Source organism: Rattus norvegicus, chromosome 5 (genome assembly GCF_036323735.1).
Source record: "Rattus norvegicus strain BN/NHsdMcwi chromosome 5, GRCr8, whole genome shotgun sequence".
In the NCBI taxonomy this organism is placed as follows: domain Eukaryota; kingdom Metazoa; phylum Chordata; class Mammalia; order Rodentia; family Muridae; genus Rattus; species Rattus norvegicus.
In genome coordinates, this window is record NC_086023.1 from 111970806 (window position 1) to 112042894 (window position 72089).

A 72089-nucleotide genomic window follows, 5' to 3' on the forward strand; every position below is an offset into this window, starting at 1 on the left:
TAACATTTTTTCCTTTTAGTAATTGTGAAAATTAAAGGAACAAGAGTGAATTTGTAATTTCTGTGTACCTAAAAGGTAGCATCCATCTGTGAAAATAACTTGTATTTGCTATGCAGTCCCTATTTAATCCAGATAAATGGATTTTGTAAAATACTCCCATTTTATGGGTAAAGAAATGGTTGAAAGTGTCTGTACCTCTTGTAAAATAAATTTTATTAAAACATCTGAAATAAATGCTAAATATAGAAAATATCTTATATACCTACAATAATTTTATAGTAACTAAAATCTTTTATTTATTTGTCTCTTCATGTATGTGTGTCAGATATAGATAGATAGATAGATAGATAGATAGATAGATAGATAGATAGATAGACAGACAGATAGGGGGCATGCATACATGTGCCACAGATAAACATAAACACAAAGACTAGTAAGCAATATACAATTCTCTCCTTTCATCATGAAAATTCTAGAGATAAAACTCAGTTCATCAAGCTTAGCATGAGCTATCTGGTCAACTTTAAAACAATTTTAACACATTACAATTGATTTTATCTGATCATAGAAAAGTTCATAGTTTTTACTTTGTATAGAGAGCTTTTAAAACTTATAAGCACTAATTCTGTAAATATTTTATACATTGGAGATTTGGCCAATACTATTTTTGGCAAAGGATAAATTAGATACAATACCATCATTACTTTAGAAGTGCTCTGAAATTACTTTTTACTCTTTACTCTTGGTAAATTAGATATGCTTGCAGAGCTCTTGTAATAACTTAATATTTAATGCTTCTAGAACAAAAATTAACACATGTTCAAAATCCTTGTGTCCATAAATAAGGAGTTTTAAAATTCTTCTTGCTAAGACAGAGGGTACAGAAAGTCCTTTTGAATAGAAATCTTTAATGGTTAAGTGAGAGAACACACACATACGCACGCACATGCACACACACACTAGACTCTCAATAGAAAATCCCTGATTTGAAAACATGACTGAATATGCCACTTACAGAGGCTCATGAGTGAGATGAGAAATTATTATCAGGGAATTGAGGAACAAAGGAACCTACTCTAAGGATGTAAAACTTCCACTCTTTTCATTGTATTTTGGAGAAATGATTTTAATTGTACCTAAAGCCATTTAGAAAAACAGAATAACTCCTATTTCTATGTTATTTAATAGAGCAATGCACAATAATTTGTATTCTTAAATGATTTTAAGTCAAGCAGGTTATTTGCTGAGTAAAATAGTTTGTTGAGAAGAAAGATCTTTAAGACGGAAACATTTTTTTTCTTCATTGATAACTAGTTTTGAAATCCCAAGAGAAGGCGTCATGTCAGGCACTTTGGTAATGCTGACTTACTTTTACCTTTGATTGAATGCTGTCAACTGTTTGAAAACTTCATCAGAGGTGTGTATGTTTTGGTGTTCTGTGGTTAAATAGAAGATTCAGTTGAGATGTTTCTATTTCTGCTGCACAGGACATGCTGTTTCAGATCCTCTGGGGGAAGGTTAAATGAAATTGGCCAAGGGAAAATGACAAGAGTAAATGCTTTTTATTCTCCTCAAAAGTTAAAAAAAGAGAGAAAGCGTTGGTGGAATAAGATGGATGAGGGAAGGAGTGTGGGACATCTGCCAGAAGGTTAGCACAAATACACCGCTTGCCTTTTCTGAGAGAACTGATGAGTCGTATATGGAACTTTTGACACCAGACTATTATTTTCCTTAATCGTTAATTTGACAAACACAGCTTGAAATAATGTTTAATGAAAACCATAAAAATTATTGCGTGAAATGAAGTTCAATCAAGATTTGCCATGTTTTGTATTTACCGAATTTTCTTCTGACATTTGTTAGAAATACATGGTCTGGGTATTCCTTAGTGTTAAGAAAAGAAATTATGTGTAGATTGAGGATGACATGAAATAGTTCTCTCTGGGTCTCTGTCTCTGTCTCTGTCTCTCTCTGTTTCTCCCTCCCCCCTCTTTGTCTCTCTTCCTCTCTCTTTCTCTGTCTGCCTCTCTGTCTGTCTGTCTGCCTCTCTCTCTCTCTCTTTCTCTCTCTCTCTCTCTCTCTCTCTCTCTGTGTGTGTGTGTGTGTGTGTGTGTGTCTCGTGTGTGTGTGTATGTGTGTATGTGTCTGTGCATACATACACATAGGAGAAAAAATGTTAACATAGATGCACTAACTTGGCATTATGTATATAATTAATAAGTTACCATTCTGTTTAAAAATAATATGCTTGCTTCACAAAACTCTTTTAGGAAATTACAACAAACAAAAAGAAAGCAAGGTTGAGGTTGGATTTTTCTTTTCTTGTTTATATACAACTCCCCACCCCCAAGCAGTTCCTAACGGTTTCTATCTGAGGCATTAGCCAGGCCCAGTAGGTGTCAGATTAGATATACATTACTCCATTATCTTGCTATACTGCTCTGCATCTAAGGATCTATGGACTTGGAAACTGAAAGAGAAGGGGAATAAATAAAGGATATCTCTTTTCGGTTTTAGAGTAGTGCTTTTAACATTAAGAAAAATCAATAACTAGATTGAGTGCGTTTGGTAGGGAGCATTATTGTTTCCCATAATGTACCTAATGCATATCATTACCAGCGTAATCACATTACCATCCGCCCCGGCTGTACTGCTTGCTTGGCTTGATGCACAGCCAGGGCTATTTGTAAAGTAAAGTTTTATTTCCTCTCTTTTGCAAAATTGCTGCAAATTATATTCCTCTCATTTTCTTTATTAGTTGTTTGAACTAGCTAGAACCTCTGAATTCAGAGCAAGTGACTGGGTTTATTATGGAGGTTATTATTTTCTCCCCTTTAGCATTCCTCCCTTTTCTCTTCAAATGAATTCCACCTTTAAGAAGCAGGAGGATTCTACACAGTCCTTCATGTTGTTTGGGTAGGACATAGTGATTTTGTACTTGTACAGTAGGTTTATTGTTTCTTAGCTATCACTTGAAGTCACCAGCAGCAGAATGGTCATGGATTATAATATATATGTGTATATGCATATATATATATCATATTGCCGTATTGCAAAACTTCTATGCAGGAATCAAACAATGAAGAATATCCAGAGGTTAGAATACTAAACTTGCTTTCTGTCTCTGATTTTAGAGAGACACAGAAATGTGCCTCTACTTATGTTTACTAGCACATATCATCGCAGAGTAACTAAGTTACATACCAGCTTCATAATAAGCAAGTAAATTATCAGAGCTTTGATTTCCTTAAAGATTGGAGTCATAATAAATTTCATATCACAAAGTTTGGATGAATATTAGAGAATAGACACATACACACACATACACACACACACATACACACACACATACACACACACATACACACACAATATTTAGCCAAGAGTCTTGCATTGGTGTTCTTCCACTCTCCATGAAGCAAAAGCAGTGCCTATGTCAGTGACTATAATCCCAGGTACTTTGGAGTCTGAGTTAGGAGGATCCTAAATTCATGCAAAACCTCACAGAGCTACAAAGTGAGTTTAAGGTCAGCTTTGGGTATTCAGCATGACCCTAAATAAATAAATAAATAAGACCCAAAGATGTTACTCAGTGGTAGTTCCTTTGCCAAGAATATATTCAAGGCTTTATACAAGAAAGTAAGTGGCAATTCCCAGCCACAGCACAACAGCAGCAGAAAAGAGGAAGTAGAAAAGCTTCCTAGAGAAACAAAATGAGCGCTGACAAATGTATTTCCGTAAAGACATCTGTGGCATCAACACATTAACTTTGCTGGTGCTGTATGTTTATAAGATGAAGAGTTGGGATGAGCGCAGAGTGGACAGGAAACAATTAGGGCCTCTCAAGTGCAGAGCAGTGCTGTGCAGCCTCACTCTGAGTCTGAGAAGACGGCAGGGAGCTTGGCTTCCAGACTTCTGAGAAGGAGATGACAATTTTTGGTAAAGCAATTGTTCTTGGGAAGCACTGGTATCCCCTGGGTCTCCCACTCTCCATTTCTCATTTCTCTTGCACACTAAACACACTTGATCTCCACTCTTTAAGAAAAGACCCATGTATCTCCTTATTTTCTTTATGCTTTTTTTTTGGTTTTTATTTTTAGCTCTAATCAAGAGCATGGGTAATAAACGGTGTAAGTTTCTTATTTGACAGAAAGTGGGATTTGAGCAGAGCTGTGCCATGCTCGCTTGGAAACCCTTATTAAGGCACGACCACTTGACTGTTCTGCTGGTGGAAACAGACTACCCCAGGGAGCTGCTAGGTGGTTCCCATAGTCAATCCCCACTCTCCATTATGAAAAAGAAACCAGAGTACTTGGGAACAAAGGGCTTCTTTGAATACAGAATCCAAGTGCATTGCTCAATGTGGAACTGGCAGTGGATGCAGCAGGACATAGCAGAGAATGGATGTTCTCATTTTCCTTCTAGCCCAGATGGAGGCATTTAAAAGAATCGTGCTTTTAGGATCCCTGGAATGAGCCAGTGGAGCTTGTAATACGAAGGCCACACATTACTATATGATATGCAGGGCATGCTTTTGCTGTGATCTTTACCTTTTAATCTATGTGTTGATATAGGTGTTTGTTCTATACATTTCATGTAGTTTAGGCAATGCAGTCCTTTTCCCTCCTACCGCACACATGTGCATGTAAGATGGCTGTCTGGGAGGCAGCGGTGGTGATTTTTCACTAGCAATTCAGGAAGTACACATTCACAGCTGGGAGGAACCAAGGGTATCTGAAATTTCTCAGAGAAACACATTCCATTCAAGACATGTCAATGAAAGGAATCGTAGGATTTAATTTTTATCTGTGCGTACAGTCTTTATTTTAGCTGGTTTGCTAGGTTCCTTCAGAATGTATTTCAACAGGGGTCATAACAGGTTGACAATGAGTGAGCTTTTAACCCTAACCAAAAGCAAATGTAAAGAACTCAGATCAAATAAACACTAATCCTTTGGCCAGTGAGTAATTTCATTTGTGTATGCAAGGTTAAAATCCAATAGGGGCTTCTTAGTGTTTGATTATAGCTAAATTTGAACCCCAAATTTGAACACATTATCGAAGTTCAGAAGTTCTTCCAGTCAAAAAAGCAAACATTGGAATCTGGAAACAGAAAAAAAAACAAATCAAATCCTCTATGAAAATGGTGTATGTATGGATTGATAGCTCAGAAAAGTATACACTGATGTTCCCCCCCCACACACACACCAGCAGATGGGTTTCGGCTAAAGGCAACACTGCAGGCGAATGCCAGCATCCTCACACTCATGATCGATATGCTTCATTTGGAGCTTTCTAATCGTCTAGTGCATGCCAGTCAGTGACAGTATCGCTGGAATTACATAGCAGCTGGAGAAAGTCCTTATCTGAGAGTCCAAAGAGCAGGGCTCTTGAGCATGTGCATTTTTCTGTAGGTGAAAATTCCATCCTTTTAGCATGAGATACCATATTGGTTTGACCATTAATTCAGCACTACTTGCTCTGGAATGGACTCTTCTGTTATCAGCCTCATCCTTCTCATTACGTAGAGAAACTTTTCAGTGTTTGTTTTTATTTGGTTGTTTTTGTTTTCTCTTGTTGTACTTTGTTTTAATCTCACATTCTCTCTTTGTAGGAAAAGATGCAATATGGATAATATATGTTAGAATAAAGGAATCATGATTTTTGGAGGAATAAAGGAATCATGATATATTTCTATCAAATATATAATATTTGATAGAAGCGCTGTGGTTCATGTTGATTCTCACTGCTGAAGACATCTGTAAGATTGATAATGAGGTCCTAGTATAACAATTATTTGTATCTAGTATCTGTGTGTAAAAGGCTGCTGTTACTAAAGTATTTTTTGCTAAGTTTTATTTTAAAATTAATATGATATCAACCTTTTAGATAAAGTATCAGGGATAATACACAAGTAATGCTAAATATAATTAAGAGAGTAACAGCAAGTAGAAAAATAAATATTTTCTGATGGTGAGGACGAGGATACCCTTTGACTTATTGCAAGGCAAGCAATATATTAAAGTTATCATTTTTCCAACAGTAATTGTTAATTCAAAACACAGAGATCCCTTGCAGAGCTAAACAAATAGGTCCTTTGAAATACAGAGGCTTCACTGGATGATTCATTAAATCTATTAGCAGTATTCACATGACAGCTCTTTTGTTAAAAATAATAGAAAGGATGTAGACCAAAAAAAAAAACTATTGTAAAAAGTTAAGCCTATGATGATATTGTGCTTAGGGCGAGAAGACTCATTGGGAAAAAAATCGACAACTGATTAAAGATGAGCTTTCCCATTAATCACACAATGCATTAGATAATAAACTGCGGTTGTAAACTTGATATGCACCATTGAACACGGAAAAGAAGATCACAGAGACAAACAAAGCAACAGTGTATGACAACCCATCAGCTTGTGGGTATATTCATTTTACAAACATGACTGCACTGTATGTAACGTCTCACTGAACCCTGCTTCAAATAAGGCTATTCTTTAAGTCACATCAATTAATGGTGCCGAGTTTACAATACTGGGAAATCCATCCCTTTGAATAAAAGAAAGAGTGAAGTAGAAATGACTATTTTTTCACACATAGTGTCATGCCAATATTTCATTTCGTTTTCTAAGTGCTCTGTGAAGATGTTAAGTTAAAAAAAAGTTTAAAAAAAACCCGAAGCCAACAATATATTCCACTGACAGGTAATTATGTGAACTAATTTCAAGGACCAGTTTAAACTATGATCACAGATATTTAACTGTCAGTGCTGTATAGATGTAGAAAGACTATTCCCAAACCTCACCAAGAGCACAAACGGAAAAAATCAAAGATCCCAAGACTTGGTAGGCCAAGCTGTGCTGCCTTCATAGAGGAATTTCAGATTTCTTTGGATTTTACTTAGAAGAAAATGTTAGCATTAATTTTGACCTTGTCTTGTGCTTCTGTTTGCATGACTAAATGACATGGTTTAATCAAACCACAACAAAAATTCACTATGAATTTAGTTTTATGCTCTCCAAAATGGGATCCAGTAATCATATGTCACTATTGTGTTCTGGAACTGTGCTTAGGATGACTTGAAATGGGCTCAAAGGAAAAATACAGAACAAATTTTAATGCACAGTTTTTTTCTTGTTTTATTTGGGGGTGGTGGTTCAGAATTGCAGCTGCCTTTATTTTTTCCCTCATTCATTTATTTTTTGTTTTTTAATTGAATATTTTATTTATTTACATTTCAAATGTTATCCCTTTCCCAGTTTCCCCTCTGGAAATCCCCTGTCTCATCCTCTGTCCCCCTGCTTCCATAAGGGTGCTCCACCACCCACCCACCCACTCCTGCCTCCCTGCCCTGGAATTTCCTTACACAGGGGTGTCGAGCCTTCCAGGACCAAGGGCCTCTCGTCCCACTGATGTCCAACAAGGCCAGCCTCTGCTACATATGCTGCAGGAGCCATGGGTCCCTCCATATGTTTTCAGGGACCTCTTCATATGAATTGAATATAGTATATTTTCTTGCACAACATGTTGTTTTGTTGTTATTGTTTTGGACTTTTATTTTTAGTATCTATATAGACTGGGAGATTTATTCAGTTATTATATGTCACAGGGAAGCTGTCTATAAGCCTTTCAGGACTAGTTATGGCCTTGAATAAAAGATCAAACCTGAAGGTTAGTAAAAATCATCTGGTGTTTAAAAGCCTGAAGCAGAGAGAAACTACGCATCTGAAGTCCTGTTCCCAATGTGCTTGGTTATTACCCAAGTACAATTATTAAGCACATGCAATATAGTGAATTGGGAAGATGAGTAGAATTTCTTTGTCTTTAAAATGTAGTAATTTTAATAATGTTTTTATTGAAAAGTAATTGTGTGGTTGTGTGTGTGACTCTGTGTTTTTGTGTTTATGTATGCATGTTGTCGGTGTCTGTTTATGTGTTTGCTAGGAATTGAGCCTTTGGTAGGTTGTATGTTTTATGTCCTAACTAAGCGTCTACTACTGGGTTATATGCTCACAAGGGTTAAATTTACATTTTAAAAGTTCATGGTAGCTATAATGATTGAAAAATTGTAAGAACAAATTCAGATTTAATTTTGAGCTGTACATTTTATTGAATCAAAGTGCAGATCAAATATTTACAGTCAAAATTATCATATTGTAATGTATTAAAATTATGAAAAATACAACCAGAATTTTGAAAATTAGTAAATAAGTCTATTTATGCTTTTGCATGTATTATACACTGAAGGGTCATTTATTAATTTATTTAGATTAAAATATCTTAAAATTTAGCTTTTGTCTAGAAAGACATTTCGGTTATTAAAGCACTCAACTGCTGTTGCACAGAACCAGAGTTCTGCTCCCAGAACCCATGTAAGATACCCTAAAACAAGTTAAAGTAAATGTGACACCATTTTCTGATCTCTAAGGACATCTATGCTCATGTAGTACACAGAAACACATGCAGGCAAAAGCCACACAAGCATAGAAGGATAGATAGATAGATAGATAAATAGATAGATAGATAGATAGATAGATAGAGATAGATAGATAGATAGAGATAGATAGATAGATAGATAGATAGATAGAGATAGATAGAGATAGATAGATAGATAGATAGATAGATAGATAGATAGATAGAGATAGATAGATAGATAGATAGATAGATAGATAGATAGATGTAGATAGGTAGGTAGATGCATAACCAAATCTACAAATCTAGCTTTAACCTTTTAGTATTTTAAGGCATTATTTTATATATTTAAAGGTATATAATGAATTTGAAATTATATACATATCTCATATTTCTTTTGAACAGTGTTGTTTAAAATAGAGGGAATATACATAGCCATATCCTACTGGTACAGGGACTGATACAGGATTTGATTTAAAAAACAATAACAGAAAAACAGACAACAAACATGGAATAGTTGCAAAGGATAGATGTGGGCAGCAGCTGACACACATTTAAAGCAAGATAGTAAAATATCTAATACTCACTGGCCTTCTGTCCATCAGGTCAAGAGCATGCTATTGCTGCATTGAACTTCACCTCAGAAGCAAGAGTACAACGTGTCAGCCTTTACGATAAATCACAATCACGGTGTCTTTTATAATGTTTAAATTATTGCTAGTTTGAATTTTTAAAAATGGATTGATTTTTATATAATCTTTTAGTTTTTACAGCTTTAGAAAATATTACATTCCTATGAAGAGGGCTTTTATAAAATACTCTTAAAAATAAGGGAGTCATAGAATTACAGGGCAAAATATTTCTAAATGCAATTTTATTTTCTAGGGTGAAGATCTAATGAAACAGTCACTTAGGGGGACTCTAATTCATAAAATTACTTTGTATCAAAATAGTAAACTAAATTTAATTCACTGGAAAATTCAGAACAAACTGTTACATTTGTCCATGAAATTGTTACCCTGATGTTCAATGAAAATAGCCTTTCTCCCTACGGAAGTAAAATAGAATAAAGTTCACCATAGAAAAAACAGTACTTCCAACAAGCAAGTCGAGGAAAATAATAATCACTGGTGTCTTAGAGAATTCTGAGATAATGGCTAACTTTTCCTTGTATTTTTCTCAGGCAAATATAGTTATATTGCCAGCCATGTTTGGGATATTTTAATAAGCACTGTCCAACAAACCCCATGTAGGCTACTTTTTGATCCTCCAGAAAAATCACTTTGGACTATTTTCAATGCTCAGATTGGGGTTTTCAGTCACACAAAGAACAGCCTAATAAAGGATGCTTGTTGACTTGAAAGTATTGTTCACACATTTCCAAAGTGCCAAACATAAAACCAGAGAGTGCTGTATCCACTAGAAAATCCAGTAGAACATTTTTGTGACACCATTAGTAAGATAAAGAGACTGGATGAAAGAGGAGACATAGATTCTGCATCCTGGAGAGCCTGTACTTATTAGTACTTTGAGCAGAACCAGTAAGGGCTGTCTCATCAGGAGACTGATGAAGCCTCATTAGGAAAAGGCTTCAAGTGTTTTGAGAGTAATCCCTCACAGAAAGTCCCATCACAGTCTAAAGTGGATACTAGACAAATGTGCCTACCTGCTCTCAGTGCCTTTGATTGGAGAGAGTCGTATGTGTTTCCTCCTTCAGAAAAAGATGTGCATACAAGTGTAAAATCACTCTGCAGATTTATCAGACTCAGACTCATAGATGCAAAATCGAGAACCCAAATTAGACAGACTTCTTGGATTAAGAGGAGTAAAGTGCCGTCACTTCTCCAAGTACTTCCATTGTTCTGGTTTTCATAGTAGCTGTCCTGTCACTTTGGCATGAAATCTACTTTCATATCATTTGAAGTTAAGAAAACTAAAGGCAATTGTACTTTAACACCATTAGGCAGCTACATAGAAGCTCTCTTCTTTATTACCACTTTCTTTATTACCACTTTCTGATTTCTAGAAGCAGAATAACCGGCAGGGGTCAGAGATTAGTGTTCCAGAGTTTTAAAATAAAATTTCTGCCTTTAGATAAATAGACAAAGGTTGAGCATTTATCAAATCCCCATATATCTTAACAAGTCTTGGTCTCTTTAGGTTTCGGGCATTACTATCATATATATATGAGGGTAGTTGCTGAGTAATTCCCCAGATACAGTTCAACTATGTTGCATGCATGATTAATTCAGGAACGTGGTACTCAAAGTTTGAACTAACTTCCTAAGGTTTGTCATTTCTGAACATTCCAAAGGTGGACTTCCTTTTTGGACAGTGCTAGCCAGCCAGCTAATAAAAAATTTAAAATCTAAATAACCTTAGCTATTACAGTGAGAAACAGTGTGAAATGTATGAAATTATATGAATATCTGCAGGGTATTTATTTCCACATTGCAGCTTTCATTCATTGATGTATGTGTTAGTTTTCTTTCTGTCTGTGATAGGCACTTTAAAGGCATTTAAGTATAGATACATTTTTGAATAAACCAATTTCTGACAATTTTGGAATTAGATATTAATACTTATATAATAACCCTTAACTGTTATAAAGTAAATAAAAATTGGCAATGTTATTGTTTTATTTGAAGAATCAAACATCAATATGAGGGATCAGAAAAAAATCTTCCTCAAACAGTATTTAAAGGGAGACAAATTTCTAGGAATCTTTGTGTTAAAATAGGCATAGGAAAGTTACTTTTTCTAAAGAGTTCCTGTCCAGGAGTGTCATGTGCAAATCAGTAAAAGCAGTTGTCTATGAAAAGCAATATGTAGATGCTTGAGAATCATAGACGATCCAGAAAATTGTGGTGATTCATTCTATGTAAAAATCTCAGTAAAGTTTCTAGTGGTAATTCCAGCTATTCTACATGGATGATTGAGGCAGGAGGATTATAATTTCAAGGGCTGCATGTTCTACTGATTGAGTTAATTAGTTCTGAGGCCTGAAGAGGATTGTCAGGGAAATCAGGCAGGAAAAAGCATAGTGAGAAATGTTTTGAAGTAAGATGTTCAGCAAACCCCAAGACAAGGGGAAGGTATGGAAAGGCAATGGAATAGGTGTAAGATTATATGTAAGTCATGCTGGAAATCTTTAGGCTATAAAGAGTCTGCGTTTCTTGGTTTTGAATGAAGGAGGCAATGGAATATTTAAGCCAGAGGGTTATTAAGAATTTGTATTTTAAGATTGGGTAATTTTGAAGGAAGTACAAATTTGCTTCCTGGAGAAGCTAGACTCCCACAGATTGATGAGGAAGCCACTACCATGGGCTGCGAGAAAATGGACACAGTAGCAAAGCCAGGGAAAGTAAATAAAATATTCAGGAAGAAAAGCAATCCTCAATGAAGAGTAACCAGTTAGGATGAATTACAGGAGAGAAGCTCAGACAACAATGAGATTCCTTTGTCGAAGGTAAAGTTTGGTATCCATAGAATTCATTCTAGCTAGGGTGTGTATTGTGTAATGTATTTACATATGCTTGTAATAACATTGTGAATTTCTAGGGAAGGAGGATGCCTGAGAGGCTGTATCCTCAGTGACAATGAGGAGAAGGTATCGGGAAAGAACTCTGTGAGTGTGAGAAGGGTGGCAACCTTTGGGATATAAATAAACAAAATAATTAATATTAAAAACATTTGCTCAGCGTCTAATATTAAATCAACTTTTTGTTTTTATCATCTCTGTAAGTTTTCATTTTTATATACCAAAACTTATGTTTTTGTTGTTTCAACCATGTTTTGAGATTATATCAACAAAATTTCCTCCTGCCCTTTCCTCCATCCAAAGTTTCTCAGATACTCACATTGCTCTCTCAATCCTCAGCCCTAAGGAATGCTGAGAAGGAGAACAACAGTCTCCTTCAGGGAAAAATCACAACAGTTAATTATCTATGAGCAAATACTCAGCCCTGAAAAAATACACACAAATAACATTATACAGATTAAACAGGTTATATTTAGAAATATATATATGTGTAATGTATTTAAATATGCTTGCAATCACAAGCATATTCAATTTAATAAAATAATAAATTAAATTAATTTTAAGTATCTTAATTACCTTGGTCATCACATTCTTTTTGTTTGGTTGGTTTTTTATTACAAAATATCTAGAAAAATAGATTTTCACACAACTACTGCTGAATAAAACCTAAAAGCATAGTACTGTCCTCTCTGTTTTATAAAAATGAAGAAAATGACACAAATAATCTTTATGTAAAAGTACCCCCAAATACTGGGGTATTGATTATTTCATCACAAGTACTGAGACACTGACTGTAACGAAGTAGCTTTCATGGTTATTAGTGTATCCCAGAGTAATGTTAATCATAATTATAAGCATAATCATAGCCATTATTTAAATAATATATTTAAATAATAAACATGTGATGATATATTTATATTATTAATTGCTGTAATAGAACACCATAACTAAAAGAAAATTGGTGATAAAAGGGTTTGGGTCCCTACACTTCCACATAGCAGTTCATCAACAAAGGAAGTTAAGGTAGCAATGTAGAAAGTGAATCAAACATCATGGAGGATTGTTTCTTATAGGATTTGTCTCCTTGGCTTATTCTGCCTGCTTTTTATGTCATTCAGGAGTGAATCGTCCCCAGTGGTCTGAGACTTCTCACACCAATCATTACTGAAGGAAATACCTGACAGACTTTCCTCTAGGCCAATATAATAAGTAGTATTATTTAAATAATAGTCATTTAAATACAAAATTATTTTAAAAGTAGCCACAAATAATGGGATAGCAATGTGGTTCATCACCACGCTGAGACACAAGACTGTAAAGGAGTAGCTTTCATGGGGAATAATGTTAATAAGCTTCTTCCAGAAATGACACCAGGGACACAATGACTTTCATGTAATAATTGGTCCAGCAATAAAGTGATTTGTGTTGTTGTTTGTATATTGCCATAAATGAGATTTTTATTAAGCATTAGGATGTTGGAAGTATATTTTTATATAATATTCTTTTGCTATGACCATTTTATTAGGCTTAAATTAGAATTGTAAGTAATTAAAAATGTATCATCTTTACATTTGAAAAACAGAAGTATTCCAAGAGCTTTTCTACTTGATAAACAAATATTCTAAATAAATATTTATTTTATTGAATTATAAACAAAAAGAGCAGTGTCCCTCTCCTCCTATGCTGCTTCTAAAAGAGCAAAGCTTACCTTCTGGATTTATGATCAATGTCAATTACTATAAGTAGAACAGATAGAAGACTCACCCATTATGAAATTCCTGGGTAAATGGATGGCGCTGGAAAATATCATTCTGAGTGAATTAAACCAGACCCAGGAAGATAGATTTTAAAAGTTTTCTCTCATTTATGGATGTTAGCTTTGGATTGTCAGATATGCATGTTTCATTTGGAATAACCACAATGTTCAAGAAATTAGTAAGAGACAGCAGATGTGTCTTTCAAGAGGCAGGAAACAGAATGCAGTGGTAAATTTAAAAAGGATAATAGATCAGGAAGTGTTAAATGGGATCCAAGAGTGAAAGCAGAGCGAGCAGAGCAGAGAATTCAAGGAGGGATAAATAACACCAAACACCTCTGGGCCATTTATCTGTAAACCTGTAGAAAAGTAAGTGTGTGTGTGTGTGTGTGTGTGTGTGTGTGTGTGTGTGTGTTTGTGTGTGTGTGACAGACAGAGAGAGAGAGAAAGAGAGAGAGAGGAGAGAGAGAAAGAGAGAGAGAGAGAGAGAGAGAGAGAGAGAGAGAGAGAGAGAGAGCCCATAAAAGATACCATAATCTAGAATGTAAAAAGGCCAGTGCCAGGAATTTGTTGCTTCTTTTGGACATATTGACTAATGAGGTCCCGGAGATAAGCTCTCTATTTCCTGACATGATACTGAATTTTCCATTATGTGGGCTAGAGTCATTTGGGCAAACAATAATGACCTATAGGCAAGTCTTTTAGGCATTTTTTCATTAATGATTGGTGTGAGAAGTCTCAGACCACTGGTGACAATCCATTCCTAAACAACGGATCTGAAATGACATAAAAAGGATGAATAAGCTAAAAACCAGTAAGAAGTACTCCTCCATGACTTTTAATTCAGTTTCTACGTTGTTGCCTTAACTTCCTTTGATGATGAACTGTTAATGTAGAAGTATAAAGAACATAATCGCATTTACTTTTATCTCTAATGTTCTTTGGGTCATGTACCCTGCATCACAAGACAGTTAGAGCTTGAAACTGAAAATACCACATATTAGACATGAAGAAACAGAGAAATCAAGGTTCTATGAACCAGGAAGCTTCATTGTTCCTGGGTAACTTTCACAGCATTGGAATTTGGTATGGATGCTACAGGAGGATAATATTACTGAGTTTTGAACATTGTGAGGGATAATACTGATTGACTTGACATGCCACGCTTAGAATCACAATAGTGTCAGACCATCACAGAAGTAAGCAATCACTTTCTGATTGGTTTCAAGACCTTTTCCACAAACCTATATTTGGCACTAGATGGACCAAAATCTATGACAAGACAGGTCATAGGCTGAAGAGAAAAATCTATTATTATTATTCTGACAGATAATGACAATAATGATTTATTTTCATGTCTTTGGATTAAAGAATCAATTCTCATTAGAGAAGCTTCTATTTCCTGATCCATTAATACAGGGAATCAAAACTAGAGTAGGTACAGAGAAAATACTGTGGAATTCTCAATCCTAACCACAACTTTTATGTTGTCTGCCACTCCAAGCTCAAGTATAATTTAAGAAGAATGGGTAGAGAAAGTGTAAGAGCCAAAAATGAATAATTATAAGGAAAAATATCCTTTTGGCAAAACAGTGCAGCTGCAGATATTAACTCTTAGGATGTGTGACAACACCTGGGCAAGCTGAAACCAGACTAGATCCAAGCTTGAAAAGGGAAATGACTCACAAAGTCTTACCCCCATTTAAGAAATGACACCTTTCAAAATAGGCACAAATAACATAAAATAACTCGGTGTGACTCTAACCAAGCAAGTGAAAGATCTGTATGACAAGAACTCAAGTCTCTGAAGAAAGAAACTGAAGAAGAGATCAGAAGCTGGAAAGACCTCCCATGCTCATGGATTAGCAGGAATAATATAGTAAATATGGACATTTTGCCAAAAGCAATCTACAGATTCAATGCAAGCCCCATCAAAATAACAACTCAATTCTTCATAGAGTTAGAAAGAGCAATTTGCAAATTCATTTAGAATAACAAAAACCCAGGATAGTGAAAAACATCCTCAACAATAAAAGAACTTCTAGGGGAATCACCATCCCTGACTTCAAGCTGTATTACAGAGCAATAGTGATAAAAAAAAATTGTATGGTATTGTTAAAGAGACAGGCAGGTAGATCAATGGAATAGACTTGAAGACCCAGAAATGATCCCACACACCTATAGTCACCTGGTCTTTGACAAAGAAGCTAAAACCATTCAGTGGAAAAAAGATAGCATTTTCAACAAATAGTGCTGATTCAACTGGAGGTCAGCATGCTGAAGAATGCAAATCAACTCATTCTTATCACCCTGTACAAAGCTTAAGTCCAAGTGGATCAAGGAGCTCCACATTAAACCAGATACACTCAAGCTAATAGAAGAAAAAGTGGGGAAGAACCTTCAGCGATGGGCACTAGGGAAAATTCACGAAGACTTCTCAGCTTAAGAATATCAAATGTCTGAGAAGTACCTAAAGCATTGTTAAATATCCTTAGTCATCAGGGAAATGGAAATCAAAACAACCTTTAGATTCTATCTTATACCAGTCAGAATGGCTAAGATAAAAAACTCAGGTGGCAACAAATGCTGCCAAGAACGTGGAGAAAGAGAAACACTCCTCCATTGTTGATGGGATTGCAAGCTGGTACAACCACTCTGGATATCAGTCTGGAGGTTCCTCAGAAAATTGGACATTGTACTACCTGAGGACCCAGCTATATGACTCCTGGGCATATACCCAAATGATGCTCTAACATACAACAAAGACACATGCTCCACTATGTTCATAGCAGCCTTATTTATAATAGACAGAAGCTGGAAAGAACCCAGATGCCATTCAACAGAGGAATGGATACAGAAAATGTGGTACATCTACACAATGGAGTACTACTCAGCCATCAAAAAATGACTTCATGAAATTCATAGGCGAATGGATGGAATTGGAAAATATCATCCTGAGTGAGGTAACCCAATCATAAAAAAAAAATACCCATGGTATACACTCATTGATAAGTGGATATTAGCTCCAAAAGCTCAAATTACCTGATTCAATCCACAGACCACATGAAGCTCAAATAGAAGGATGACCAAAATACAGATACTTCAGTTCTTCTTTAAAGGAGGAACAAAAATATTCATAGGAGGTGATATGAAGACAAAGTTTGGAGCAGAAGGAATGGCCATTCAGAGCCTGCATCACCTGGGCATCCAGTAACGTGTGTGTGTGTGTGTGTGTGTGTGTGTGTGTGTGTGTGTGTGTGTGTGATGAAGCCAAGAAGTGCATGGTGGCAGAAGCCTGATATAGCTATTTCCTGCAAGGCTCAGCAGAGCGTGACAAACATAGAGGTGAATGCTAGCAGCAAACCCCTAAACTAAGAACAAGACCCCCTTTGGATGAATTAGAGAAAGGATTGAACAAGCTAAAGGGGCTTGTAACCCAATAAGAACCACAATATCAACCAACCAGAACTCCCGGGAACTAAACTACTAACCAAAGAGTATATGTGGACAGACCCATGACTCCAGCTGCATGTGTAGCAGAGGATGGCCTTGTTGGGCACCAATGGGAGGAGAAACCCTTGGTCCTGCCAAGACGGGACCCACCCCCAGTGTAGGGGAATATCAGGGTGGGGAGTCAGGAAATGAGGTTTGTTGGGGAGAGGGAACACCCTCATAGAAGAAGGGAAGGAGGATAGGGTAGAGGGCTTATGACAGGAAACCGGGAAAGGGAATAACATTTGAAGTGTAAATAAAACCTGAAATATATTATACATTCATCATATATATATACATATATATATATATATATATATATATATATATATATATGATTTTGGCAATTAGTAGCTTCTGGAAGAAGGGAAGACAGCTTTCTCTAAGACTATAGCCACCGGTAAGTTCAATTACCATGAGCAGCATAAGTTGGACTTGATGGGTTTGTAAAAAACAGGCAGCAGCCACTGGTGGTGGTAAAAATGTTGAGAAGTATAGTGGTATTGGTGGAACTGGGGGAGTTAAGGAATGGGTGACCATTACCTACTTGTAAAAAGAATCTCAAAGAGTTAATAAATACAATATTAAAAATTACATTTTTCTGACTCAATGTGAAGTCAGTGTAGACACCTTCAATAAATGACATATACTAGCACCATGGGAGCTAGTTTTCAGAAAAGAAGCTTCAGGTCACCCAAAGGAGAAAAGCAACTAATTGTCCTGTCAGACTCTACTTCCTGCGAATTACAAATGTTTCCAGAATAGCAAAATGTTTTAAGCGTTTCTATAGTGGCACTTACATCCTTGGGGTAAACAATGGCTGTCTAATTGGTATTCAGGCCTTCTTTTTTTTTGGTTCTTTTTTTTTTTTCGGAGCTGGGGACCGAACCCAGGGCCTTGCGCTTCCTAGGTAAGCGCTCTACCACTGAGCTAAATCCCCAGCCCTATTCAGGCCTTCTTAACAGGAAGGGATTCATGCCTAGTACTGTAAACTTATTCACTATATATGGTCGAAACACCTGCACACACTGCTCAATTAAGAGATTTGATATTTATTTCCTGCTGTTAAACTGTGTTGCTTCTCCTCTGATACAAGCTTACAGAATAAAGGGAGGCAAAGAACAAGGGAAAGTTATTGACTTTTAGAGCTGAGTAGGCTTATGCTCTAGTCCAGGCTTTGTTATGTACTAGCAACATAATCAAGAGTATGTTAAGACAGTAATCCACTATTACAGTTTTTATTAATCTATCATAACTATGTCCTTATTCATTAATACTATTCTGGTGGTTTTGATAAGCATAAATTGCAAATCAAAGGAATTTGTCATAGCTTGCATACTGTTAGTACATACATACATACATACATACATACATCTTCAGCTCTATTGAGACAATAGTGACTACTTATAAGTTGAGAGTTTAGTAAGGCACTTTTGAGATATATATATATATATATATATATATATATATGGCAATTAAGATAATATATAGTGATATGATGGTATTCAATAAAAATATCATGGAATAAAAACTTCTGGGCTGTGGAGATGTCTTAGTGAATAAAGTGCTTATTGTGAAAGTAGGAAGACCAGAGTTTGGACCCCCAGAACCCAAGAAGATACTGTGTGAGAGTGACAGGTCTCCTGTAATTCATGCCTTAGAAATCTGAGAAAGGGGGTCTTGGGGACAGCTTCCTAGCAAGACAAGTCATGTTGGCAACAACTCATTGGTTTGACTGAGAAACCTCAAAGATACATGTGAGATAGTAATCTCAGGAGAGTCCTAGCATTCCTACACACACACACACACACACACACACACACACACACACACACACACACATACAAACACACACACGAGCAAACACATGAAAACACACACACATATGAAAAGGGGAAAGTAAGTAACTTTGTCTTGATAGAGGGATTCAGAAGGAAATGATAGGGACAAACCCCAGCTACTCACTACTAGCATTTTTGAATTTTATTTTACACATATGTATGTGCTTATGAAACTATGATAAAAATTCATTATCTGTTATCTAGGTAAACATCTACAATAATACTGAAGGTAGATATGGAAAAATAGCAATAGAAATAAAATTCAGATTTGTAAACATGGAAAGTGGCCTTATCACTGCCATTTATAAGAGTAACAATACATTTTTATTATCACATGCGTATTGTTTCTTGTGTTTATTGCAGCATAGCAGTTTCTCTTCTGTATAACTCAGGATAAATCATTTTCCCTCTCATTTCATCCATGGTCTTGGGATGTCAGTGAGGATGTTCACTGGAGAATCCCTAAGCTATATTCCAGTTTAAGGTGCTGTGATTTTCTGACCACTCAGGAACTCAGGTCCCAGTTTTCATTTCAGACTCAGCATTTGGAGGCTGTCCTGTCAGAGACTGTGTATTTGATTTCCCAAATTCCGAATCCTTTTTCTCATCTTTATATATTATTTCCACTAATTCTTCTAGTTTTTTCTCCAAATATGTCTTCAAAGTCCTTCGTATTTGTCTCATTTTCCTCCGATGTGTGACACAAACATGGAATCTGGAGTAGAGATATGACAATCCGTAATTCAAGTTAAAAAGCAGTATTTAAAAAAATATCAATGCAATTATTTTCTTTTACTTTTGGATTACTCTGTGTTCCTTCTCTCATTCCCATCCAGCTTGTGTGTGTGGTTTTTCCCTTTTCCTCCTTTCCATTAGGGAGAAGGGAGTTTAGACATAACACTCTCTTTTGCAAAGTAATGCTTGGATGGGGGAAAACTCACAGTAGCACAGCACTTGCCAAAATGACAGCTTCTGCTGTAAATATCAAATAGAGTGAAATCTCTCGATTTTCAGCCTCCCTTGGGTCATCATCTAGAAGATAAAAGGAAATAGAGAAAATGAGTTTGGAATGAGGGAAGTTGTTACTATGATGTTTTCTGCAGAATGGATATCACCATTCTTCAATTCCTTGTGTTAGATCCCTCCAGAAAACTGTTACTTGCTGTCCTTTAGCCCTAATACCTTCTGAGGCGGAGTCTAACATCCAGCCGTATTCATTCTTACCTGGTCCCACTGGCTTTATTCTAAGTTGTTTAAGTTTAATCTTTTACTAAGCATTTTATTTTAGCCTTGGTTCCCCTTTTTAGCAGTACTGTAAGCTTCATTAAAAGTATGCAAATAAAAAGGTAGTGGGCCATCCAGTTCCTTGAGACCTGCCCCCCCATCACCTTGACAATATTCTCCTCTGAAACACCGGGTGGTCATTCGAAGACAGGTCCAACAATCAAGGACAGGACCTTCAGTTACAACTGGCAAAGAAAAAATATAATCATAAAGGGTCATAGCAAGGGTTCTCCTTAGCTCACGAATAGAGATTAAATCTTGGACATTTCAGGACTCTTAAGTTACATTTCTTGGAATCCTTTCTCTACTAATCAAGATTCTTAAAAATTCAAAGTTATAAATATTTGGCTGTGGGCGAAGTGGAGCAATGATGCCATAGCTCACGTTGGAGCTGTGGGTCAGTACCTCTTCAAAATGTGGGGTAATACAGAAATTGTATATGCCTAGTTTTGTCATCAGATGTTATTGATATTTCCTCTACGACTCTAAGAATTGGGAGAAAAGAGCAAACAGAGAAAGGAGATGGGCTGAAACCTCTAGACGTCCCATGTACTGTACTCACTGCAATCTTCTGAACAAGCTGAAAGAGAATCAAAAAGATCCGATGAGCTCAGACTCACCCTCACTGTGCCACATCAATACCCATCTTACTCCTGCTGTCTCTTCACTTCGCACTATACCTAAACCCGTCTGACCTGGATGCTCATTCCCCTTCTCACCCCATAGGTCAGCTCTCTGACATAATTTTAATGCTGTTTAGACAGAAATGTCTCATTACCAACTTCAGAGAAGTTCTTTAGTATTTGTGTCAGTTTGTTCTCCAAGTTTTGGCGGACCGCCAGAAGCTTGCCTCGAATGATGAAGACTCCTAAAAGAGAAATGGACGTGACACCAGCAATCAGGGTGATTGTTTCAGAATTTAAGCCCGTTATATTGCTTTGTTATCCCTAGTCAAATTTCCTCTTTACCTGTTTGCACCATAAAAGCTTTAACAGTGAGGCAGTGCCTTACCTTTCCATGTTTCATTGCCCAGTCTATAAAATTCATCCTTCAGCCATACTCTCAATTTGACAACATTTCGAACAGCTACACAGGAAAGAGAAAAGTATGTGTAGGGGAGGCAATAATCATATCTTTGAAGGATATGGATTGGACCCACTTGTTTTGTCCCATGCCTCCCATCCCCCTTTAACCTCCCCATTTCTCAGGACTCGTTTCCCTCACCCAACAACCGAAGCATCTTATCCTTGTGAGAGACCTTGGAGCTTATATGGGTTATCTCCTTATGCTGCCTTTCCAGCAGTTGATTTCTCTCAGGAACTTCTAGAGGTACCAGGTTTTCCAACAAGATCCTAACATCCTCTGTAAATTTGGGGTCACACTCCAAACAGCCCTTGACCCCATGAAAGGCTGCCAGGAACAGAGGTAAAAACAGAAGTATCCATAGGTCTCTCATTTCCTTGCCCCACCCCTTTCTCCCAACACTGGTTGTCTTGGCAACTGGTTCCCTCTTCTTCAAAAATCCAGGAATGAGATCATTGTCTTGGATATTCTGAGTACATTTTCTCCTCCTTTTCCATCCAAATTTTAGGGAATCTCATCTCCCTAAGGATCTTCAGTAGTTTTCTGACATTTATCCTTCATTCCAGAGAGAGGGAACTGCTGGCTGGAGAGTAGTTACCTGAGTTCTGAGTGTAGAACACAGAGAGAAAAGCCTTGAGCTCACACAAGCAGAGTTCTGTGCCAGGAGATATCTAGAAAAGATTTCTTTAGTTCTCTGTGTGTAAGACTTATCTGATCTGTTATCTCTTGTAACTTAATAAGAGACACAGATGATGGAAGGGATTTCATAAGACCTTAGAGTTCAACCCATACTTATCATCTAGGAGGTAAGACATGCCAGGAATATTTGAATGGTTTGGGTCTCGTTTCCTTCTCGTTAGCCATGTTATTTTAAGCAATGGACATTTATAAGCAGTTATAGTTGATAAATGTTCTGTAATTTAATTTCTGTAATAAAATTTCCTACAATGTATAAGAAATTTTAGAATACTTGTTTTTGTGGAATTATTCCTTCAGCCATTTTAAATATCATTTTATCATATTATTTTCAGTGGACTTAGAGAATGGATGTAGTATAGGAGATGTGGAGTCTGTAGTAATAATTGGGAATCTAATCATATTTAGAGTACCAGAGCACATGCAGCCTGAAGTACTGATGCTACAATATTTCACGTGTAAAAATGTAAATGCAGTTATCATGGACTTTTGTCTTGGACCACTTACATGAATCACAGACAAGTCAACTTTTCCTTCAGTTTATGAGGTCTTTGATTTAAAAATGTTCTTAGTTCTTTATAGTAATTAAGGCAGTTTTTTTCTAAGAGGATTGGTTAGGTGTTTTATTTATGCATTGTTTATGTAGCTGTTACCTCCTGGAAAGCAGGAATGGCTGGTAATAAAATTTATAGCTATGATACCATGGAGTCAAGGAGTGGATTTTATAGAGGAAATTAGAATAACTACTATGAATTATATACTTACCGTGTGTCCAAGTACTACACAAGGCCTTCAGACGGATGGTGATATACCCTCATAAGTAAACATTGCTTCTAGAAACTGCTTTCTTCATTTAATAGAGAAGAATCTGAGGGTCAGAAATGTAGAAATCTTCCCTGGCCATACAATTTACTGGTTATGGGTAGGGTTCAAACTCAGGTCCATTTGGCTCCAAATCTTGTATACTCCATTATCTAATAGTATTCAAATTCTAAAATAAAACAAAATAATCTGTTTTAATTTGAAATTTCAGGAGATGATATCCAGTTCAAATTACTTTTATTACTCTCTGAAAATAAAAATTTGTTCTGGTTTTACATTTTCTGATTAGACAATCTCATTTCTAAAGAATCATACAGATATTACATATTAAGGTCTGAATCCAAGAGAGCTAATGGAATTAAACGATGACTAGAAAACAAACTTTGGCATATGTAGCAGATATGCAGCATGGTCTTCTGTGGAGGGACATGCAGGACAAACTTTAAGCTTTGTGGACCAGATGGTCTTTGGCACACTTACTGAAACTTCTGCTAGAAAAAGAAATCGACTAGCCATGAAGAAAGGGATGCAGCTCTTCTAATAATACTTCTTTTTTACTTTATTAAAATACTGAGTTTATTTCACATGTTTATTTTTTATCTCCCTACCATTTCTACATAGGCTACCACTAATATTACATCATATCATAACATTCTATACATACTTAAAACCGAGTAAAGGGTGGAGTTCCATCCTTGAAATCTAAGCAGGTGTTTTAGACAACATATTCTGGGCAGGCAATTGTACCTGGACAAAATGGCAAGGGTTGAGTTACACATTGTAGAGGCAGAAGCAATGAACTAGGAAGGCAGTCCCAATAATATTTTAAAAGACCAATAAAGTCAACTAACACAGACCCTTGGGGACTCCTCTACACATATGTGGCAAATGTGCAACTTGGTCTTTATGCTGGTACCCAACGACTGGAGCAGTGGCGGGGCAGTAGAGACTCTCCACAAATCTGTTGCCTGCCTTTGGATCCCTTTCCCCTAACTGAGCCACCTTGTCTGATCTCAATGGGAAAGGATGAGCCTAGTCCTGTATTGACTTGATGGGCCAGGGTGGGGTGACACCCAGGAGGGACTCCCCCTTTTCAGAGGAGAATGGGAGGGAGGTGGGGAAGCGGCTGTATGAGGAAAGAATGGGAGGAAGGAGTCTATGATTGAGATGTAAAGTGAATAAATAAATAAATAAATAAATAAATAAATAAATAAGTAAATAAATAAATTAAATGAATGAATGAATGAATGAATGAATGAGGGGAAGAAATATTTGTGGCCTTGAAGCCAGGTATGAGAATACCCTGCTGTAGCATATGCAAAAATAATCATTATCTTGGAATAGTTCGTAGAGTTTCATAAATAAAAAACACTTGAACTTTGCAAAAGGAGTTGTTTAGAAATTAATTAATAGCATAATGAGCACAGTAGTTGATTAAAATAAAAATACTTATGACTTAATGTAAGTGCTTAAATTCTAGGTTAATTATGTTAATATTAGTTTGGGTTGGCATGAAATAAACAATTGTTTCTCATTTGTACAAAGTTTTAGGTTAGCCAGCTGTACACAATATTTGCTGAAAGTAGAATATAAAACACAAACTTACGTGTGTCTCCACGCTATACCAAGAATTTATTTACTAATTTGTGATTCTTACGTGGATCTTTGTGAATACTTGTTAATGTACTATAACAGTAATATTTAGAAGTTCTCATTCCTGATAGCTGTTTGTAGCATTTGATCTGTGTTACTAATCATTTAATGCCTTGAAGTTTTACAATTGGAAGAACAATTTTTATTTAAAAAAAAAACCTATGGTTGTATGTACATTTAATGATAAATAGAAGTCAATGGAATCTACTGTATTGTTTTCTCTTCCTATATTTACAAGACCCTTAAAAGAATGACAAGTAATATTGTTTCCTTTTTCAGATTTTTAAAAATTATTTTTATGTGTATATGTGTTAGCCAGCATAAGTTTATATATATATTATACATATGCTTGAGGACATATAGGTCAGAAGAAGGTTCAAAAGACACCATCAGATCCTTTGAAAATGTACTCCCAAGCAGTTAAGAGCTGTCACATGAGTGCTGAAAATCAAATTTACTTTCTGAGAGCAGTAAGCGTTTTTATCAGTTGAGTCATCTCTCTAGCTCCCGAGTCTCTTTTATCGTAACCACATCCTGATTACAATATGGAATTAGAATCATTAATTTATATTATCTATATTATAAACTATCATTCTAGGGAACACTGTAAGCGTATGATGTGTTGAAATATGTACTGTATGCCAGACATTTCATAGGTAAAATGTCTAATTGTCTCTATACCTCTCCATTGTTATTCAGTTCTCATGTATGAATTGTTGTGGATAGCCTAAAAGTCCAAGAAGGAATATGTCTCTGGCAAAACTCCCTCCACCAAATATGAACTAAAGAAAATGTTGGTGCTATTGAGATAAAGGGAAGAAATAATGGGAAATAAATACAAACATTAGAAGTTAAGCTGTAGAGTAAAAATGAAGGTCCTAAAAAGGAAGATGTATTAGAAGGGCTACAGAAAACACAGAGAGGGTACATGAGTTATTGATTTGAGATACTCATATATGGAGAGATGTACCTGAGGGGAAGTGTGAGCATGAGATGATTTGCTAATACAAAACATTGATATTTACATTTAAGGCATTACTTTCTCCATTTTAGAAAATACAACTTTGATACTTAGAGAAACTAGGGGCCATGTAGAAAATCATATATTGGGGAAAGAAGACTTGGGAGCATAACTTCAATTTGTCTGTTTTCAAATTCATTTTCTTCACCAGATACCAAAATGTTTCCTGAACATTTTCCAGTCTAGATGCATAAAATTAACTAGTGTCTCAAGTTAGCAAGAACAGAGACCTAAACAAATGGTAGTTCTGATAAAGGAAAGTTCTTTTGCTGTTAGTTCCTCTGATAATTGCATGTAGCAGTACTTTCAGAAATGGTCTTCTTGTGTCCCTGCCTCATCCAAATGCCCAGGAAATATCAAAGGTAATGGGGGCAGAAAGACTGTAAGACTTGGAGGATGGGGATGAGTATTGTGTAGTGGTGGCTTCTGGTTATGACTTGTCTGCTGCACAGATCATATTATAGCATCTTTGGTTATCTCTAACAGACTTGCAGAAGATCAAGCTAGTTAAAATTCTAAAAGATCTCAGAAGGCCTCCTCTCTATGTGGGGATCTAATAGTGGTTGATAGCCGCTGGGAGAAGAATCACTTTTCTTTGGGCTATGGCTACAAACTGATTGTCCATGTCTGAGTATATGGTTTCATATTCATGACCCTTTGCATAGTAGTTGGAATCTTCAAAGAGGTGATCTCATTCCTAGTACTTGAAACCTAACCAAGAACTTTCATCTAAGGAGAATAACATACTAGTGTTATCCTGCTATGAGGGCTGAAAATCAAACATCTTTTTCAATCCTTGTACTTATTCCTATAGGTTAGTCTGGACACAACCCTTACCAAAGAAATTTTCAAATGCAGTGGACTGTAATTACCACATAGATTAATAGCCAGCCAAAGTACAAATAAAGGGGATTGTGGATCTCTCAACCACAAATGAGATGTTATATCATTCACCCAAGTCTCACAGATCATCAAGGAAGAGTATTAGTAAGAGGGTAAGACATAGAGAGGTTAGAGAGATCTGCTGTGAAATAGCATTTTCTAGAAAGACAGAACCACAGTAGTCATGAACTAGCAGAACCTGTGGCTGCCTACAGAAGAACTGAACAAGATCAAGCCAATCAACAGTTAAGAAAGATGGGAAAGGGCCCACATGGCCACAACCCTTAGATGAGAGCTATGGTCAATTGATAGCCATTAGGAAAGAGTCTATTTCCTTCATGTGTGTGGACTCTGATAGATTGCCTATTCTCCAGTGAATGGCCTTATACCTGGAAGCTCTAATTATCCCCAATGATTTATGAAGAAAAAGAGCAAGATATTTAGTTGTTAGAGGAACCTAGGCATGTGGAAAATTTGTAGGTAGAAAGAGTTAATAAGACACACACACACACACACACACACACACACACACACACACACACACATATATATATATATATCATAATATAGATACTTTTGCAAAAAGGTTATGAAGTTGAGAAGGGGATGTACTGAGCAAAAAGTCATAGAAGTTGAGGACAGTGGAGTAGATAATGATTAAGATATGTTGTTTAATCTGGGAATATTTGAATAAATAAAAGTAATATCAAGAAATAAAAGGAAATAATCCATTTTTAATATTATTCTTACACACTAAAGATTTTATTCTCCTCCGTACCGACCCTCCTATTGTTCCAGATCCCATACCTCCTCCCTGCCCCACTGTTTCCACCAGAGCGTCCCCACCCCACCAACCCCAGCCAGATCTCTAAACTGGGGCCTCCAGTCTCTTGAGGGTTAGATGCATCTACTCTGACTGAGCCCAGACCCAAGAGTCCTCTGCTGTGTATGTGTTGGGGACCCCATATCAACTAGTGTATACTGCCTGCTTGGTAATGCAGTGTCTCAGAGTTCTCAGGGGTCCAAGTTAATTGAGACTGCTGGTTCTCTTACAGGGCCGCCTTCCTCCAAAATGAGGAATCTTAATGAGACATGGTCAGGATATGATGTTTCAGTTAAGAGGAAAATAGATGATGGTGGGATGAAGCACAAGATTTAATTGTTATTCATAACTATAACAGGAACCTTGGAATTTCAGAAGGTTAAAGATCATACTTATGGTTTTGTCTTATTTGAAAGAGGTACCTTTGAAAAAGTCTTCATCTTATTAACTGTTATTTAAGTTTGCTTTTAAAACAATTTAAGTTTGTGATTTTCTAAGTGTGTATGTGTGTGTGTGTGTGTGTGTGTGTGTGTGTGTGTGATTTTAAGAGTATGGAAAATATTGTATTATCTACAGTAAATATAATTTTTATTAGTAATGTAGTCCACAATTTATTCTGTCATTCTTAGCATAAACATGTCCACCAAGGTAAATCTTAGGTACCACTATAAATCAGTTTTCTAAACGATGAATGTTTTCCATAAAAATACGAGATGGTTTTCAATTGCAGCTATTTGAGAATTTCACTGTGAAAATACTCTGAAATATTCTCTCTCTTCTCCCCCTCACAAAAGACCTTGAAAAAGCAATGCATTGACCACTTTTCCTTTATACCAAGTTAGGTTCTGAGTCTTAAGGGCATATGCAATAAATTGCTCATACACTATCTCATTTGCAGTTTCAATTTTATGAGCTCCCGTAAAACAATTACCATATATACATTCTACACTAAATGGGCAAACAAAGTGACTGCAAACAATATGGAAAAGTCAATAATTAATTTCAGATTTCCAACTGTAACAGAGACACCGAGTCTTTCTCTTCTTTTAAAAAGAGACAGTTTCTTTGTTAAGATTATGCATGCATGTTAATTCACTGCTGTGTGGTTTCCCTTTCTCCAAAGCTTGTCGAAGGTCTAATTTATGTGCAAGACTGGAAGCTGTTTAAACGGATAATATGCCTCCTTCATAAGAGATACACCCCTTTATGCTCCATTAAATTCAGCCATCGACTCTATAAGCTACATACCAATTATTTCTTTCCAGAAACAGCAGCATAGTTTTTCCCCCAACAAAAGACAACAGATTATTGTGGGCTGCTATTAATCTCCACATAGTCCACAAAAAAAAATAGGACATTAGGGAGAAAACAATTGAGTCGCTACTTTAACATTTTCAAAATGCCCTATAAAGGAATGAAAAAGGGTATGTCGTCTTATTGCAATATTCCTATTTTGTTTTAAATCTTTCCCAAATAGGCACACTCTAAAGTTAATCAACAGAGGCTTACTGGTGCTGAAGCACTGTCTAAAGATGAGTGGATGAGGGTTTTACCTGGGCATTTTTGGTTTTCCCCTAATATCATTGTGGCTAGTCTCTGAAAATAAAACTGTAAAAAAGTTGGATGTAAAAGGCAGTGAAATGCATGTTGCAATGGTAAATTGGGGTTGGAAAATGTCTCAGTGGATAAGAGGAGAGCTTGTTACAAAAGCATGAGGACTTGAGTCAAATCCCAGAACTCACATAAAAGCCATATATAGTTAGGCTTTCTCCCCTAACTGTAGTTCTCTATGGGTGGAATGGGATAGAAACAGATGTATTGTTGGGCTATGTTTTACTGAGGGACCCATCTAAAAGGAATAATGTAGAAACTGCTAAAATGAAACACCTAATGTCCTCTTCTGACCTCCACATAAGCACTTGGCTACATGTACATATGCTGTGTGAACACACCACCTACACACCCACTAACATAAGACACACACACACACACACACACACACACACACACACACACACACACCACTTTTATGCATTCATGTTTCTTTTAATTATTTTTATTTTATTTTTTCTTAATTATTTTATTTGTTTATATTTAAAATGCTATCTCCATTTTGTTTATATTTAAAATGCTATCTCCATATCAGGTCTCCCCTCCACGAATTCACTACCCCCTTTCCCCTCCCCTTTGCCTCTCAGAGGTTAATCTACTGCCCACCTAGGCACTCCTGCCTCACCTCTTTATCATCCCCCTTGTCTAGGGCATCAAGCTTCTGTAGGACCAAGCACCTTCCCTCCCACTGGTCCAGATGAGACAAGTTCTCTGTTTCATATGTAGCAGGAGCCATGGACCTGTACATGTGTACTCTTTGGTTGGTGGTTTAGTCCCTGGGAGCTCTGTGGGGTCTGGCTAATTGATACTATTGTTCTTCCTATGGAGTCGCAATCTCCTTCAGCTCCTTCATTGCTTCTCCTATCCCCTCCACTGGGATCCAGGGTTCTGCCCAGTGGTTAGCTTTGTGTATCTGCATCTGTTTTATTCAGGTACTGGCAGAGTCCTTCATAGGACAGCCATACCAGATTCCTGTCTGAAAGCATATCTTGACGTTAGCAATAGTGTCTGGGATGATGTCTTCAGATGGAATGAATCTCACCGTGGGGTGGTCTCTGGATGGCCTTTGCTTCAAACTCTGCTCCATTTTTGTTCTTGCATTTCCTTTAAACAGGGACAATTCTGGATTTAAAATGTTTAGACTGTTGGGTGGCTCCGTCCCTCTATTGGGGGCCATCGCTATTGGAAGTGGTCTCCTCAGGTTCTGTCTCCCTACTGTTGGGTATTTTTGCTAAAATTGTCACTGATGGATCCTGAGAGCCTCTGGCATCTCTGGCCTCTGAGACTTTCTAGTGGTGCCCCAAATTGACAACCCCTTACTGCTACTTATCTCCATTCCTTCTCAAGGCCCTCTAGACTTCTCTCCTTTTCTTCACGCACCTGATCCAACCCCTTTTTTCCTGCCCCCTTACATCCAGATCCCTTCCTCCCTCCTTTCCATGATTATGATAAATGTGTTCCCCCTTCTAAGTTGAGTTTGAAGCACCCACATGGCCTTCCCTATTGTTTAGCTTCATATGGTCTTTGAGTTGTTTCGTGAGTATTCTGAGCTTTTGGGCTAATACACATGTATCAGTGAGTACTTGGCATGCGTGTCCTTTTGGGTCTGGATTACCTCACTCAGGATGACATTTTCTAGTTCCATCCATTAACCTACAACGTTCATGAATTTGCTCTCAATGGCTGAGTAGTACTCTATTTTGTAAATGTACCATATTTTCTGAATCCATTCTTCTGTTGAGGGATATCAGGATTGTTTCCAGCATCTGGTTATTATAAATAAGGCTGCTTATAAACATAATGGAGTGTGTGTCCTTGTTATATGTTGGAGCATCTTTTGGGTATATACCCAGGAATAGTATGGTCAGGTGTTCAGGTAGAACTGTTCTGAATCTTCTGATGAACTGAACTTCCTGATTGATTTCCAAAGTGGTTGTACCAGTCTGCAATCCCACCAGCAAGGGAGGAGTATTTCTCTTTCTCCACATCCTCATCAGAATTTGCTGTCACTGGAGTTTTTTATATTAGCCATTCTGATTGGTGTGAGGTGGAATCTCTGGGTCATTTTGATTTGCATTTCTCTGATGACTAAGGAAGGTGAACATTTCTTTATGTCTTTCTCAGCCATTTGATATTCCTCAGTGGAGAATTCTTTGTTTAGCTCTGTACCCCATTTTTAATTGGGTTATTTGGTTTTCTGAAGTCTAGTTTTTTTGAGTTCTTTGTATATTTTGGATATTAGCTCTCTATTTGATATAGGGTATATGAAGATCTTTTTCCAATCTGTAGGTTGCCGTTTGTCTTACTGACAGTGTCAACTGCCATACAGATGCTTTTCAGTTTTGTAAGGTCCCATTTATTTATTGTTGATCTTAGAGTCTGAGCCATTGGTATTCTGTTCTGGAAATTTTCTACTGTGCTGACATGTTCCAGGCTCTTTTCCACTTTCTCGTCTTTTAGACTCAGCATATCTGGTTTTATGTGGAGGTTTTTTATACACTTGGACTTGAGTTTGGTAAAAGAAGATAAAAATAGATCAATTTGAATTCTTCTTCATGCAGACTGCCAGATAAACCAGCACCATGTTATTTTTGAAAATGCAGTTTTTTTCCACTGTATGGTTTTAGCTTCTTTGTCAAAGAGCAAGTGACCATAGGTGTGCGGATTTGTTTCTGGGTCTTCAATTCTATTACATTGATCTACCTGTCTCTCTCTGTACCAATATCATGCAGTTTTTATCACTCTCACTCTGTAGTACAGCTTGAGGATAGGATGGTGATTCCCCTAGAACTTCTTTTATAGTTGAGAGTTGTTTTCACTATTCTGGGTTATTAAATTATTTTAGGGGAAGTTGAGAATTTCTCTATTTCTGTGAAGAATTGAATTTAAATTTTGATGGGGATTGCGTTGAATCTGTAGATTGCTTTTGGAAAAATGGTTATTTTTATCTGTTAATCTTGCTGATCCATGAACATGGGGGTTCTTTTCATCTTCTGATGTCTTCTTTGTTTTCTTTCTCCAGAGACTTGAAGTTCTTGTCATACAGATCTTTCACTTACTTGGTTAGAGTCACACCGTTATTTTATATTATTTGTGACTATTGTGAAGGATGTTTTTTCCCTAATTTCTTTCTCAGCCTGTTTATCCTTTGAGTAGATGAAGGCTACTGAATTATTTAGTTAATTTTGTATTGAACCATTTTGCAGAGGTTGTTTATCAGTTGTAGGAGTTCTCTGGTAGGATCCTTGGGGTCACTCATGTATACTATTATATCGTCTGCAAGTAGTGATAAGTTGACTTCTTCGGTTCAAATTTGTATCCCTTTGATCTCCTTTTGTTTTTTAAGTGCTCTGACTTGAACTTTGAAAACTAAGTTAGATAAATAGGGAGAGAATGGGTAGCCTTGTCTTGTCCCTGATTCTAGTGGGATTGTTTCAAGTTTCTCTCCATTTAATTTGATGTTGTTTATTGGTTTTCTGTATATTGCTTTTATTATGCTTAGGATGTGTATTAATTTCCTGATCTTTCTAAGACTTTTAACATAAAGGGATGTTGTATTTTCTCACAGGCTTTTTCAGCATCTAATGAGATGATCATAATTTTTTTCTTTCAGTTTGTTTATATAGTACATAACACTGATGGATTTCTCTATATTGATCCATCCCAGCATCCCTGGGTTGAAGTCAACATGATGGTGGTGAATGATCATTTTAATATGTTCTTGTATTCAATTTACCAGAATTTTATTGAGTACTTTTACATCAATATTCATTATTAAAATTGTTCTGAAATTCCCTTTCTTTGTTGGGTCTATGTGTGGCTTAGGTATCAGTATAACTGTGCTTTCATAGTATAAACTAGGTAATATTCCTATTGTTTCTATTTTGTGGAATAGTTTAAGAAGTATTACCATTATGTCTTCTTTCAATGAGTGATAGAATCCTGTACTAAAACCATCTGGCCTTGGACATTGGGCCTTTTTTCTAGGTTCAGGGACTTTTGATTATTTCTTCTCTTTCTGCAGGGGTTAAGGGACTATTTAGAAAGTTTACCTGCTCTTGTTTTTAACTCTGGTATGTGCTCTCTGTATAGAAAATGAGCCATTTCCTCTGGATTTTCCAGTTTGTTGAGTGTAGACTTTTGAAGTAGGATCTGATGGATTTTTAAAATTTCCTCAGTTTCTGTTATGTTTCCCTTTTCATTTATGGTTTTGTTAATTTGGATACTGTCTCTGTGCCCTTTAGTTAGTTTGGCTAAGGGTTTATCTATATTGTTAATTTTCTCAAAGAAACAGCTCTCAGTTTTGTTGATCATTTGTACAGTTCCAGTTGTTTCTAATTGGCTCATTTCAGCTGTAAGTTTGATTAATTCCCTGCTGTTTACTCCTCTTGGGTGTGTTTGCTTCTTTCTGTTCTAGAGCTTTCAGATGTGCTGTTAAGTTGCTAGCATAGGATCTCTCCAATTTCTTTATGAAGGTACTCAGTGCTATGAATTTTCCTCTTATTAATGCTTTCATTAATAAGTCCCATAAGTTTGGGTATGCAATGCCTTCATTTTCATTAAATTCTAGAAAGTCTTCAATTTCTTTCTGTATTTCTCCCCTAATTAAGTTATCATTGAATAGAGAGTTGATCATTTTCCATGAGTATGTTGGCTTTTTGTTGTTTTTGCTGTTATTGAAGTCTAGTCTTTGTCTGTGTTGATCTGGCATTATTGTAGAATGCATGGCATTATTTAACATCTTAGACCTTGGTGCTGTCCTATGAGATAGATCTGAACTTGGTCTGGTCATTGGATTACCTTTCCTCCTGTTTCTTCTCCAATTTTGTCCCTGCAGTTCTTTTAGACAGGAACAGTTCTGGCTCAGAAATTTTGACTGTGGGTTAGAACCTCGGTTTAGGCCGTCTATCTACTGGAGATGGGCTCTTTGAGTTCCCCCTCGCCAATGTTGGGCATTTGGCTAAGGCCACCCTTATTGAGTCCTTAGAGTCTCTCACCTCATGGGTCTCTGGTACTTCCTAGGGAGTCCTCCCCTCCTCCCATCTGCTTATTTCCATTCATTCTCTTGGCTCTGTGGGTTTCTTTCCTGTACCCATCCCACACCTGATCCTGTTTCTCTTTTCCTATCCCCCCTCCCTTCTCTAACCCAGGCCCCTTACTTCCTTTGCCTCCCATGATTATTTCCTTCCCCCTTCTAAGCAGAATTGAAACATCCTCACTTGGGTGCCTCTATTTGTTACACATCGAAGTCTTGACCATATGGATCCACAGACTCTAGAGAGAAGAGAGTTTGCTGACTCTTAACATGGCCGTTCATTTAGTTACATTATACCAATAACATCAACCGCTAAAGTTAGCCACTGAAATTATATTTAAAACACAGAAGTAAAAAAAATGCCTGCTCTAAATGATGGCTTCTTAAAACCCACTCAGCTATTGAAGAAACAATTTAGGTGTATGACCACTTCCAGCATCAACTGTCAAAACACAAGCACAGACAAGGGTAAGCAGTCAATAGAGACTCACAGGGAAAAGGTTTTCATGCTTTTATATGTAGCAACCACTAAATATAGTTCTCCCCATAACCTGCTTCAAACCCAGAGTTTCCACAGCATGCGGTTACCCAACAATAAGGTTGACAGTCATTGCCTATTATCCCTTGAAGGTAGACTATTTCAAATTTGCATTGTTCTTTGAAGATTCTAAATGGTAATTAAGGTTATAAAAGGATATGTGTATATTGGGAATATGAAGAGAGGGATTGACAGATTTGAATATGTAATTCTGCTTCTCGAGGTACATCTGGCGGACAGGTGCATAAGGGGTTGATAACATGGAAGAGACCGTTTAATTGTGCATGACATGTGTTGCCCACAAAGGCAAAGGTTAGACAGTTAAACAAAATGTGGCATTGACCTATGCAGCAATTCCAATTATAAGATCTACTACAGAAAAATTGGTAATAGTACCATAGATTTCACTGGGTGCTGCTGTAGTAAAATTTATAAAGTCACATTGATCATTACTAACTAACTTGACAATGAACTTTAAATATAGCATTAAATAGAAATATTCAAAATAACAATGTGGTCAAATTAAAACTCCTGTAATAAAGATAAATGGAAATCACCCAGTTCATCTTAGATTGAAATAAAATGTTTAGTGATTTAACAATGAGCAAATGAATTCTACCATTTTCTGTGATACATTTAATATATAATTTTAATAAGAATCATCGGTCTACTTTTAAAGGATGATAGTCGTACAGATACTTTTCTTGCGGAATTACTTAGAAATGTAGCAAAGTGTTTAGAGCTGTAGTACATAATACTCTACTGACAAGATGTCTTAGTAAATTTGCTTTCAGCCAAGTCTGGGTTCAGTTTCTGGGGGACACATAGTGAGAGAATAGAACAGACTCCCATACGCTATCTATTCTCTGCCTACCATATTGTAATGATGCATGCATATATATATATATATATATATATATATATATATATATATACACACACACATATATGTGTGTGTGTGTGTATGTATGTGTATAAATTATTAAAAATAAAGAACAAAATATACTCCTGATATGTTAGATGAATTACAGACTCTTTTTAAGATCAATATGTCATTTTCTCATTGTGATTCACTGGGAAAACTTGTGGTATCTGTTTACTGAGCATTAAAAATCAAGAAAAGAAAAAAATGTTAATGCTTACGTTTCACACAAGGGCAAGAATTTTAGTTCAACTCACATGTCTACAGACATGCGAACTGCGTCTCAGCAACTACATGTGTCCATGCAGGTTTAGTTTACTCCCAACATAAATGTGAATTGACTGAGAAGGATAGCAACTAAAAGGGCAAGCATCTTTTTGGGTAGACACCAGAGGATCTGAAATGGAGCAAGTAAAGTAATTGTCTCTAATATGGGAAATGTCATAAAACAACAGGCTTGTTGATGAACATATATCTTGAAAGTTTTTCTGATATCTCTTAAGTGAAAGGATTTAGTAAATGTCAGTTATTTCCACAACCAAATCAGCTTCTTTCATTCTCATTCAGTGACCAAAAGATGCTTTACACCTCACTGGGTCTCTCTGCGGCTTAACTTCTTCACTTTCAATGATGGTATCAGTTTTCTATCATGCTGTTCAAGAATTAAAATATTAGAGATTAACCTAAAATGAAATATTATATACATGCTTTATGGAATGTAAGTTAGGAGGTGTGACAAGTGATAGTATTTTTGCAACAAAATCCTATGGTTTTTCTTATTTTCAATCTTACTCACTCCACATCTGGCAGAAGTTGCCAATCTTTTCCAATCTACAAACATTCATTTCTTCCCTCAATTCTCTTTCTGTACTCCTCCTCTTTACCCTAATTAGCTTTTCTTACCTTCTACAAATATAATTTTTCTTTTTCCCCATAAATACAATTCAAAGGGATACCACTTAATCCCTTTCCCAATCCATTTAACCTCAGCAAGTCCTCCTATGTCTTTACTCTGGACTCCCTATTGTGATAGCTTAGCCCAAGATCTGTATCTGTCTTGCTAAAACATCCCCAACAGACTTGAGCAATATCCTAATATCTGACTCTCAAAATGTCCTTAAAAAAATTTAGCAGGCTACACCCAGACCCACTATTATATAAGATATTAATATGGACATAATTGAGCAGCACAATCAGACCCCATTAAAATGAGAAACCTACCTCAATTCTCAATTTTAGGGTTTTGGAAAGAAATAAGTACCCTCTGAGGACAAACTAAGCAAATTTAGCCTAGTTTTCTTATAGTAGAGAACATTATGGCATTTAATTTACACTGCCTTCTTCCTTATCCACTGCCTCATGAAATATTTACTTAGCACTAATGGTGCACAGAATGCTAACTTTCTGAACAAAGGGATATGTGACCATAGAGCACAAATAAGATTATTTTTAGCTGTGGATTCATGCATTGTCTGTTCTATATCTGTACCTTGTAATAGTTTTTTGTGTATTTTTATTATATTTCTTATCAATAACAATGGTCTTTGTTTTTTGGTCTCTCTGCCTTCCACCTTCTTTCATTTATCTCTGCCCATAACATTACTCTATGACCCCCTTTTTCTATTTGTCATTTTGGGTAATATAAAGTGTTCACAAAATTTCATCAGATTTTCCTGTGTAATCCTGAGTTTAGAAGTAATCATCAAATCTGGTGGCCTTTCCAGCGGTCACATGGGTATTGGGCTTCTGCAAGCAACTGAAAACCACTTTAAGTTTTTATCTGACCCTTGTCAGAAAGGCCACCATCGAGAAGATAAACAATAAGAAATGTTGGCATCGATGTATGGGGAAAGAGAACTATTTTTTGCACTACTGGTGGTGGTAAACTAGTGAAGCCAGTTTGGAGTTGTTTCGGAAGTCTCTTTAAAAATTAGAAGTTTACCTGCCATATAGCAACCTGGCTATACACCAGTCCTAGGTATATATCCTAAGGGGTGTATAGTCTACAACAAAGATAACCATGCTAATGGGGAAACACAATAGCTTACTAGATTTCAGCTAACCTTTGTGTGAACTATATTGGAGAAATAAGAGTATCTTTGTGATAGATTTGATAATTTTGCTTCCACCTTTCAATTAGTCTGTCTTGAAGACGAAGCTTTAATTCCTTCACACAAATATTTACAATTTCACATTGCGGAAGGATATTTATATTTGAATGGTCCTCTTCTTTGATGAATTACTACTTAGCATTTACCAACCTTTGATTTATGTAATATAGCAAAAGTAACTTGTTGATATTAACTGTCTGACTCTATTAGATTGCACTAAATTTTATATATTTAAGAGATTACACCAAGAACCTCAGCTTATTTTAGAATGCAGTATTCTCCAGGAAGAACTGTTAATAGAGACAGAACTCACATCCTCTATTAACATTTTAAATAATAGTTTATGGTGAAAGTGGGCATCAAGCATTGGACAAAAAGAAAAGAAATCCACTTGGTGTTCTTATAATTTTTTTGCTTAAATTTATTGTGTTGTTCAGGATGACAAAACCATGGAATTAATTGGTTCTTAGAAACTTTAGCAATAAAAGGTTTTATATTTAATGCTATTTTCCTCCTGGTTCTCTGTAGTATCTATGACCTCTGTATTTGTAGAGAAGTTAGGGTTGCATGTGTGATAAAGCCAATCCATGGCAGAGCTCAGATTTAATGCAGCTCTGCCAATTCTCTGTTCTCCATCCCTCTACACTATTATCATATTACTACTTTTCACAGAAAGGAAACATAACACTCTTCACAGTGTTGTGTTAGTTAACATTAACAAGTGGCTCTTTAACCCATGGAAAATAATTTCGTGTAAGCACATTTATGTAGCTAACGTTACTATTATAATTTGCTTATATATTCCCGGTGTGATCTGAGGCCATGCACAGTGACGTATCCATGTGAAAGCAAAACAAAACAAACACATAGCAACATAATAAAATATAGCTTGTGTACTCACACTTTTCTTATAAACATTTATAGAATTATACAATGCTTTTTCTTTTTATAATTAATACAATGACATGACTTTGAAGGTTATGAACATTTTAATGGCATATTCTTTAAATAATATTAACATAGTAATAGAATATTGAAATTTATAACCAAAATGCACCTTACTACATTTATCTCACCCATTGGTCTAACAACATTCATTTAGTTTAATGAGATTCAGGGGAAACATCAATGTAATTTATATAAGGAAGTGAATGATTAAAATGAAGCTTCTACAGATTAAGAACACTGGGTTTTTTAAGACATCTGAACCTACTTGGATATACTAAAAGGTAAAGATGTTCTTTTAAACATAAATTTCAACTGACATCTGAACAATGAATAGTAGTTAATGAAAGTAGAGAATGTCCACAGAAGATTCTGGACACAAGAAAAAGTATGTACAAGTCCCTCAAAAGCAAACAGCATAATTAACACAGGGGCCTGAAAAATTGGTGAGAGTCAAACATCTGTGGTAACATGAAGTTTTGATCTTAGCGTTTCTGATTGGTGTTAGTTGGAATCTCAGAATCATTTTGATTTGCATTTCTTTGATCACTCAGGACTTTGAACATGTTTAAGGTGCTTCTCAGCCATTCGAGATTCTTCTGCTGTGAATTATCAGGTTAGTTCTATACCTCATTTTATGATTTGGTTGGTTGTTCGATGGTTAGCTTCTTGAGTTCTTTATATATTTTGGATATTAGTCCTCTATCAGATGTGGGGTTTGTGAAGATTTTTTTCCCTATCTGTAGATTGCTGCTTTGTCTTATTGACTATGTCCTTTGCCTTACAGAAGCTTCCAGTTTCATGAGGTACCATTTATCAAATCTTGATCTTAGAGCACGAGCCATTAGAATTCTGTTTAGGAAACTTCCCCCTGTTTCAATGAGTTCAAGGCTCTTTCCCACTTTCTCTTCTATTAGTATACGTGGATTTATGTTGAGGTCATTAGTCCACTTAGACTTGAGCTTTGTGCATTATAAGAAATATGAATCTATTTTCATTTTTCTATAGACAGTCAGTTAGACCAGAATAATTTATTGAAGATGCTTTCTTTTGTCCATTGTGTATTTTTGGCTTCTTTATCAAAGAAGCGGGCATTGGGGGTGTTCTTACCAAATGCTCAGATTGCAGAGGGTTCTCTGGTGTGTATGTCTCAGGATATACTCTCTTCCAGGGAGCAGACTAGCTAGCTGTCTGTCACAGGAGAAAGAACCTGAAGGAAGGGGCTTGCCTCCTCTTTAGAAAGGGTTCTCTGAGCATTAATAGGAGTGATTCCTAGGTGTTCCTATCTGTTCCAAGTGGAAGTTTCTCTGACAACGACTAAATAAGGTACAAATCTATGAGTATAGCAGAATGTCATTAGAAGTTATTTTACTGCTTTGTTCTTTTGGTATACATTTTAGGATGCTTCTACTCTATTCAGTTTTCAGACTATCTTTCAAATGACTCTTAATTTTATCTCTCCCTTCTTATATTTCCCTCTTGTCCCCCTCTCCCTTTTCACTTCCCACATGATCTACCTTTTCCAGTCCACTATCCACACATCAATAACTATCTATTCTATTTCTCTTTCCTATGGAAATATATTTGCCTGTCCCCATTCCTTACTTGCTACCTAACCTTTGTGGTTCTTTAGATTGTTAACTTGATTTTCATTGACTTAACATCTAATATCAACATATAAGTGAATACATACCATATTTGTCTTTCTGATTCTGAGTTACCTTACTCTAGAAAATATTTCCTAAATCTACACATTTACCTGTGAATTGCATAATTTCAGTTTTTTAATGGTTGAGTAATAGATAATCGGATAAATGTACTACATTTTCTTTATCCATTCACCTGGTTTGTGAAATATAGTTTGTTCCCAAGACTTGGCTCCTATGAAGAGAGTGAAATTGAGTATTGTTGAACAAGTGTCTCTGTGGTAGGATAAAGCATCCTTTGGATTTATGCCCGAGAATGGTATAAATGAATCTTGCAGTAGATCAATTCTCATATTCCTTAGGAACTGCCACAGTGACTTTCAGAGTGGCTATATGAGTACGAATTCCCATTACTAATGTATGAGTGTTCCCTTTACTCCACATCCTTGCCAGAATTAGTTGTTATGTGTTTTATGTCTTAGTCTGTCAGACAAGAATAAGATGAAATGTCAAAGTATTTTTGATTTGCATTTTAATTTCTCTGATGATCAAAGATGTTGAACATTTATCTATTTCTCAATCACTAGAGTTTCCTTTTTACAGAGTTCTTTGCTTAGTCCTGTGCTCCATTTTCTTAAACTGGGTTGTTTTTGATGTCTAGGTTTTTGTTTGTTTCGTAGGGTTTATTTTTAATTTGTTTGTTTTGGTTTTAGTTCTTTGTGCATTTTGGATATTAGAATCCTATAATTATTCCCGTATAAGATAAGAAGCTGTGAAGCTGGTAAAAATGGCTGCTACTTTATATAAACAGTGCCTTTTGCAGTATGGAAAATTTTCAATTTTATGAGTTCTCATATATTATTATTGACCTTAGTACCTATGCTTATTGTGTTTTGTTCAGAAAGTCTTTCCTGTGTCAGTGAGTGCATGACTATTTCCCACTTTCTCTTCTATGTGGTCCAGTGTTCTGGTTTTATGTTGAGGCCTTTGATTTACTTGGAATAGAGATCTCTGCAGAGTAAATCAGTAACATTCTTACCAAATGGACTGAAAAAGAAATCAGAGAAGCAACACTTTTCACAATAGATTAAAATCATATGAAGTATTTGGAGGTAAGTGTAACCAAGCAGGAGACATTCTTGTGTTATAAAAACAAAACAAAACAAAACAAAATTTCAAGACATTGAAGAAAAAATTGAAGGAGATATCAGAAGATCTCCCATATTCAAAAATTAGTAAGATTAATATAGTAAAAATGACTCTCCTACCAAAGTAATCAAGAGATTAAATTCAATCCTTATAAAAATTCCAACTTAAATCTTCATAGGTCTGTAAAAAATAACTTTCAACTTATATGGAAAAACAGTAGTTGTGGGATGCTTTTAAAAATTTTAAATAATAAGGAGCAAAATCATCATGACTTTGCTACAGAGATGTAGAGATAAAAAAATCATGGTGTTTTCATAAAAAACAGAAACATTAATCAATGGGATATAATTAAAACCACAAATATAAAACCAACTATCTCTGGACTCAGTTTTATTTTTATTCCTTTTTAAAAGGCCAGTAGGACACATTGGAAAAAGATACCACCTTCAGCAATTGGTGCTGATCAAACTCAATCTAGAAGAATTCAAATACATTCATACTTAATACCATATAGAAGAGATGAGCAGGTTTAAGGAAGAAATTAATGAAGAAATTTGGGACAGGTACAACTGTAAAAATCTTAAAATGATACTCTTAAATTATGGTCAATATTTTGCATTTTTAGTAAGCTTTTTCAGAACTGAATGTCATGCAAAAGCTAGACATCTGACTGCTCAACGTGAAGAGACCTTATCTGAGTATGATCTTATCCTGAGAATCAGCCAGAAGCTGGTCCTTCAAACTTTCCATGAGAAGCCTACTATATTCAATATGCACATATATCAAGGTGTCAGGAGGTTGTACACGAGAAAGGTATTAGGTGACATTTAACTTCATGCACAGAAATATACATGACAATCCTCATTTCTTCTCTCTACATTCTCACTTTATTCCATTCTTTTTCTACTTTTTTAAAATCATGGCTCCATGTCCTGATAAAAAAAAGTGATTTTATTCTTGATTACTTTAAAATTTATATGTTCAGTCCTTTCAATGGTAATTTACTTCCCCCTCTAAATTAGGATTTTTCAAAATGCAAACATTCATTTTTCATATATTTTACATAATACCTACTATGTCCTAGACATTTTGTAAGCACTTAGCAGTAAAAGACAATAACAAGTGAGTAAATTCCAGACCTACATTCTCTGCAGTAGCTTGATTTTCTCTTGAGGTAAAAAATGTCACTATGGTTGCATGAACAAAACAGCATGTCAAAGATCACACAGATCATGGCTGTGTAACTTTGCAAGTGTTCTACTGTTCTACTTAGGAACTTGATAAACTTTACAATTTGATAATCAGAACTCTATTTTTTTTTTCCGGAGCTGGGGACCGAACCCAGGGCCTTGCGCTCTACCGCTGCAGAACTCTATAATTTTAATGTAAGTATATGGGTGCCAAAAAATTACACAAAATAATCACAAAGTCTATTTTAATGATTATGTAACTTTTAATGAAGGGATTTGAGTATGTACATGGTTGTTAGAATTTTTATATGACTATTGGATTTCTTGCTTTAACTGTAATGGTACATGCCCTAATATAACACTTGTCATAAAATCATGGTAAATTAGGGGAATTATTTTTTTATAGGAATGTATTTCTGTTCAGAAAATATTTGTAGATAAGCCACTGTTCTAGGTTATGTCATAGCTTGGAGCTACTATAGAATAGAGTCTGTTCTATACCAGTAGGTTTGATTGAGTATTGTGAGAGTTTAACAACACTGAAGAGTTGTGAATAGAGGTTATAAAGGATTCAGGAATGAAAATTGTGAAGCATAATTTCAATATTTGAGATGTTGTATCAATATGTCAACATGTAGTTAATGAGTGATAGGCAAAATGAAAGTTTAAAACTCTGCCTTCCATTTGTGAGTCTAGATAATGGATTCATCTAAGTTGTTTCTCATTGTCCTCACCACTTCCCTTTGGCATTTAGTAATAAAATAGTTGAGGCAATAGGTATCTCTAGATATGAGGTATAAAAAATTCATTTACTTTCACTCCATGTGTTTTAATGATTACCTATTGGACAAAGTAATTGTCAAGATATTGAGAAATCAAAATGTGGTGCTGTTCATATGCTTGAGTGTATGACATTCAATGGAGACAGGAAACTAAATAGAAAATTATAATACATAGCTGAAAATAGGAGTATAGCAAAGATATTTGCAGTGTAAACTCTGGAGTCTAACACAATTGGATGGGGAGTTTAAGTTCAATTGCTTTCAGATATATAGACCTTGGCAGTCATTCAACATCTGTGGCACTTCCAGTAGTAATTGAGACCCATAGATGCTGCTAAGATGAGATGATTTTCTCAACTGTTCAGCACCGTGCTTGGAGCGTAGTAGATAGTAGATAGTAGTAATCCTTGACTGCTATTTACTATAAATAAAGGAATACACATACTGACACAGCACAAGAGCGAGTCCTTGAAGTTGGAAAGTCCCTTTATTTGCGACACAGACTTCATCCTTATGCTTGAAACATAAATGCTGATTAGAAAAGGTAGAAAATGTGCTCTCTGTTACAGGGGAATGTGAGTTATTATCTGAAAATATTTAGTGCATGTTTGGAATTCTACAAGAAATTTCTATATTTGGAGAAAAAGATCCAATCGTTATCTGGAAAATTAAGCCATTAAAGAGTCTTGTATTATGTTATGTACTGAGATATCAACTTGTTCTTTCTTTTCTTTAGTTTCGACTTTGAATAAAGCCCTGATATTCTTCTAATGAGTCTTCAAAATCTTTTTTCCACTTTCTTCATTCTAGTAATTAATTTTCATTTATAATAAAAATAAAGCAATCAGAATATTTAACTTAAATAGAATAGAATGCTTCTTTACTCCAGTTTGTCAGTAACAGTAAAACTTAGCTATATAGAATCATTACTTTCCTAGATTTTCTGAAACTAGCCATAAGAGATAATCCATTCTCAGAATTCTGTTCTTGTTTATGTGATGATAAAATGATGAGTGAAAGATATAGGACAATTTATTTTGTCTGATTTGCATGTCTTTTAAAATACTTTGCCCAGGAGATCTGATGCAGTCCACAGACCTGGGAACATAAACTCAGTTATTATTGGCATTTGATTCAGCCTTTTTCTCTTATCTCCCATACCCTTACCTGCTCTGTTTACCTCATTCCATGGAATATCCTCGTGCATGAGGATGAAATTCAGCTAAGAACACCTTGTGAAGTTTTTTTCTGTAATCAAAACTTCTGCTTGTCCAGTGTCAATGGCAAGTTACATGCAGTCCAAAGCCTGTCCCAGACCATGTGGCTTTATGCTATCTATTCCTAATAAAACATAACTATGTCGATTAGTTTTGTCAACTTTACACAAGCTAAAGTCACCTGGGAAGAGAAACGCTCACCTGAAGTATTGCCTATTTAAGATTGCCTGTAAGCATGTCTGTGTGGAAATTTTCTTTGTGGCTGGTTGATCCTAAGCCACTGCATGTGCTGTCACCCTAGGCATGCTGTCTTATAAGGAAAGAAGCAGAGTAAGCCATGAGAAGCAAGCCAGTAAACACTATTCTCTTGTGGCTCTTGCTTCAGTCCTACCTTGAGTTCTTGCTCTGACTTCTGTTCCTTGATGGATTGAATGGGAGAGTATGCCAAATAAAGCCCTTCTTCCTCAAGTTGGCTTTGTCATTATCTTATTACAGCAAGAGAAAACAAAATAGGAAAATGCATCACTGAGATCCTCAAGAGCTTTGGATAAATGAGTATATGAAATATCCTTAGGAAGTGTTCTCAATCAGATTTGGTAAGAACACATGTCATGGTTAAACCTATGAAGAAAGATAAGACTATACAGAGTCCCTCACTCCTTACACAATCACTCTCCTTTTGTAGTGTGGTGTATATCACATGTGTTGGGGCTTAAGAAGACATAGCATAGGTTCAGAGGATGACATCATCTGTCTTGCTCCATGGACCAATGCCTTTTTTCCCCACGAGAAAGAATTCTCTCTGAACATTGAAGCTTGGCATTTCTGATACTGTGTCAGAGCAGGGAGCTACAGGGATCCTCTATTCTTTTTCTGTTTTCAGTCCTCCAATATTAGTTTGAATTCACACATGACTATTCCTGGTTTTTACAAAGGTAAATTAGGGATACAGCTTTCTTAACCACAGAATCATTTATTCATTAAGAAATCATCTCTTGCCTTTTTTCACTATCATAAATGGCCAAGAGATGGACTACAAGGTTTACTTGACTAGATAGCCTCCAAAAACTGTATGAAAAGATCAACCACATCTGTAAATGGAAATTTCTAGGCAAAGCTCTTGAAATCCAACACAAGGTAATTTATTCATTCAAGTTGATAAAGTGCTATATAAAACTTTTTTTGGCTGGTTTCATTCAGACACAATTGAAATAAAAAACAGTAAACGCAAAAAATAAATATTGAAAAACTAAGCTATTATGTTTTGTTTTGGCAGACAGGTTTCCTTGTTGAGACAGAATTATTTAGATTGATCTAAAGAATGTGAGGTAAGGTTGGGACTGAAATACAGCTTGCTTCAAAAAGATACAAAATTTTAGGACAGATTTCTCTCAGGTTTAGAATATGTCTTTGCCATCATGAATTTTAATTATGTCATCTCATTTGAAACTTAAGAAAATGCCAGGGCATTTCTAAAAATGATCTTACCACTTTGACCAAATGGACAATGCCAGAAGAATTTTGTAGTCTCCTTTCTCCAGAATTAACTAAAAACAAATAGTTTCGTGAATCTGTTCTTATTTCTTTTATTTTTTAATGTTTCCTAAAGTGAATCACTTGATAGCTATTTGCTTATAACAGTGCATGCTTAAAATGTCTTCTTTTAATTAGCCAAGATCAGAAATGAGTTTTGGGTGGCTATGGCTGTCCCAAAGTTCTCTCTAGTGAAAAAGGGACAAATAAAGTTACAAAGAATAAAATGGTTTTCTTATAGTTTTTAGTCAAGTAGGAAGTGTTATAAATCTGCATGCTGTTTCTCTTGTATTCCCTAGAACATCTAACCCACAATATCTACTTCAATGATTAGAGTTTTTCTTCCCATAGTAAGTCATTTATTGAATAGGAAAACAATTAACTTGTCTTCCTTGTCCAAACCACTTATTCTCACTTATTGCTCTCTACTAATATTTACTGCAACCATAAAAGGTGTGTGCCGTAGTCCAGAAGCTGGTTACTTGTAAGTCTGATGAGATTCTTAACGTTAAACTCAATGGGATGGTAAATAAAACTAGCAAATGCATGGTATGGATGCTGCAACAACCGGACCAACATAAACTGAATTCTGTTAAACGTAAATTTGATGGTATTCCAAAATTAAAAAAAATCTGCTATCATATTTTAGTCCTGTAGAATCAACATTTTATTGGATTTTCAGAGATATTTTAGTGAGTAGAAAAGTTTATGGAGTGGAGAAAGGCAGGAGATTGCCAAGGACATTGAACTAAAATACCATTTCACCCTTATTTGTCAGTTATAACAGCCATATTCTAATGCTATTGACCGTCTTGTTGAATTTCTTTCCTCAAGTTTCTTTTGGAAATCTTTGATTTCTCTTCCCTTATACAATGCTCACAGAATGTCTCATGTATGGCCTGTACAATTGCTGAACTATAGTGGGTACAAGGAATCAGAACACTCATTCCCTTCTCAGGATGATATGAATAATGATATGGCAGTAAAAATTAAATCCGGATAGTGTGGCGCCCTCACAATTAAATCCAGTCAAATTCCGGCTCCCAGCATGGTGTCACCGAACATAGACATAAAACGTCCACCAACCTGTGCTAGCAGCAGAAAAATATTGGATAGTGAGTCAGGTAGAAACTGGACAAATTTTAATGAAAGTTCCCCTTATGGATAAAGCATGTTTGAGAAATACAACCTTTTAGATAAAATTAATAACAATCATTAATAATAATAAACAGTAATAAAATAATCTTTCTTCATATGTCAACTGATGCACTGTTCTAATACCTGAAAAAATGTGTTTGAGGATAGAAAAAGTTATTTCACATGGGCTTAGAAAAATATGATTTTTTTTCCTGGTATTAGGGGTCAGTCATTCATTAAGTAAATGCTACTTAAATTTTTTTCGTCTTCTTAATGATCCATTACTATTCTGTTTTCATTCTTTTCTTCCTTTGTTCCTTCCTTCCCTCCTTCCTTCCTTCCCTCCTTCCTTCCTTCCTTCCTTCCTTCCTTCCTTCCTTCCCTCTTTCCTACAATATGGCAAGAAATGTTTTGTCTCCATTCATCAACAGATATATTGTACAGTGGAAATAACATGTTTCTGATTGATTTGAAGATTAGTGACTAATAAAAATAATACTATTTGATCCCAGGGCATAAAAATGTTTATAGTTCTTCCCCTGTCTTGCTAATATCTAAGTTTTATAATACCTAAATGCAGGATAAGAATTTTGGGTGTTCTGCTGGCTGGCAAATGATTTAGCAGATAAGGCACTAATCCCTAAGCCTAATGTCCATAGTTTGATGTTAGGAACCCACATAAAGGTCCATAGACATCACTGAATCTACAAAATTTCCCTGTGACCTCACCAAGGACACTATATCATATACACCATACAGACTTCATTCATTTACACAACACTATACAAACCAATGGAAATAATAAATACTTAACTGAGAACAATTGCTCCTCAGCTTTCCCTATTGTATATACCTTCATTTTTATTACCTCACCTATAATGAAGGGGTGATGGAACAATTTATATTTCCATCTTTTTATATGATATATATTATGCCACATAATTATTTTTATAATAACAACTATCATGAAATAATTGATTCTAAAAGATGGTTCTTTTTTTAAAAAAGATTTATTTATTTTTTCTACATAAATACGCTGTAGCTGTCTTCAGACACACCAGAAGAGGGCATCAGATCTCATTATAGATAGTTGTGAGCCACCATGAGGTTGCTGGGACTTGAACTTAGGACCTCTGGAAGAGCAGGCAGTGCTCTTAACTAGTGAGCCATCTCTCTATACTGTACTCACTAATACATAGATATTAGCCAAAAAAATTAAAAATTAATAAAACCACAGATTACCCCAAGGTACAGTCCACAGAACTCAAAAAACAACAAGCTGAAGGGCACAAGTGAGGAGGCCTCTGTCCCACTTGGGAGGGAGCAGAATGAAACCACAAGGAGGAGGGAGAGAAGGAGGGAGGGAGGGAGGGACCTGGGGGTGAAAGTGAACTGGGATGTGGGGGACAAGGACTGAAGCCCTGAGAGCCAGAAGAAAGAATGGAAACAGGTGACCTCCAGAGGAAAGGGGTTGGGAGGACCCTCCAGAATGTACCAGAGACTTGGGAGGTGAGAAACTCTCAGGACTCAAAGTGGGGGACCCTGGAAGAAATGTACTACTGTGGGGAGAGGGAACTTGTTGAGTCTACCTTCAGCAGAAAGATAGGTCTTTAAGTGAGGGATGGGGTTGACATTCCACAGCCAAAACTCTGACCCATAATTCTTCCTGTCTGAAAGAACTGCAGGGATGGAAATGGAGAAGAGCCTGAGGAAAAGAAGGTCCAGAGACAGGCCCAAAGGGGGATCCAGCTTAAGGGGAGGCCCCAAGACCTGACACCATTACTGAGACTGTGAGGTGCTCACAAAAGGGGCCTATCATAAGTGACCTCTGAAAGACCCAACAAGCAGCTGAAAGAGTCAGATGCAGATGTGTGCACCCAACCAATGAACAGAAGCTGCTGACCCATGTGTTTGAACTAGGAAAAAGCTGGAGGTAGCTGAGGAGGAGGGTAATCTTGTAGGAGGACCAGCAGTCTCAATTAACCTGGACCCTTGAGATCTCTCAGACACTGGATCACCAACCAGTGATCCTGATATGAGGCCTCCAACACATGTACAACTACTGGGTTTAGTCAGAGACGATGCACCTAACCCTCAAAAGATTGTAGGTCCCAGGAATTTTAGAGGTCTGGTGGGGTGATTGGGGTATAGACATCCTTGTTAAGACAGTGGGGACAGGGATGAGGTGTGTGATGTGGCACTGTCAGGGACAAGAAGAGAAATAAAATCTGGAGGATAGATAGATAGATAGAAGATAGATAGATAGATAGATAGATAGATAGATAGATAGATAGATAGATAAGGTGCTTAGCTGTGGTTGTACTCATCATAGTGGTCGCTGTTTGCTAATTGCTTTGCATATCTCCTTTTCATGTGGGTTTGGAAGCATTGTTAAAATTGGATTATCAGTTCGTGGTATGTAATGGTTGTAGGAGAGATGTAAAGAAGCATAAACTGCAAGGTTTCTGAACTCCAAGACTAGAAGTAGCATGGTGTTTCTTGTTCTCTATTACATTAGATAAAAGAGCCATTTGGTCAGTCAGTTACAGAGTCATAGAAAAAGTATAGATGACAGAAGGACTTGCAGTCAGAATCACTAGTTTTTAATCTACCATGGAGTTGGAATTTCAGAATTACTTTAGAAGATTAAATTCCAGAAGGTGGCTAAATTTCAAGGCCTGGACACTTTTATGAAATGCAGCTGCATATATATTTCCCCCACTCTAGAATTATACATAATTATCAGTAATATATAACATTGACCTTACACTAGGATAGCATAGTCCGGTTCACAGTTCAGATGAAAACACTGCACACTGATTTGCATGGGAGCTTCTCCAACTGATACTCTGAACATCAGTGACTAAATGTTCCTTCTTACCCAAAATAATTATATAATAATTATATAATATTATATCATATAATATTAATATATTATTAATAATATATAATATATTATATAATAATTCACCAGCAATTATTATATAATTTCTTGTTGTTAGCTATGTGAATGCAGTGAGATGGCTTCTTTCAATGGTGCTTTTAATTCAAAGGGTTTTGTGGCTAAAAGTATTCCATACATTTTTACATAAGAGCTATTTTTCTTTTACCTTAGTGACGTGGTATATGAATTTTTGGTCTCTCTGTCTCTGTCTCTCTGTCTCTCTCTGTCTCTCTCTGTCTCTCTATCTCTGTCTTTCTCTGTCTCTCTGTCTATCTCTGTCTGTCTCTCTCTCTCTCTGTCTCTCTCTCTCTCTTTCTCTCTGAAGGTATGTGTATGTGTCTTACATATAAACCCTATCTGATAATATTCAGTAAACATTTTATTTTTTTCAAGAGAATTAAATCGTTTATTGAGTACACACGATAATGGATGATACACAAGCTTCATTCCCATCTGCTATTTTATCTGACACCGTTATTCAATTTTGATATTGCATAGGGTGTGCCAACAACCATTTTATAACCAAATTGTGATCTTGCTTGGATGACCCTTTCAGTGGTGAAACTCATTAAGTTACAACAGTAACTGGCAGTTTAGCAACACCAAGGTTTTTGAAGACAATGGCTTCTCCACCCAAGCAACCATAAATAAATTCCAAATGGAATTTGGCACCACCCTGAAGGAATTCTAACTTCACACTGTTGGGGAAGTTTACCAAGATGGCTTCAGAGTAGACTGACTTTACACAGCACATTAAGAAAGAGAGAGAGAGAGAGAGAGAGAGAGAGAGAGAGAGAGAGAGAGAGAGAGAGAGAGGGAGGGAGGGGAAGGAAGGAAGGAAGGAAGGAAGGAAGGAAGGAAGGAAGGAAGGAAGGAAGAAAGAAAGACACACTTATTCAGCATCATGATCAGACTTTTACATTTATTTAGCAATCAACAGCATGGGTGAAAAAGGTCTACAGTAAAACCCTTTGCTGGAATGCTTTCCTCTTTCCACAGAAAAGAAACTAAAATAACCTGTTACACAATTAGTCACAGATACAGTCCTGGAGTTTTTGCCCACACACATGAGTATTGTCTAAAACATGTCTTCTTTGTAGCAGCTAGGCCCTGCCACCACTGTGCTTGGCTGAGTTCACAAATCTGTTGTAACCTGTAGATTCCCTGTCACTTCTCTGGCTCTCCTCTCCTGCTAAGCTTTGTTTCCTGGCTGCAATTAGAACCTCCTGCCACTGCCATAGCTACTGCTGCTGCTGGAACCTCCATAGCCACCTTGGGATCGTGGTTTAGCAAAGTACTGGCCTCTGCCACCATCAGGGCCAGAGCCCCCGCCTCCAAAGTTTCCTCCTTTCATCGGTCCAAATTTTGATGAGTGGTTGTTGTAACTGCCAAAACCATTGTAGCTTCCACCACCTCCAAAATTGCTTCCATCATTGCCAAATCCATTATAGCCATCCCCACTGCCACCATACCCACCACCACCACGGCTGCCACCAAAGCCACCACAGCCACTGAAGTTCCCTCCTCGACCAAAATTGTCATTGCCACCAAAACCACCTCCACGACCACCACCAAAGTTTCTGGAACCACTTCGACCTCTCTGGCTGGACGAAGCACTAGCCATCTCTTGTTTCGACAGAGGCTTTCTTACTTCACAGGTGTGGCCACCCACAGTATGGTATTTCTGAATAACAATCTTATCCACAGAGTCATGGTCATCAAAGGTGAAAAAGCAAAACCCCTCTTTTTTCCACTGCCTTTGTCAGTCATAATTTCAATCACTTCAAATTTTCCCATACTGCTCAAAATAATCTCGTAGGTGATGCTCTTCAGTGTCTTCTTTAACAACACCAACAAAGATCTTCTTCACAGTTAAGTGGGTACCTGTTCTCTCAGAATCTTCTCTTGACACGGCTCTCTTAGGTTCCAGAACCCTTTCATCCACCTTGTGTGGTCTTTCATTCATGGCAGCATCCACTTCCTCCACAGTGGCGTATGTGACAAACCCAAAGCCTCCGGATCTTTTGGTGTTTGGATCTCTCATTACCACACTGTTGGTGAGTGTTCCCCATTGTTCAAAATGGCTCCTCAGACCCTCGTCGGTTTTTTCGAAGCTCAAGCCTCCAATGAAGAGCTTCCTCAGCTGTTCTGGCTCCTTGGGAGACTGACTTAGACACGGTGATGAGAGCGTTCAGCAATGCTTCTTCGGCAACATCAAAGAGCAGAAAGCTCAGTAAACATTTTAATCCATCTGTAAGCTGCTCATGTGCTGATAGTTTCCTTAGCTTTGCAGAAGTTTTAATATTTCATATAATTTCATTTCTTAGCTTTCAAGTGATTTCATGTGTTATTGGTACTTTATTATAATGTTCTTGCTTATACTGATATCATGAATCTGTTTACTGCTGTTTTCCTTTAGAAATTCCATTTTCTGTATCAAGAATACGGATCCTTTTAAAGTGAATTTCGAGGATTAGGAGATATAGGTCTAATTATTTTGAAAGTGGATCTCTAGATTTGTAAGTATGATTTCTTGAAGAAGCTGTCTTATTTGCCTGCTATTTATCTTTGTCCAAAATTTGGTGGCAATAATTGTGCATTTAATTCCAGGATGAGAATCTGTTTCATTGGTCTACTTGTGAGTTACTAAGCTGGTACCTTGTTGTCTTGGTCACTTTTATGCTCCTGAAATCTGAAGTCAGATGTGATTCCTCCAACCTTATTCTTTTCCGGTAGATTCATTTGGCTATGAAGCATAATTTCAGCTTTATTGAAACTTTTTGTTTGTTTGTTTTATTGTGGTTTTGTTATTTGTTTTACTTCTGTAAAGAACAATAGAAGAATATCTTTGGAAAATTAGTGGAAACGGTATCAAACTTGCATGTCACTTTCAATGATACAATCATTTTTATCATGTCAGTTTATAATCATGTAAGGTCTTTCCCTCATGTGGTATATTCATCTGGTTTCTATTTTCAGTGTTTAAAGATTATATTGTAGAATATTTTACCTCCTTGGTTATGTATATAGATAGATTCTAATCATTAAGAAAATTTTATTGGTATATATTCCCATATTTTTCTCGGCAAGTTCATTATTGGTATATAGGAAAGATACTGAGTTTTGAATGTTTTTTTTTATCTTACAACTTTTTTTAAAAGAAATGCACATTTAAGAGTTTTCTGGAGTCTAAACCTGCACTCTGAGCAGACCTTCAGGGCTGCCTTCGTACCCATTCCCACAACACCCAGAGGAATACCTGTTCCCAGGTGATGTAACACACCCAGGACCACAGGATCTCAGGAGCTTGGTCACACCAGGATTTCAGAATCCCAGAGGCAGCTTGACTCCCAGGAGCTCTGACACAACCAGGAACTCAGAATCACAGGATCCTAGAATAACAGGATCACAGAGACAGCTGGACTCGGAGGAGTTTTGACACAACGAGGATCACAGGAGTCATGGGCTCCAGTCAGAGACAGCAAGGGCAGGAACTAGAGATAACCAGATGGTGAGAGGCAAGCTCAAGAACATAAACAACAGAAACCAAGGCTACTTGACATCATCAGAACACAGTTCTCCCACTACAGCAAGTCCTGTATATCCCATCACACTAGAAAAGAACAAAACCACATGATCATTTCATTAGATGCTGAGAAAGCATTGGACAAAATTCAACACCTCTTCATGATAAAAGTCCTGGAAAGAATAGGAATTCAAGGCCCATAGCTAAACATAGTAAAAGCCATATACAGCAAACCAGTTGCTAACATTAAACTAAATGGAGAGAAACTTGAAGCAATCCCACTAAAATCAGGGACTAGACAAGGCTGCCCACTCTCTCCTTACTTATTCAATATAGTTCTTGAAGTTCTAGCCAGAGCAATCAGATAACAAAAGGAGGTCAAGGGGATACAGATCGGAAAAGAAGAAGTCAAAATATCAGTATTTGCAGATGATATGATAGTATATTTAAGTGATCCCAAAAGTTCTACCAGAGAACTACTAAAGCTGATAAACAACTTCAGCAAAGTGGCTGGGTATAAAATTAACTCAAATAAATCAGTAGCCTTCCTCTACACAAAAGAGAAACAAGCCGAGAAAGAAATTAGGGAAACGACACCCTTCATAATAGACCCAAATAATATAAAGTACCTCGGTGTGACTTTAACCAAGAAAGTAAAAGATCTGTACAATAAGAACTTCAAGACTCTGAAGAAAGAAATTGAAGAAGACCTCAGAAGATGGAAAGATCTCCCATGCTCATGGATTGGCAGGATTAATATAGTAAAAATGGCCATTTTACCAAAAGAGATCTACAGATTCAATGCAATCCCCATCAAAATACCAATCCAATTCTTCAAAGAGTTAGACAGAACAATTTGCAAATTCATCTGCAATAACAAAAAACCCAGGATAGCTAAAACTATCCTCAACAATAAAAGGACTTCAGGGGGAATCACTATCCCTGAACTCAAGCAGTATTACAGAGCAATAGTGATAAAAACTGCATGGTATTGGTACAGAGACAGATAGATAGACCAATGGAATAGAATTGAAGACCCAGAAATGAACTCACACACCTATGGTCACTTGATTTTTGACAAAGGAGCCAAAACCATCCAATGGAAAAAAGATAGCATTTTCAGCAAATGGTGCTGGTTCAACTGGAGGTCAACATGTAGAAGAATGCAGATCGATCCATGCTTATCACCCTGTACAAAGCTTAAGTCCAAGTGGATCAAGGACCTCCACATCAAACCAGATACACTCAAACTAATAGAAGAAAAACTAGGGAAGCATCTGGAACACATGGGCACTGGAAAAAATTTCCTGAACAAAACACCAATGGCTTATGCTCTAAGATCAAGAATTGACAAATGGGATCTCATAAAACTACAAAGTTTCTGTAAGGCAAAGGACACTGTGGTTAGGACAAAACGGCAACCAACAGATTGGGAAAAGATCTTTACCAATCCTACAACAGATAGAGGCCTTATATCCAAAATATACAAAGAACTCAAGAAGTTAGACCGCAGGGAGACAAATAACCCTATTAAAAAATGGGGTTCAGAGGTAAACAAAGAATTCACAGCTGAGGGATGTCGAATGGCTGAGAAACCCCTAAAGAAATGTTCAACATCTTTAGTCATAAGGGAAATGCAAATCAAAACAACCCTGAGATATCACTTCACACCAGTGAGAATGGCCAAGATCAAAAACTCAGGTGACATCAGATACTGGCGAGGATGCGGAGAAAGAGGAACACTCCTCCATTGTTGGTGGGATTGCAGACTGGTACAACCATTCTGGAAATCAGTCTGGAAGTTCCTCAGAAAATTGGACATTGAACTGCCTGAGGATCCAGCTATATATCTCTTGGGTATATACCCAAAACATGCCCTAACATATAAAAAAGACACATGCTCCACTATGTTCATCGCAGCTTTATTTATAATAGCCAGAACCTGGAAAGAACCCAGATGCCCTTCAACAGAGGAAATGATACAGAAAATGTGGTACATCTACACAATAGAATATTACTCAGCTATCAAAAACAATGACTTTATGGAATTCGTAGGCCAATGGTTGGAACTGGAAAATATCATCCTGAGTGAGGTAACCCAATCACAGAAAAACACACATGGTATGCACTCATTGATAAGTGGCTATTAGCCCAAATGCTTGAATTACCCTAGATGCCTAGAACAAATGAAACTCAAGATGGATGATCAAAATGTGAATGCTTCACTCCTTCTTTAAAAGGGGAACAAGAATACCCTTGGCAGGGAAGAGAAAGGCAAATATTAAAACAGTCACAGAAGGAACACCCATTCAGAGCCTGCCCCACATGTGGCCCATACATATACAGCCATCCAATTAGACAAGATGGATGAAGCAAAGAACTGCAGGCCGACAGGAGCCGGATGTAGATCGCTCCTGAGAGACACAGCCAGAATACAGCAAACACAGAGGCAAATGCCAGCAGCAAACCACTGAATTGAGAATAGAACCCCCGTTGAAGGAATCAGAGAAAGAACTGGAAGAGCTTGAAGGGGCTCGAGACCCCATATGTACAACAATACCAGGCAACCAGAGCTTCCAGGGACTAAGCCACTACCTAAAGACTATACATGGACTGACCCTGGACTCTGACCTCATAGGTAGCAATGAATATCCTAGTAAGAGCACCAGTGGAAGGGGAAGCCCTGGGTCCTGCTAAGACTGAACCCCCAGTGAAATAGATTTTTGGGGGGAGTGCGGCAATGGGGGGAAGGTGGGGAGGGGAACACCGGTAAGAAGGGGGAGGGGCAGGAGGATGTTTGCCCGGAAATCGGGAAAGGGAATCACACTCGAAATGTATATAAGAAATACTCAAGTTAATAAAAAATAAATAAAATAACATCTAATGATGATAGAGGACTTTAGGAAAGACATAAATAACTCCCTTACAGAAATACAGAAGAACACAAGTAAACAGGTAGAAGCCCTTAAAGAGGAAACACAAAAATAGCCTTAAAGAATTACAGGAAAACACAACCAAACAGGTGAAGGAATTGAAAAAAAACTATCCAGGATCAAAAAATGAAAATAGAAACAATAAAGAAATCACAAAGGGAGACAACCCTGAAGATAGGAAACCTAGGGAAGAGATGAGGAGTCATAGATGCATAACCAACAGAATACAAGAGATAGAAGACAATCTCAGGTGCAGATAGAAAACATTGACACAACTGTCCAGGACAATGCAAAATCTCCAAACCCAAAACATCCAGGAAATCCAGGACACAAATAGAAGATCAAACCTAGGGATAACAGTATAAAAGAGACACAAGATTCCCAACTAAAGTAGCCAGTAAATATCTTAACAAAATTATAGAAAAATTTTTTAACCTAAAGAAAAAGATGACTATGAATATAAAAGATGTATATAAAATTCAAAATAAACTGGACCAGGAAAAAATTCCTTCCTTCACATAATAATCAAAACACCAAACAGACAAAACAAAGAATATTAAAAGCAGTAAGGGAAAAAGGTCAAGCAACATATAAAGGCAGACCTATCAGAATTACACCAGACTTCTCACCAGAGACTATGAAAGCCAGAAGATCCTGGACAGATGTCATACAGACCCTAAGAGAACACAAATGCCAGCCTACACTACTATACCTAGCAAAACTCTCAATTACCATAGATAGAGAAACCAAGATATTCCATGACAAAACCAAATTTACATAATATCTTTATACAAATTTAGCAGTACAAGGATAATATATAGAAAACTCAAACACATGGAGGGAAACTACATCCTAGAAAAAGCAAAAAAAAAAAAAAATAATAATAATCTCCTTGAAACAAACCCAAAAGAGAGTAGCCACACAAAACTAATTCCACGTTTAAGAAGAAAAATAACAGGAAGCAACAATCACTTTTCCTTAATATCTCTTAACATCAATGGACTAATTTCCTCAATTAAAAGATGCTGATTATCTGATTGAATACATAAACACGACTGAGCACTTTGTTGCATAAAGACAAACACTATCTCAGAGTAAAAGAGTAAAAAAAGAAAAAATAATTCCAAAAAAATGATCCCAAGAAACAACCTGGTGTAGCTATTCTATTATCAAATAAAATTGACTTTCAATCAAAAGTTATCAAAAAAGATAAGGAAGGACACTTCATACTCATTAAAAGAAAAACTGACCGAGATGAACTCTCAATTCTGAACATCTATGCTCCAAATGCAGGGGTACTCACATTCATTTTACTAAAGTTCAAAGCACACATTGCACCCCACACAATAATAGTGTGTAAAAATGGCCAACTTGCCAAAAGCAATGTACAGACTCAACACATTCCCCATTAAAATTCCAACTCAGTTCTTCACAGGGTTAAGAAAGAGTATATTGCAAATTCATTTGGAATAACAAAAAACACAGGATAATGAGAAATTCTTCTCAACAGTAAAAGAACTTCTGAGGAAATCACCATCCCTGACCTTAAGCTGTATGCCAGAGCAATAGTAATACAAACTGTATGGTATTGGCACAGAGACAGGCAGGAAGATCAATGGAATGAATTGAAGACCCAGAAATGAACTTACACAACTATTGTCACTTGATCTTTGACAAAGGAGCTAAATCCATACAGTAGGGGGGGAAAAAGCATTTTCAACAAATGGTGCTGGTTCAACTGGCATGAAGCAGAATGCAAATTGATACATTCTTCCTTGTACAAGTTCAAGTCCAAGTGGATCAAGGACCTCCACATAAAACCAGCTGCACTGATACTAATAGAAGAGAAAGTGTAGAAAAATTCGAACACTTGAGCACAAGGGAAAATTTCCTGAACAGAACACCAACAGCTTATGCTTTAAGAACAACAGTCGACAAATGGGACCTCATCAAATTGAAAGGCTTCTGTAAGGCAAAGAACACTGTCAATAGGACAAAATGGCAACGATCAGATTGGGGAAAAAAACAATCCTACATCAAATAGAGGGCTGATACCCAATATTTATAAGGAACTCAAGAACTTAGACTCCAGAGAACGAAGTAACCCTATTAAAAATGTGGTACAGGAGACAACATGGAAGAGGTGGTGTCTCGGGATGGGTGAAACAGTGGTGGCAGAGGCAGTAGTGGGCCTGGCGGTGTCCCAGCTGAGGGACAGTCAGCAGTCTCAGTGGTTTGTTGGGTAAGTGAATAATTGATAATGATCCCTGTATTAATTGGGATGTAAAAAAGTGAGATGGATCAGCTGTGAAAAACTCTCTGGATGATTCTGCCAAAAGGGTATTCCTGCAAAAGTACAAGTACGTGGAGAACTTTGATCCTATTGAAGGTCGCCTTACCATCTCTACCATCCCCTGCTTCTTTGCCATACTGGCTTTGATCTGGGATTACATGCATCCTTTCCAGAGTCCGAGCCAGTTTTGGCATTGCGTGTCATAGTCCTATTTCTTGATGATGGGCTGACCATTCATCCCTCAGATAAAGAGAAGAGCATCTTCCTAGTGGTCCACAGAAGAGACCCTAGAGGAAGGGATCCTGATGATCTTTGGCAGCTGCCATCCAGCCTCAAAAGGTTCAATGACAAATACACCCTGAAGTTGACCTCCATCAGTGGGAGGACAATGCAGCAGCTGGAAGCCAAGTTCACCAAGTCCATTGCTAAGTAGTTTTACCACAGCGGGACATTGACCATAGATGCATATGAATCTGAAATATCCAGGCTCCATGACAGTCTCATCACAGAAAGAAAAATAGTGAATTCTAAAAGTTCTCCTTCTGCTAGTTGTTATGAATTACTGGAGGATATGGGAAAAAGACAGGATACTTAAGCTTGGTCAAGTAAGAAATGTTAAAGAAGCATCCTTGATCTGCTGAATGGTTTTCTGTTTTCCTTAAGAAGCACTTTTGTAAAAGCTAAGCATACTATTTCCTTTGTGCTTAACAGTACTTTATACAGTATAGCTTTGTGCCATGCAATGTTTGATTGCCCAGTTCTTAAGAACTACTAACCTTGCTGGGGTGAGGTAATGTTCACCTATAATTCCAGCACTCAGAAGGTGGAGGAAGGACTGAGTTTGAGGCTGACCTGGTCTATAGAGCTAGGACCCATCTTGAAGAGTGGGTACTGTTAACTTGTTCTGACTTTGTGTTGACCCTGCATCAGCAACTATTTCCTTAAATTCAGGATAGAATTTCTTAAGTATGACATCTTTCCTTTACACAGAATTTTTGTGGTGTATATATATGATTTGGGGAGAATTATTTTTTAAAATAATACAAAATAGCTTTTTTAATTTGTTTAAAGTAGAACTGCCTGTTACATTTTGTGCTCTTAACCAATTAAAGAAGTCAGTGGCATTTTAGTTTAAAAAAATGGGATATAGACCAAAACAAAAAAAAAAATCTCTGCTGAGGAATATTGAAAGGCTGAGAAGCAGCTGAAGAAATAATGTTCAACATCCTTAGTGATCAGGGAAGTGCAAACCAAAACAACCTTGAGATTCCACCTCACACCAGTCAGAATGACTAAGATCAAAAGTTCAGGTGACTGCAGATGCTGGCAAGGAAGTGGAGAAAGAGGAACACTATTCCATTGGTGGGATTGCAAACTGGTACAACCACTCTGGAAATCAGTCTGGCAGTTCCTCAAAAATTGGACATAGTACTACCTGAGGACCCAGCTATACCACCCTTGAGCATATACCCAAAAGATGCTCTTACATATAATAAGGACACATGCTGCACTCTGTTCATAGCAGTCTTATTTAAAATAGTGGGAAGCTGGAAAGAACCCAGGTGCCCTACAACAAAGGAATGGATACAGAAAATGTGGTACATTTAACAATGGAATACTACTCAGCTGTGTAATAATTGCCCTTCAATTTTTAGTTCCCTTTCTTCTTATTCTCTAAGAAATTACTAAAAATGCTATTTAAGATATAAATGGTTCATTTATACCCACATTTAGAACATAGTTTGTGGCAAGGAAATGGAGATTACTTGCACTTATATTAATTGATCGCATCCTGTCTCTAGCCAAGAAGAAGAGATCAATCAATGTCATTGCTCAGTAACTTCTTAATATTCTTAGACCCCAGCCCAGGAAATAATTGCTTTTCTCTTTAATGTGTGTGCGTAGGTGTGTGTGTGTGTGTGTGTGTGTGTGTGTGTATTCTTACTGCTATAGAGTTCATGTGAGTAATCCACCAAGCTATGCCAAACACTAATCTAATCTATTACCACATAGGAATACCCAAAACTTGTCTTCTAGGTGATTCTAGTTCTTTAAAAGTTGACAATAACGACTCACACCACTGGTTATTTCAACAGTGACTGATAGATATTTATCTTCAGAATTTAAATTATATTGTTCTATGGTTTCTTATTTAGAAATTTTGTGAAAGCACTGATGACACTTATTTTTCAACCTTTTATGCATTGACATTTTTCCTTAGGTTTTTTTTTTAAGATTTATTCATTTGTTATTTATAAGTACACTGTAGCTGTCTTCAGGCACACCAGAAGAGGGCATCAGATCTCTTTACAGATGGTTGTGAGCCACCATGTGGTTGCTGGGGTTTGAACTCAGGACCTCTGGAAGAGCAGTCAGTGCTCTTAACCACTGAGCCATCTCTCCAGCCCCAACCTTAGGTCTTTTAATATTTACTCTTATTACATAGTTAAAGTTTTGACCATGCTATCTGATAAAATATGTTCTAGATATTCTTTGTGTCTATTTGTCTCTTTATATTACTTCGAAATTTTTCATGTATAATTTTATTGAATAAATTATTGCCCACGGGTTCTTAGATTGAGATTCTGTAATATGTTCCAGTGTCCTAAGAATTTTGGGCCATGCTACATAATTTTTGCCTATATGTTTGCCTAAAAGAATTATTTTCTCACTTATCTCAATGTGTGAGATAAGTTCTGTTTCACTTCGTTACGCATGGGTCTCTTCATGTGTATTCTTTGGTTGGTGGTTTAGTACCAGGGGTATGGTTGCTTGGTATTGTTGTTCTTCCTGTGGGGTTGCAAAACCCTTCAGCCCCTTCACTTCTTTCTCTAACTCTTCTATTTGGGACCCTGTGCATAGTCCAGTGGTTGGCTGCAAGCATCCATCTCTGTATTTGTCAGGTTCTGGCAAAGCCCCTCAGCTATATCAGGCTCCTGTCAGCAGGCACTTCTTAGCATCCTCTGTAGTGTCTGGGTTTGGTGTTTATATGGGATGGATCCCCAATTGGGACTGTCTCTCGATAGCCTTCCCTTCAGTCTCTGCTCTACATTTCGTCTCCAAATTTTCTCCCTTGAATAATTTGTTCCCCCTTCTAAGAGGGACTGAAACATCCACCCTTTGGTCCTCCTTCTCTTTTTTTTTTTTTTGGTTCTTTTTTCGGAGCTGGGGACCGAACCCAGGGCCTTGTGCTTCCTAGGTAAGCGCTGTACCACTGAGCTAAATCCCCAGCCCCTGGTCCTCCTTCTCTTACATTCCATGTAGTCTGTGAATTGTATCTTTGGTATTTTGAGCTTTTGGGGTAATTTTCACTTAACAGTGACTGCATACCATGTAGGTTCTTTGGGACTAGGTTACCTCATTCATATTTTCTAGTTCCATCCATTTGCCTAAGAATTTCTTGAAGTCATTGTTTTTAATAGCTGAGTAGTATTCCAATGTGTAAATGGACCACATTTTCTGAATCCATTCCTCTATTGAAGGACATCTGGGTTCTTCCCAGCTTCTGGCTATTATAAATAAGGCTACTATAAACATAATGGAGCGTGCGTGCGTCCTTATTATATGTAAGAGCATCTTTTGGGTATATGCCCAACGGTGGTATAGCTGGGTCCCCAGGTAGTATTATGTCCAATTTTTGTGGAACTGCCAGACTGATTTCCAGAGTGGTTGTACCAGTTTGCAATTCCAACAGCGATGGAGGAGTGTTCCTCTTTCTCCACATCCTCGCCAGCATCTGCAGTCACCTGAGTTTTTGATCTTAGTCATTCTCACTGGTGTGAGGTGGAATCTCAGGGTTGTTTTGATTTGCATTTCCCTTATGACTAAAAATGTTGAACATTTCTTTAGGTGTTTCTCAGCCATTCGATATTCCTCAGCTGAGAATTCCTTGTTTAACCCTGTACCCCATTTTTTAATAGGGTTATTTGATTCTCTGGAGTCTAACTTCTTGTGTTCTTTGGATATTTTGGATATTAGTCCTCTACTGAATATAGGATTGGTAGAAATCTTTCCAAAGCTGTTGGTTGCCATTTGGCCCTTATGACAGTGTCCTTTGCCTTACAGAAGCTTTGAGGTTTTATAAGGTCCCATCTGTCGATTCTTGATCTTAGAGCATAAGCTATTGGTGTTTTGTACAAGGAATTTTCTCCAGTTGCTATGTGTTTGAGGCTCTTTCCCACTATTTCTTCTGTTAGTTTGAGTGTATCTGGTTTGATGTAGAGGTCCTTGATCCACTTGGACGTAAGTTTTATACAGGGTGATAAGAATGGATTGATTTGCATTCTTCTATATTCTGACTTCCAGTTGAACCACCAGCATTTGTTGAAAATGCTATCTTTTTCCCACTGGTTGGTTTTAGCTCCTTTGTCAAAGATTAAGTGACCATAGATGTGTTTGTTCATTTCTGGGTCTTCAATTCTATTCCATTCATCTACCTGACTGTTTCTTTACCAATATGGTACAGTTTTGTTTTGTTTTGTTTTCCATCTTTAATAACTTGAGTATTTCTTATTTACATTTCGATTGTTATTCCCTTTCCCTGTTTCTGGGCCAACATCCCCCTAACCTATCCCCCTCCCATTCTATATGGGTGTTCCCCTCCCCATCCTCCCCCCATTCCCGCTCTCCCCCCAACAATCACGTTCACTGGGGGTTCAGTCTTGGCAGGACCAAGGGCTTCCCCTTCCACTGGTGCTCTTACTAGGATATTCATCACTCTTTTATACAGCTTGAGTTCAGTAGTGGTAATTTTCCCAGAAGCTCTTTATTGTTGAGAAGAATTTTTTGTTATTTCAAATAAATTTGCAATTTGCTCTTTCTAACTCTATGAAGAATTGAGTTGGAATTTGATGGGAATGCATTGAATTTGTAGATTGTTTTTGGCCAGATGGCCATTTTAGTCTACTAATCCTGCCAATCCATGAGCATGGGAGATCTTTCCATCTTCCTTCTTTGATATACTTCTTCAGAGACTTGAACTTCTTGTTCTACAAATGTTCAACATTCTTAGTCATCAGGGAAATCCAAATCAAAACAACCCTGAGATTCTACCTCACACCAGTCAGAATGGCTAAGATCAAAAACTCAGGTGACAGTAGATTGTGGCATGGATGTGTAGAAATGGGAACACTCCCCCTTTGTTGGTGGGATTGCAAGCTGGTACAACCACTCTGGAAATCAGTCTGGCAGTTTCTCAGGAAAATTGAACCTGACGACCCAGCTATACCACTCCTGGCATATACCCCAAAAGACACTCCAAAGTATAACAAGGACAAATGCTCCACTATGTTTATAGCATCCTTTTTTATAATAGCCAAAGCTGGAAAGAACCCAGATGTTCCTCAATAAATGAATTGATACAGAAAATGTGGTACATTTACAAAATGGAGTACTAGTCAGCTTTTAAAAACAATGACTACATGAAATTCTAAGCAAATGGATAGAACTAGAAAATATCATCATGAGTGATGTAACCCAATCACAAAAACACATGTTATACGCTCACTGATAAGTGGATATTAGCCCAAAATCTTGCAATAACCAAGAAACAATTCTCAGATCATATGATGATCAAGAAGGAATACAAAAAAGTGATTGCTTCGGTCCTTAGAGGGAAGAACAAAATACTCATGGGAGGAAATACAGGGACAAAGAGCGGAGCAGGTACTGAAGAAAGGGTCCTCCAGAGACTGCTCTACCTGGAGATCCCTCCCATATGGGTCCCCCAAAGCCAGTCACTGTTGCTGATGCCAAGAATTGCTTGCTGACAGGAGCCAAATATGGATATCTCTTGAGATGTCTTCACAGAAACTTACTGATACAGATGAGGATGCTGGCAACTAACTATTGGACTAAGCACGGGGACCCCAATGGAGGAGTTAGAGAAAGAACTGAAGGTGTGAAGGAGTTTGCAACCCCATAGGAAGAACACAGTATCAACCAATCAGACCCCACCAGAGCTCTTAGGTATTAACCCACCAATCAATGAGTACACATGGAGGGACCCATGACTCCAGCAGCATATGTGGCAGAGGATGGGATTTCCTAGCATATGTAGGAGGAAAATCCCTTGGTCCTGTGAAGGCTCATTTCCCCAATGTAAGGGAATGCCAGGATGTTGATGTGGAAGTTGGTGGGTGGGAGTGGGAGCATCCTCATAGAAGCAGGGGGAGGGGAAGATATAAGGGAGAAGGGGAAAAGGGGATAACATTTGAAATGTAAATACATAAAATAACCAAGAAAAATAAAATTAATAAAAAACAAATGAAGTGTCGGTTCTTTCTACTGGACACTCCTTTAGACTCAGGCGTTAAGAGGCAGAGATCTGAACATCTTTCCAGGTTTCAGTGAAACAGATTATTCCGAATAACCTTTCTAACCCCGAAGTTCAGCAGATGAAGCAAACCGTGATTTATATCCAAGAATTTTTGTTTTGTTTAGTGTTTTTTTTTCAACAAAGCCATTCTCTGACTGTACTGTCAACAACTGCTTGTATTGCATTAATCAGACCTTAATTAACAAGGAAGAAAGGTGATAATTTACATTTATTTCAAATTGACACATTGTACTTTATTTAGCAAATGAGACCTGTCAGGCACTGCCAGTGACACTTAGATTGAAGACAGAGTGTCGAAAATATGTCTTCCACCTGCCTGTGCCTTTGTGGGAGGGAGCTTTCACTGTGTTTACACAGGGATCATTAGACATACCTCATGCTAAGCTTTCATGAATCTTTGAATAAGAAATGTTCAAAGGTCATCAGGTATGAAATATTTTATAATGACACACTGCCATAAGGCATGAGAAACTGTGATTTATCCTCCAAAGTAAACTCCAAGAGGAGAGAAAACTGTACCAGCCTCAGAACAATTTCCTATCCACTGAAACGAGGAGAGAAACTTGAAGGTATGAGCACAGAAGCTGGGGTACCCAGGGCCATGGTACAATTTAAGCAGGAATTGATGCCTGCTATAAGAGATGATCTCTTATATTTGTTATTCATTACCAACTACTGAGACACAATAATTGGCTATGAGAATTAGGACAGGAAATAGTTTAGAAATTTTACCTAAGCAATTTAATTATTGTATGATATAAAACTGATAATAATGGATAATTAATCTGCTCTGTATTTATCTTTTATTGAACATACAGTTGAAGGCTAGTTTTTATCTTAAACTTAGGAGAGCTGAGAAACAAGACAAGTCAGGTAACACAGTGCTAGTGAGGTAGGGAAAAGACAATCAAGTGTTTAAGACCAGTATGAGAAACACTGTGAGATGTTTCAAAGCAAAAGAAGAAACACCTCAAAACCAATGAAGAATATGAGACACAAAGTTAAATTAAAACTGGATGTTTTCACCTAAAGAAATGTTCAACAGCTTTAGTCATAAGGGAAATGCAAATCAAAACAACCCTGAGATTTCACCTCACACCAGTGAGAATGGCTAAGATCAAAAACTCAGGTGACAGCAGATGCTGGCGAGGATGTGGAGAAAGAGGAACACTCCTCCATTGTTGGTGGGATTGCAGACTGGTACAACCATTCTGGAAATCAGTCTGGAGGTTCCTCAGAAAATTGGACATTGAACTGCCTGAGGATCCAGCTATACCTCTCTTGGGCATATACCCAAAAGATGCCTCAACATATAAAAGAGACACGTGCTCCACTATGTTCATTGCAGCCTTATTTATAATAGCCAGAAACTAGGAAGAACCCAGATGCCCTTTAACAGAGGAATGGATACAGAAAATGTGGTACATCTACACAATGGAATATTACTCAGCTATCAAAAACAACGAGTTTATGAAATTCGTAGGCAAATGGTTGGAACTGGAAAATATCATTCTGAGTGAGCTAACCCAATCACAGAAAGACATACATGGTATGCACTCATTGATAAGTGGCTATTAGCCCAAATGCTTGAATTACCCTAGATCCCTAGAACAAACGAAACCCAAGACAGATGATCAAAATGTGAATGCTTCACTCCTTCTTTAAATGAGGAAAAAGAATACCCTTGGCAGGGAAGGGAGAGGCAAAGATTAAAACAGAGACTGAAGGAACACCCATTCAGAGCCTGCCCCACATGTGGCCCATACATATACAGCCATCCAATTAGACAAGATGGATGAAGCAAAGTGCAGACCGACAGGAGCTGGATGTAGATCGCTCCTGAGAGACACAGCCAGAATACAGCAAACACAGAGGCGAATGCCAGCAGCAAACCACTGAACTGAGAATAGGACCCCTGTTGAAGGAATCAGAGAAAGAACTGGAAGAGCTTGAAGGGGCTGGAGACCCCAAAAGTACAACAATGCCAAGCAACCAGAGCTTCCAGGGACTAAGCCACTACCTAAAGACTATACACGGACTGACCCTGGACTCTGACCTCATAGGTAGTAATGAATATCCTAGTAAGAGCACCAGTGGAAGGGGAAGCCCTGGGTCCTGCTAAGACTGAACCCCCAGTAAACTAGACTATGGGGGGGAGGGCGGCAATGGGGGGAGGGTTGGGAGGGGAACACCCATAAGGAAGGGGAGGGGGGAGGGGGATGTTTGCCCGGAAACTGGGAAAGGGAATAACACTCGAAATGTATATAAGAAATACTCAAGTTAATAAAAAAAAAAAGAAATGTATATAAGAAATACTCAAGTTAATAATAAAAAAAAGAAATGTAAATACATAAAATATCCAATAAAAAAGAGGACTAATGCTGAAAAAAAAACTGGATGTTTTCACTCGATCCACTGAAGCATATTGCTTTGGAATTTATTATTATACATGTTAAGGCCAAAGATTAAGCGTAGAAATGAGGAAATCCAAAATGCATCCTCACAGGTTCTTTAATGGCCTTGGACCACTCAATAGAACAGAGTACACATATGACAGCATGCACATACTGAACATGAGAGCTCTAGTGTGATGACTAAACATGCTGAAGTTTGCATATTTCAAAATGTGTAGCAAGTCTTCCTTCTACTATAAAGGCGCCTTTCATCCCAGGACATCTGTACTCTTGAAATATTTGAAGTATTGAACATTTGAATTATACTACTTCTGTTCCTCCACCGACTTTCAACTTCTGATTCACTTTTATTCTTCCATTGCTTAGCAGAATATCTGGTGAGGAAACCTCTTTCAATAATTGTTCATCAAATAAGGCTAAATTTTATTTCAACATCAGGATGACGCTTCTTGGTAAAATCACAAAAGTATGGTAAGTTATACACTATGTTTCAAATGGTCAAGATTTTGAAAATAAAAATGTATATAAACCGATACTGATATTGTGGAAAGTATGCTAACTTATAATAAAGAAGATGGAATATAAATGAATGAATGATACTGACAAGCCAACTCACTCTACCCTGAAACAAAGTTGCTTCATTTTACAATATCATTGATTAATCTGTATCGAGTGTGATATTGAACTAACAGGAAACTCTTCGAGTTACATGTTAAGGGTAAATTCAATTAGTCACAGAATGGCACTGAACAAATTGTCTCAAATGCAAAGTCTCTTGTAGCCTTGGCAGTAGAAATTTTGAGTTCTAACTTCTTAGACATGCTGATCAAAGAATATTACAAATAAATTATAGTTGAAATCCCCACCTAGTTTGTTAATCAGTTGGAATAAGGATCCAACAATCCATCTTTACAATGGATTCAATATGACTAGATTCTCTTTACTGTGAAAAAGTTATTGTGTTAGTGTTCACTCTTAATAAGGCAGTAGAAACCAGGTTCTTGTCCACTTGCATTACATATACTTTGTGTTTATGGTAATAACTTCCTGATATGAGAATCAAGGTTAAATTCTGCAGAAAACTTTAGATTCTCCTTTCTAATGATTGTTTATATTTCAAGGAGAAATTTTTTTTGCCTGAAAATGTTTTATGTTTACTTTTCTTATTTTTAATAGTGTTACATAATTTTAATAATTTCCCCTTCTCTTTCTTCCCTCTACACCCTCACATATGTGCGCTCTCTCTCTCTCTTTCTCTCTCTCTCTCTCTCTCTCTCTCTCTCTCTCTCTCTCTCTCTCTTTCAAACTCATGGCTTTCTTTTTTAATAACTACCATTATACGTATGAATATAATATGCATTTCTAAAAATACAGTGCTGAATCTAAAGAATGTTACCTGTAGGGGCATTATCATGATTGACCATTTGCCGCTGGAAAAACATTTGTGTACTCTTCCTTTAGGAGGAACTGCTCACAGCTTTACTCGGTTGTTTATAATTGTTTCTGTAGGGTTGAGGCTTCATACATTTCATTCCATCTAGTTTGGAACGTATGTTTTGGGGTATCATCCTTAAAATAAAACAACCTAAAAAGATTTTAAAATGTACTTATAAACCATGTAAAAGAGTAACAGTTATAGCAATATCTATTCATTTAGTTCTATGCCCTAATTTTCTATTCTTTGGGATTTTTTATTTAATATCATTTCATAAAAATGTATCGTTTCACTCTGGCATTTCTATTGTAGTTTTTAATACTCCTTTGGATATATAAGATAGAAGTACTATCTCTGATACTTTACAGAAAAAGAGTTTTTATGTATTTTATCAACTTAAAATATCCCCTTGCTTTTCAAGCCTTACTATAATAACAGTGCTATACTTATGAGATGGTTAATACTGTAGTAAAGAGTTTCTGAGATAAAAGCTTGACATAGACCAAATCCAAGAGATTTAATACTGGGCTCTTTCCTGGTATAAATTCACATTTCTCCAAGGGGTTTTGTATATCTTGTCTGAACGGCACATTTGAAAGGCTCATGGGTCTATGGACACACTGACTTCTTCCTCGTGTTTTCTTACCAGGGTTTTGAAGAGGGTCAAGTGAGGAGAATAAATCTACATGACACAGAGACAAGGCTTCAGAGTCAAGTGTTGCCATGGTTAATTCAGTGTAGGTACCTCTGAGATTGCTCAACAGGTTGTGTTCATCCCTACAAGTCCTGGAATAGCAACTGTCAGTCTTTTCTAGATAAAGATATCTTTCAAGTGCTCAGACCAGTTCAAGACATATTTCCAGAAAGATTTGTCTTATCCTATTATAAAAAAATAAGTTGCAATGGAGATAAATAGGCACAAGAAAATAAAAAAAAAACAGCCATGGAAACACATCAGATACTGCTTGTATTGGAAACAGGCTCTAAACTATGACAGTGTCCTCAAGTAAATGAAATGAATAAAGGTGAGCTGGATAGACAGCTCATCCAGCAAAGGTACATGACACACTAGCCTGATGACCTGAGATCCACCCACCGAATTCATATAAATGTATAACAGGAGAATCTATCTCACACAGCTTTCCTCTGACAGCTTACTAGAGACATGACATATGAGCTGTACACACAAGTGCACACACACACACACACACACACACACACACACACACAGACATGCACACACACCGGCATAGGCACAGGCACAGGCACAGGCACACACACACACACACACACACACACACACATACACACACACACACACACTTATTAAAGTCTTTATGAAACAGCAGAGCAAACGATGATAAACAGCTAAAAAGGATAAAGTGAACTTGAATATATGAAACAAGGAGAAATACTATTATAGAGAGACTAATGAGCTCAACAATCCACAGATATCTATATAAGAATAGATAAATGACTCCAAATGAATCAAAACCACTGAAACGGTGAAAACTAGACATGGCATACAAAGGACTCAGAAAAAATACACATGCACATAAATTTATTTGGGACTTTGTACTGGCTGGTTTTGTGTGTCAGCTTGACACAAATTGGAGTTATCACAGAGAAAGGAGCCTCCCTTGAGGAAATGCCTCCAAGAGATCCAGCTGTAAGACATTTTCCCAATTAGTTGTCAAGGGGAGAGAACCCAGTTCATTGTAGGAGGTGCTGTCCCTGGGCTTGGTAGTCTTGGGTTCGATAAGAGGGCAAGGTGAGCAAGCCAGGGGAAGCAAACCAGTACGTAACATCTCTCATGGCCTCTGCATCAGCTCCTGCTTCCTGCTCTGTGTGAGTTCCACCCCTGACTTCCTTTGGTGATGAACAGCAATGTGGAAGTGTAAGCAGAATAAACCCTTTCCATCCATACTTGCTTCTTGGTCAGGATGTTTTGTGCAAGAACAGAAACCCTGACTAAGACAGGCTTCAAGGGGAGAATTCAATAGGGATATGCTCAGTCATATTTGCAAAAAGTAAAGTAACGTTCTGCCACTTTTCACATCACTAGGCAACCTTCACAGTCTTACACAATCATTGTTTCAGGGACCATTAACCACAAAACAAATCTCAATGGCTACTCACATTCCTTTCTACCACAGGATGAGAAAAATCCACAAATCAAAATGACTGGGACGCGTGTAAAGTCATGCTTTGGAGCTTTATCAAAGACTTAAATATAAAGATTGGAAAAATCTAAAAAATTGATATCTAAATATCCATGGAGATTAACAGTGTGTTAACTAGCCAAAGGGAAGTGGATGGCATAATACCAAAGTTGATAGGAGTTAATGGAAGTATTTTTCCCATCATGATTTATCATAGAGTATGAAAAGTGGCAAGATAGATAAGCAGACAATAAGAGACACTTCAAAGACAGTACATTTTACATGTTACTATAATTTGCAAATCTCTGCAAATATAACTTAACAAAAAATATACCAGAGTGCTCTACAATATTATAAAAATCTGTATAGTCTTTTATTGGAGAGTGAACACTTTTTTAGTTAACTAAAACTGATGAAAGTAAGATAAAAAATAGAAAGTTTGAATGATCCCATAAGTAATTAATTTGAATACATACTTAAATGCATTATTTTAAAGCCTCCTAGTTCCAAAGGGATGAATTTTATAAACAGAATAGCATTTTCAAATGTTTATATGTTACACTATAATATATTAAATGATATGATATATATTAAATTATTTTTATAATAATCTGGACCACTAGAGTCTCCAGGTATGTTTGACAAAATTCTTCAGGCAAGCCCTAGGGAATTTGACCCTAAAACCTGATGAAGTCACTAAGTACAGGATAGAGTTCACACCACAAATTTTGACACAAAAATTCCAAATGAAATGGGAATTCACCATTTTCCTAGAATAAAAGAGATATGTTTCATGATCTGCTAAGTAGAACAAAAACTTTCAGCTAAATTCACCATCCATGATTAAAATAAGAGGAAATTTTTTGAAAACTAGAAATAAAATATATTCTTTATTCTTAATATAATAAACATTTTTGAAAAGGA

The 72089-nt window shown here is 36.9% G+C and overlaps 1 protein-coding gene, 1 long non-coding RNA gene and 2 pseudogenes across 6 annotated transcripts; 2 read left to right on the top strand and 2 right to left on the bottom strand.

Annotated features, from left to right (window-relative positions):
• Positions 1-19342: 19342 nt before the first annotated feature.
• On the bottom strand, positions 19343-22021 carry Izumo3 (IZUMO family member 3). 3 transcript variants are annotated; one of them, XM_039111103.2, is made up of 7 exons: positions 21550-22021; positions 21337-21411; positions 21104-21193; positions 20888-20905; positions 20430-20510; positions 20000-20073; positions 19343-19756 (listed from the first exon to the last, which is right to left on the bottom strand). In XM_039111103.2, the coding sequence occupies exons 1-7, from the start codon at positions 21779-21781 to the stop codon at positions 19652-19654; spliced, it is 675 nt and encodes a 224-aa protein (XP_038967031.1). In that variant the 5' UTR covers positions 21782-22021; the 3' UTR covers positions 19343-19651. The 3 variants fall into 3 exon arrangements, 2 of the variants coding, with proteins under 2 accessions (XP_038967031.1, XP_002729548.1); XM_002729502.6 differs by having other exon boundaries at positions 19983-20073; XR_005504850.2 differs by lacking the exon at positions 19343-19756 and having other exon boundaries at positions 20016-20073; positions 20860-20905.
• Positions 19520-48474, top strand: LOC108351001 (uncharacterized). Of its 3 annotated transcripts, XR_001837998.3 has the most exons (5): positions 19520-22214; positions 39022-39083; positions 41077-41225; positions 42591-42647; positions 43971-48474. It is a non-coding gene; the product is annotated as an uncharacterized LOC108351001 (long non-coding RNA). The 3 variants fall into 3 exon arrangements; XR_005504851.2 differs by lacking the exon at positions 41077-41225; XR_010051865.1 differs by lacking the exons at positions 42591-42647; positions 43971-48474 and having other exon boundaries at positions 19736-22214; positions 41077-42582.
• Positions 48475-51060: 2586 nt separating this feature from the next.
• Hnrnpa1-ps24 (heterogeneous nuclear ribonucleoprotein A1, pseudogene 24) lies at positions 51061-52807 on the bottom strand (annotated as a pseudogene).
• Positions 52808-58658: 5851 nt separating this feature from the next.
• Spcs2-ps1 (signal peptidase complex subunit 2, pseudogene 1) lies at positions 58659-59412 on the top strand (annotated as a pseudogene).
• The last annotated feature ends 12677 nt before the right edge of the window (positions 59413-72089 follow it).

Coding starts and splice junctions, on each gene's coding strand:
- Izumo3 (XM_002729502.6), bottom strand. CDS start 21,781: ATGAGAGACCTATGGATACTTCTGTTTTTACCTCTGTTCCTGGCAGCC. Junction 21,194..21,336: donor GGGCAATGAAACATGGAAAG/GTAAGGCACTGC, acceptor TTTCTCTTTTAG/GAGTCTTCATCATTCGAGGC. Junction 19,757..19,982: donor TTGGCAAGTGCTGTGCTACT/GTGAGTTTTCCC, acceptor TCTCTACTCCAG/ATTCCATGTTTGTGTCACAC.